Consider the following 72,089-nt stretch of genomic DNA (forward strand, 5'->3'; position numbering starts at 1 on the left):
ATGGGCAAAACAAAAATTGGAACAGGCCCCTCAGTTTACGCAGAAGATTTTGTTCAGTGATGAGGCAAACTTTTATGTGAATGGTGAGGTTAACAAACAAAACCACCGCTATTGGTCTGACACTAACCCACATTGGATAGATCCCTCCAAGACTGTTGGAACAAAAAATTCGATGGTATGGTGTGGTATATGGGGTACAAAGAAAGTGGGGCCATTCTTCATCAATGGAAACCTCAAGGTCACTGGATATGCGAAATTGCTACATGATGATGCGTTTCCCTCTTTATGCACTGAAGCTGGCACGTTCCCTGAGTTTTTGCAGCAAGATGGTGCACCACCACATTATGGGTGTCAGGTCCGAGCATTCCTAGATGAACAGTTTCCTGGAAAGTGGATTGGTCGTCGTGGGCCAGTTGAATTGCCCCCAAGGTCTCCCGATTTGACCCCCTTAGACTTTTATCTTTGGGGTCATCTGAAGGCAATTGTCTATGCTGTGAAGATACGAGATGTGCAGCACCTGAAACTACGGATACTGGAAGCCTGTGCTAGCATTTCTCCTGCGATGTTGCTATCAGTGTGTGAAGAGTGGGAGAAGAGGGTTGCATTGACAATCTAACACAATGGGCAGCACATTGAACACATTTTATAAGTGGTCAGAAACTTGTAAATAACTCATGAAAGAATAAAGTTACGTTAAAACCAAGCACACCATTGTTTTTCTTGTGAAATTCCCAATAAGTTTGATGTGTCACATGACCCTATTCCTATTGAAAAAACAAAAGTTGGATTCAAAATGGTCGACTTCAAAATGGCCACCATGGTCACCACCCATCTTGAAAAGTTTCCCCCCTCACATATACTAATGTGCCACAAACAGGAAGTTAATATCACCAACCTTTCCCATTTTATTAAGGTGTATCCATATAAATGGCCCACCCTGTATGTATGTGTGTATATATATATAGATATATAGATATATATAGATATATAGATATAGATAGAGAGAGTCTCCAAAAAACGGGCAGCACTCCAGACTTATAATGAAGAATGTAAAACTTTATTCCCCCCATGTGAAAAGGCAACAAGGTATAGTGGCCTGCCCTTTGCGTTCGGTTGATGTGCCCACTGTTGACTAGGTAGTAATATTAGGACGATTATGTTTTTACATATTGTTTATTCACTATTGTTTATGACACTAAGAAGAGTTATGAAGATCGGGATGTATCTGTGAACAGTCCGACAAGCAGTAAATGCAACTCCTTTTAGTGATTTATAAGTTCTTTTATTTTAGACATGCCCAAGTTGCGTCATGACTAAGGAAGTAGTAGCAAGTAATGATGATCTAATGTACAAACCAAGATATTATGAGGGTGCTATAGGGTTGGGAAAATTTCACTGGTATAACTGATATATTGTATACGTTCCACCTATCAAAATTAAATCACTGTCGTTAGGAACGCTATATTTCTGTTAAAACTGTTACTTTATTAATCAGAAAAACAAAGGGAAGGGGAGCTAATAGGGTCGATGATGAGGACCTATAAACCGCATGTACGGTAAATACGACTGCGGATGGGGTCACCAGAAGTGCCGCAGGCTAGTGCTGTACTGCAGGTTAAAGTAGAGGGCCACGCACTGTCCCTTTTATGTATGAAGGGATCGTCATGTACATCAGCCTTATCACAGCATCGCCATCCAGTAAAAAATGCTGCTGGGTCTTCCTTTATCCTTCTGTATCGTCTCCACCACTACCGATTGATGTCCTCAATCAATGAAATAAAACAAATAAAATAAAAATAAAACAAAATATAATGCGGTTCATACCACTGTATGATCCCCGTCCCGATCGGTGCCATACCAATGTCGCCAGGATAGTAAGTCGCCGTGTATATTTACTCTAACTCTAATGTAGAATGTTATTACATTCATCTGGGCCGGTCTCATTGAGGGGGCGGCACAATGGGGGCGGGATGGATTATGCGGCGAAGCCGCACCTCCTGCATCCTCATTGGCCGTTCTGTAGGCGGGGTTCAGTAGAGGGGAGGAGGACTCTCCTCATATTCTGTGCACCTGAGCGGCCGCGTTCGGCCACCTCGTACTTACAGCTGCAGTCTCTGTAACGGAGGCTCAGCAGCTTTGAATATTTATCCTGTTAACCACAGATACACGCTCCTGACGAGCCTTATGGCGAAACGCGTCGAGTGTGGTGTGGGGATGAATTAATGTTCATATGCATCTGCATTGCGCTCACACTGCAGTTGAGGTCAGCGGTTCTCAGCCCTCTGCAAGTAAATGAGCAATGGCAATCCAGTTCTGTCTGTTTCACCCAGCTTAGCTTAGATCCAGTGATTCGTGTTTGCAGGGCCGACTCTCAGACATCCGTTTTACATGAACGGATGGATTCAATTGAGATCGGCTTCTGCAGGCAGATGTTTATCACTGGATTAGTTTATCCATAACTTTAGTCGAGGGATTCATCAGCTGGCAGTGATTCAGAGCACTCTGACCGCGCTATAGTGCTTACTTCTGTGGATCCAATTAGCACGGCCCTATGGCCCTCTACTTTAACCTGCAGTACAGCACTAGCCTGCGGCACTTCTGGTGACCCCATCCGCAGTCGTATTTACCGTACATGCGGTTTATAGGTCCTCATCATCGACCCTATACTGAGTGGATGGCGTCCTAGAATTTTAATATAGGTTAGCTCCCCTTCCCTTTGTTTTTCTGATTAATAAAGTAACAGTTTTAACAGAAATATAGCGTTCCTAACGACAGTGATTTAATTGCTATAGGGTTGGACTTCAGGGATATACTGGCGGAGTCCTCGCACTGACGTGCGTGACTCTACCTTAGGTTTCCCAGTGGCAAATAGTGCATACCTGACGGTGTACACTTTTGCCTTAATGTCAATATACCCACTTGGCCCGTTACACACACATATTGTGGCAGATGATGGCTGTACAGTTTGGTTATGGGGCATGCTGATTACTCATTTATACGTTGGGAAACATGTGACCCTTTGCCCTCCTTTAATATGGCCACTGGAACTTGGAATGTTCTACTGCGCATGCACAGCAGACGTGTCCAGATCAGGTGACTCAAGTCATCATACACTCGACTATGGGCATGCGCGATACGATCACAGACACACCGGGTTTGGCGTTATCCTTACATGAGGTCGCATGACTTCTGATCGTTATGTTCGCATTTCATCCTTGATCCCTACCCCTTCCCTTGATTTTATCCGCTGCACATGACACTTTGTAGCATGAATTTATTATCAATTTACTTTGATGTTCCCCTCACAGTAATAATACACACATTCACTTGATATTTATTGCTTTTATATGCATTGTCACTATGAATTTATGTTTATGATGAAGTATGTTTTTATCTTAATTTAAGGGTGGATTTGTCTTAATTGCATAATTGAGCACATGTTGATTTAATTGTTTGTCACTTTTATATATATATATATTTTGTTCACTTGGTCCTGTATCTTTGCTTGAGAAAGGCTCACATTGAGCAGAAACGTTGCCTTGTCACATGGGGGGAATAAAGATTTACATTCTTTATTAAAAGTCTGGAGTGCTGCCAATTGGACTCTATACATTGGGTAAGCTTATTCCCATTGGGCTTTGCACCCGAGATTTTTTCAGTTTTTACCATTTTTGTTTTTTACTAGTGCTGCCATCTTTTGAATTTTCTATATATATATATATATATATATATATATATATACACACACAAGAAAAAGTGTGTGAACCCTTTCGAATGATATGCATTTCTGCACAAATTGGTCATAAGATGTGATCTGATCTTCATCTAAGTCACAACAATAGACAATCACAGTCTGCTTAAACTAATAACACACAAAGAATTAAATGTTACCATGTTTTTATTGAACACACCATGTAAACATTCACAGTGCAGATGGAAAAAGTATGTGAACCCCTAGACTAATGACATCCCCAAGAGCTAATTGGAGTGAGGTGTCAGCCAACTGGAGTCCAATCAATGAGATGAGATTGGAGGTGTTGGTTACAGCTGTCCTGCCCTATAAAAAACACACGCCAGTTCTGGGTTTGCTTTTCACAAGAAGCATTGCCTGATGTGAATGATGCCTTACACAAAAGAGCTCTCAGAAGACCTACGATTAAGAATTGTTGACTTGCATAAAGCTGAAAAGGGTTATAAAAGTATCTCCAAAAGCCTTGCTGTTCATCAGTCCACAGTAAGACAAATTGTCTATAAATGGAGAAAGTTCAGCACTGCTGCTACTCTCCCTAGGAGTGGCCGTCCTGTCAAGATGACTGCAAGAGTACAGCGCAGACCTCTCAATGAGATGAAGAAGAATCCTAGAGTGTCAGCTAAAGACTCTCTGGCATATGCCAACATCCCTGTTAGCGAATCTACGATACGTAAAACACTAAACAAGAATGGATTTCATGGGATGATACCACAGAGGAAGCCAAGTTAAGATCCCAGGGAGGAAATCTGGTGCCCTTCACCAGCATCACCCTGTCAACTGCCTTAAAAAACCTAACCACCCATGGGTCCTTGGCTAAACTCCTTCTCCCTAAGACTGACAATGCTGACACCTGCACCTTCAGTGTACTCTTTGCTAACCCAAGGGACAACCCTCTCTGGTGGAATTCTAACACCTGTACAACTGAGAATTCTAACGGCCAAGAAACTATCTACACCTATAAAGGATAGGAACTTTCTCCAGACTCACGCATAGATATTGTTAGTCACCTCTTTCCTACTTTTCATCAGAGTGGAAACAACTTCTTTCGAAAATCCCTGACTGGCTAAAAATGACCTTTCAAATTCCACGCCGAAAGGTGTAGAGACTCTACCTCCGGGTGGAATACTGGACCCTGCGACAACAGGTTTGGGATCCCTGGCAGAATCCATGGGTCCAAAACTGACATGGCTCTCAAAAGGGAAAACCATGCCCTCTTCGGCCAGGAGGGCGCTATTAGAATCACTCTCGCTTCCTCGTACCTGATCTTCCTTATCACTAGTGGAATTAACCCTAGAGGGGGAAAGGCATATCCTAGAGGGAAGTCCCATCTCTGGAGGAAGGCATCCACTCCAGATGGGTACTCCCTTGGACGGAGGGAAAATAACTTTTCGACCTTCCCGGTTTCCCTTGTGGCGAACATGTCTACTGATGGAAGACCCCATAAATCCACTATCTGGGAAAATACCTCTGGATTCAGAGACCATTCCCCCTGACGTAACTTGTGACGACTCAAGAAATCTGCCCGAGTATTCTCGACTCCTCTTATGTGTATGGCTGAAAGATGTAGAACTCTCCCTTCTATTTCTTCGAAAAATCCACTCCGTCTCCCTCAGTAAGGAATCTGACCTGGTTCCCCCTTGATGATTGAGGTACGAGACGACCGATTGTCGGACATTACTCTCACATGCCTGTTCTGGATCATTGGTAGAGCTGCTCTCAAAGCTAGTAAGACCGCCCGTAGCCCTTTCCGATTTGAAGAAAAATGTCTCTGACCCTGGGACCATTCTCCCTGAAAAATCTGATCCTCCACATGAGCCCCCCATCCCCAGGGGCTGGCGTCTGTAGTTACTACTACTGGTTCCGGAAAGGACCAGGGAACTCCCCGAGTCAAATTCTCTGCTTCCTTCCACCAGTTCAGGGATGAAAGCGTTGGATCTGATAGCTTTATAATCAACTCCAGGCAAGTCCCTGCCTGTCTCGTGGCGGCCAGGATCTCTCCTTGTAGTTGCCTCTGAGCCCACTGGACCGCTGGTATACAGGACGTCAGAACTCCCAACAGGGACATAGCTTTCCTTATGGACAAGGCCTCTCCTCTCTGAACTGCCTCTTGAACCCCGGCAACTTTCTCCACTGTGAGGAAAGTTCTCTCCTGTCTGTAATCCAGTACCAGACCCAAGAAAACAACATTGCTTACCGGTAATAGTTTTTCTCGATACCCATGACGGCACCCTGTGCGACTCAGGACCTCCCATCAGGACAGGAAACCTGAGAAGATAAAAAGGACACACCTCCACACAACACCAGTAGAAGAAATAAATTGTTCTCCGGAGAGAAGTGACAAAGGGTTAAAAACCCTCTTTTTTTTTTTTTTTTTTTTATATATCTATATTACGTCATATAGACCTGGCAAAAAGCCATCAACATATATATATATATATATATATATCTGCTTGGGGAGGGAAATATCGGGTGCCGTCATGGGTATCGAGAAAAACGATTACCGGTAAGCAATGTTGTTTTCCCCTCACCCATGACGGCACCCTGTGCGAGATAAACTATAAGTAGAACCTAGGGGGGGGGGGCCACAGCCTGAAGGACTTTCTCTCCAAAGGAAGCATCAGAATGGAGATGTAATCTGTAATGTTTAAGAAAAGTATGCGGGGAGCTCCAGGTAGCCGCCCTGCAAATCTGGGCTAACGATACATCAGCTTTCTCAGCCCACGAAGTAGACACCGCCCTAGTAGAATGGGCCCCAAAACCTGAAGGAGGGGGGAACCCAGGGAAATATAAGCTCTAGCTATGGCCTTCTTCACCCATCTAGCAATAACCCCTCGCGATGCTTTTTTCCCCCTATTTCCTCCTAAAAACTGAACCAGGAGGTTCTCGTCCTTTCTCCAAGGAGCCGTAACATCTAAGTAGACTAACAAGCATCTCTTGACATCCAAGCAATGAAACTTTTCCTCCAAGCTATTGGAGGGGTTAGGAAAAAAGGAAGGCAACACAATGTCTTGGCTCCTATGAAAATCAGAGACAACCTTGGGAAGAAAAGAAGGCAGGGGCCTGATAACTATCTGGTCCTCCTGGATGATCGTATAGGGCCGACATGCCGAGAAGGCCTGGATCTCCGAGATCCTCCTAGCAGAGGTAATAGCCAGGAGGAAAGCCATCTTAATGGATAAGATGTCAATGGGAACCTCTAGTAAGGGCTCAAAGGGTCTATCGGTTAGGGCCGTCAAGACCCTATTTAGGTCCCAAGGAGGGGAAAGAGGTCTAACGGAAGGACAGATTCTGGCAGCGGCAGAAAGGAAACGCTTGACCCACGGGTGGATTGCTAATTGGAAGTCAAAAAAGTAGCTCAAGGCCGACACCTGAACTTTTAAGGTGGAGGCCTTGAGCCCTTTGTCTAACCCTGCTTGTAGAAAGTCCAAAACCTTAGGGATTTCAGGAGGACTAAATGGATCAGGGCTAGAACCTAAAAAGGAAGAAAAGACATTCCACACCCTATTATACTTCCTAGCTGTTGACGCTTTTTTGCTACCTAGAAGGGTGGAAACAACTTTGCTAGAAAGCCCTCTCTTCAACCAGATGTCCCTGTCAATCTCCATACTGCCAACTGAAGAATCCCCGGATTGGGATGCCATACGGGCCCCTGGGAGAGTAGATCCTCCCTCGGAGGGATCACCCAGGGAGGGCCTCTGGCTAGACTTAAGAGGGTGGGGTACCAGATTCTCTTGGGCCACTTTGGGGCTATCATGATTATGGTGGCTCCCTCCCTCCGTACTTTTTTCAGAACCTGCGGGATTAGGGAAATAGGTGGGAAGGTATAGCCGAGTTCCTGGCTCCAATCCTGAGCCAGACTGTCTACCGCTGTAGGATTCTCTGTGTAATCTAGGGAGAAGAATCTCTTTGTCTTCCTGTTCTTCCGGGTGGCAAAGAGATCTATAGTTGGGGTCCCAAACATTGTTACAATCTGGGAAAAAATTTCCTCGTTCAGACTCCACTCTGCCTGCCTGAGTTCTACTCGACTTAGAAAATCGGCCACCGTGTTCTCTTTCCCTTTCAAGTGTATTGCGGATAAGACCAGGTTCCTGTCTTCCGCTATTTTGAAAATTTCCTGGCAGAGGAAGATTAGGGATGGTACTTTTGTCCCGCCTTGATGATTTATATAGGCCACTGTTGTTGAATTGTCCGAGTAAAATACCAACTTTCTGTTAGAGACCTCTGGAACTGCCACCTTTAGTACTCTTTCTACCGCCTTGAGCTCCTTGTAATTTGACGTGCAGACCCGGGTTTTTAAATCCCATCTTCCCTGCCAGTATTTTCCCTCTGAATGAGCTCCCCAGCCCCACGGACTGGCGTCTGTCGTTATCAGCATGGGTTCCATGAAGGACCAAGGCATTCCTATCGAGAGGTTCTTCTCGGCCGTCCACCACAGAAGGGAGTACCTTGCTCTGGAGGAAAGATGAAATTTTCTCTCTAGTGTTTGTGGAAGACCATTCCAAATCTTCAAGATATCTGACTGTAACGGTCTCGTGTGGATCTGAGCGAATGGTACGGCTAGAATTGTAGCCGTCAGGTGCCCCAGTACTGCCATCGCCTCCCTGATGGAACATTGGAAGGACCGGAAAAGGAACCAAACATGCTCTATTGTCGAGGACACTTTCTTCTGAGGGAGGAATGTCTTCTGAGCCGTAGAATCTAGCTGCATTCCTAAAAAGGTGCAAACTTGAGAAGGGGTTAGACAAGATTTCTCTTGATTCATTCTCCACCCCAGATCCTTCAACAGAGAGCACACCAGGACGAGCTCTGCTTGTAACTGCTCCCTTGTTTGGGCTATGAACAAAGAATCGTCCAGATATGGTACTACTACTATCCCAGATGATCGAAGGAATGCCACCATCTCCGACACGACCTTGGTGAAAATTCTCGGGGCTTGAGAGACCCCAAACGGCAGTGCCCTGTATTGCAGGTGCAGAAGTTGGCCCCTTACTTGGACAGCCGTCCTTAAATACTTTTGGGAGGAAGAGTGAATTGGGATGTGATAATAGGCATCCTCTAAGTCTATACTTGCCATCCAGCAACCCTGGTATAACAGGTCTAAAGTCGTCTTTATAGTTTCCATTCGGAATTTCTTGTATCTCAGGAATTTGTTTAGACGTTTTAGGTTCAGAATCATGCGAAAGGAACCATTGGGTTTCTTTATTAAAAAGAGTAGGGAGTAAAACCCCCTGCCCTCCTCCTTCTTTGGGACCTGGCAAACCACTCCTTTGTCCAACAATAACTGAACCTCTCTCTCCAGAACTGTGGATTTTAGAGGATCCTTTGGAGTTGGAGTGTGGGTGAAAAAGACTTGGGGATAGGAGCAGAACTCTAACCTGAATCCCTCCGCTATCCCCCCCAAAACCCACTTGTTTTGGGTGACGTTCGCCCAAGCCGGGAGAAAGGCAGAGAGTCTCCCCCCAACCTGGAGTCTGGCGTCATTGCTTGTCTTTTGGTTTGTTATCCTGGGATTTAAACAGGAAACCGCTAGTTTTTCTTGGAAATCTATCCCTTTCCTTCCTATCGTAGGGCTTACCCCTCTGTTTTCTAAAGCCCTGCTGGGGTTTACGAAAAAAGGGGGGTTTTTGAGGGACAGGAAACCATTTTTTCTTGTCAGATGCCTTCTCCAAGATGTCATCCAGGGAGGATCCAAACAATCTATCACCCTCACACGGAAGGGCACACAGTCTGGCCCTAGACCCCTGGTCACCCTTCCATGACCTAAGCCAAATGGCTCTTCTAGCCGCATTCGTCATAGCTGAGGATTTGGCAGCAAAGCGCATAACATCCGTAGAAGCATCCGTTAAAAAATCTGCCACTTTAGCAAACGTGGGAAGAGAAGCTAAGATTTCCTCCCTGGGCTTTTTTTCCCTAAGATGTTTCTCTAGCTGTTCAATCCACAATCTTAAGGACCGGGATACCCAAGTGGCTGCCACTGCGGGTCTAAGACAAGTAGCGGAAGTTTCCCATGCCCGTTTAAGGTATATATCTGCTTTCTTATCTAATGGGTCCGACAGGCAACCCAGATCATCAAAGGGGAGGGCAGATCTCTTAGCTATCTTAGCGACTGGAGCATCTACCGTAGGGGCCCTATCCCAGCTGGAGGAAACTTTCTCTTCATAAGGATATTTCCTTTTCACCGAGGAGGGTAAGAAAAACTTTCTATCAGGATTCTTCCATTCTCTATTGATGATCGCTTGCATGTTATCATGAATAGGGAAGACCCGATGTTTTTTAGGGCCTAATGCCTGAAAGGCCTGGTCCGCAACTGATCTGGTCTGCTTAACTTCTTCTAATTGCATGGTTGCTCTGACCGCTTTTAATAACGGCTGCGTGTCCTCTGGGGAAAAGAAGGATCTCCCTGAATAATCCTCATCCGAGGAGTCCGAATCACTAGTCAATAGTTGTCCAGATTCTCCGCCATCTTCGGAAGAGTCCAACTCAATACTGTCGTACTCTGTGTCCTTCCCTGGTTTATCTGGGGACCTGGCATGGCTCTTACTGAATGCTTTAAAGGACGCCTTAATAATAGACTTCATGGATTTAGTAAGGGTCTGGGATTGCTCTGCTACCAGATTATCTATACACGCTGAGCATAACGCCTTCTGATAAGATGTAGATAGGGGCACTTTACATTCCGCACATTCCTTGTGTCTTGTCTTAGAAGACGATTTTTTAGGGATCTAAAAACAATCATAAGAAACACCACATTAGAATAAAAAGGAACGCTCTCACCCTGAAGCTTTTCCCTTTTCCCCCATCCTCAGACCGGTACCGGACTTGCAGGCCTCAAGGGTTCCTGGGGTTCAGCGCGTCCCTCTGTAGGCTCCAACATGATTGCACCAGGATCGCTACACAGCACATCCAAACTGTGCCCCAGCTGGCTGCCTGAACCTGCCGCCGTATTTATATTTTAAAAAGACGCGCTCCGGCCTCTACTTCTGGGACCTGCCAGGTGAAGCCCCGTCCCCCGACGTCATCTCAAAGAGACGGCCCCGCACCTGCGCATAAGCGCGCGGGCGCCATCTTGGAATCGGGGAGAGAGTAAAGCATGGGGAGCCGCCTGAACACGGCCACAGCGGCTCCCCGCAGGGCCGGAGAGAGGGCAGGCGCAGGCAGACTTATGGGGAGCGGCTTCCGACACGGCCACAGAACTACCGCTCCCCAGGGATAGGACTTCCCACGGCACTCAGCCACAGACCTTCCCCAGGTCCGGTGTCTTGGAGGTACGTCTTCAGCAGTGCTGCTTCTCAGGATCTCCCATCCGGAGGACAGGAAACCTGAACTGGTGTTGTGTGGAGGTGTGTCCTTTTTATCTTCTCAGGTTTCCTGTCCTGATGGGAGGTCCTGAGTCGCACAGGGTGCCGTCATGGGTGAGGGGAAAACCTGACTTGTTGATGGCTGCATCCTGGACTTCTGGAAGTTCAATAACCATCCTAGGGATTGCAGTACATCCATCACCCGATTCAGCGCACTGACATGTCTCCCGAGACTGGGCCACCACCAGAAAATCGTCCAGGTAAGGCATGAACGTGATATTCTCTTTTCTGATGAAAGATGCCATCTCCGCCACTACCTTGGTAAAGATCCGAGGCGCCATAGAGAGGTCGAAGGGTAGTGCCTGGAACTGAAGAACACCGAAATCGGATCTTACAGCCACCCTGAGGAATCTCTGGTGGTCTGTATGTATCGGGATATGATGGTAGGCATCCTTTAGATCCAGAACCGCCATATGGCATCCTGGAGATAAAAGATAGATCGCTGACCTGATAGTCTCCATCTTGAATTTCCTGGCCTTCAGAAATTTGTTCAGGTGCTTTAAATTTATTATCGTCCAGTATGACCCCATCTGGTTTCTTCACTAGGAACAGAGTAGAATAGAAACCTCTCCATACCTCTAACTCTGGGACAGGAATCAACACCTTTTTGTTTGTTAATATTTTTATTCCTTGCATTGGTGCGAGAGAAGATCTCGAGATCACAAATCTTTCTGTGGGATATTTCATGAATTCCAACTTTAGCCCTTCCAGCAGAAGCCCCACCAGCCATTTTCCTGCAATCTTTTCCCAAGCAGGTAGGAAGAACTTTAATCTTCCCCCTACTGGGATCACGGCATCATTGTTTTCCCTGTTTCTCCGCACGAGCGGAGGCTGATCTGAACAAAAAAAAAACGTATTCCCAGATCTAAGCCTTGCTTCCTGCTCTCTGTCTCCCGTCTGCTTTTTATTCTGGACGGGTTGCTTAGGCTACTTTCACACCTGCGTTCGGGTGTCCGCTTGTGAGCTCCGTTTGAAGGGGCTCACAAGCGGCCCCGAACACATCCGTCCAGCCCTAATGCATTCTGAGTGGACGCGGATCCGCTCAGAATGCATCAGTCTGGCGGCGTTCAGCCTCCGCTCAGCAAGCGGACACCTGAACGCTGCTTGCAGCGTTCGGGTGTCCGCCTGGCCGTGCGGAGGCAAGCGGATCCGTCCAGACTTACAATGTAAGTCAATGGGGACGGATCCGTTTGAAGATGACACCATATGGCTCAATCTTCAAACGGATCCGTCCCCCATTGACTTTCAATGCAAAGTCTGGACGGATCCGTTCAGGCTCCTTTCACACTTAGAATTTTTTTCAAACTATAATGCAGACGGATCCGTTCTGAACGGATACAAACATCTGCATTATAGGAGCGGATCCGTCTGAGCAGACATCAGAAGGACCCGCTCTGAACGCTAGTGTGTAAGTAGCCTTAAAGAGGACCTTTCACCGATCCTGACATTGTGAACTAAGTATCATGACATATACAGCGGCACCCAGGGATCTCACTGCACTTACTATTATCCCTGGGCGCCGCTCCGTTCTCCTGCTATTACCTCCAGTATGTTCGGGGACTTGGTTATAGAGTCTGCCCTTGTTCTGCTGGGCGTCTCCTTCTCCTAGGCTGTAGCGCTGGCCAATCGCAGAGCTCACAGCCTGGGAGAAAAAAAACCTCCCAGGCTGTGAGCTATGCGCTGCGATTGCCCAGCGCTACAGCCTAGGAGAAGGAGACGCCCAGCAGAACAAGGGCAGACTCTGCCTACTATAACCAAGTCCCCTAAGTCTCCGCCTACTATAACCAAGTCCCCGAACATACCGGAGGACATAACGGGAGAACGGAGCGGCGCCCAGGGATAATAGTAAGTGCACTGAGATCCCTGGGCACCGCTGTATATGTCATGATACTTAGTTCACAATGTCAGGATCGGTGAAAGGTCCTCTTTAAACTGGGTAAAGGACTTTCTTCTTTCTGTCTGCAGCTTTTTCAAGCAGAGTCTAGTTCTGACCCGAAAAGAAATTGTCCGTCACAGGGAATGCCACATAGCCTCAGTTTCGAAGGAATATCTCCTCCTTTCCAATTTTGAAGCCACAAGGCCCTGCGTGCCAAATTAGATAGGGATGCGGCTCTGGCCTCCAGTCTCACCGCATCCACAATAAAGTCTGCGGCCTTTTGGAAAGTAGGTATGGATGCTAACAACTGCTCCCTAGGACATCTGTCCCTGATCTGCCCCTCCAGTCTATCTAGCCACAGAGACATTGACCTGGCGGCTACTGTGGCGGCTATACTAGGCCTGAATGCAGCCGCAGAAGACTCCCAAGTATTTTTAAGTGAAGAATCTATTCTTTTGTCTAAAGGGTCTCTTAAAATACCCATATCCTCAAAAGGCAAGGAGGATCTCTTAGAAATTTTTGAAATAGCTACATCTAGTCTTGGGGCTCTATCCCAGGAGGTAGATGCTTCTTCCTCAAAGGGGTATTTCCGTTTAAAGGTCTTTGAAATAAATGGCTTTTTAGCTGTCTTTTTCCATTCCTTCTCTATTACCGCTAAAATAGACTTATGAACTGGGAAACATCTACGCTTCCTTTCCCTCAGACCCTCAAATACGGAATCCTCAACCGATCTATCCTCCCTGGTGTCTTCTAACTCCAGAGGATAGATCATCAGTTAAATGAAAGTGCAGAACCCCTTTAAGGCAGGTAAGTAAAAACTGCTGTGACTGACCCTCCAGTAACTACCGGGGCTTCCAGGTCAGGACAAACCCGAACTGCAGGCTTCCCGCACCAGGACTGGAAACCTCACTGAGGTGGGAGAGTGGCTCCACCTTTTTATGCTGCAGGTTTCCTGTCCTGGGGGCGGAGCCATCTCTCTAAGGTGCTGTTGTGGGGAGGGGAAAAACTCGCTTGTGTGAAAGGGGCCTTAGGGAACTTGAATATGAAATCTTCAGATCATTATTCGCTTACACTGCAATGAACTAGAATTGCAGAGCACTATGTTCTTATTGAGCCTTGTCACTTGCAGGCCCCCCCAAGAACTCCAGCTGTAATAGCCTGGGATCCTTCAAAGAGACCCAGGCTATTATAGAGAACAAAAGGCTTCCCCGGGTCTCCTCGCTGGAAACTGTTCAGCACTCCCCATGGCATCTATGCTGACCACAGTCTGAGATTGGCAGATAACACAAACCTAGCAATATGGCACACATTTTGCTTGCAAGCGGCTCCATTTTTAAAACTCTGACTTCTGCCGTACATGTATGGTGGTGGTTCAGAAGAAAACCCTTAGGCTGGATCCATGCACCTCCTATTTGCAGCATTTTTAGTTAGTTTTTCCCCAAAAGACACTGCAGCCAGATGTTTGTGGAAAGCAATTAGGGAAAAATAAAATGCACTAGAAACCATGCATTTTGTTTGTGGTGTACACAAAAGAAACCTTAAAGGGATATACTGGTTACTTTAAGTTATCCCCTATCCACTGGATACAGGATAACTAACTGATTGGGGGGCGACTGCTGGAGAAAAAGAGGCATAGTGCCCCATCCTAAAGGAGCAGAAGCTCCATTCATTCTCTATGGGACGGCTGGAAATAGCCAAGTATATCTGTAATCAGCTATCTCCAGCATTCCTATGGATGGAGTAGCAAGGTGCATGCTCGGCTTGCTGCTGCATTAGGATGGGAAAACCGGGCGCATCAGCTGTCACACACCAACCGATCAGTTAGTAATCCTATAACTAGTGGGTATGATATAAAGTGGTATTCTGGTTACTACAAGATATTTTTCAGGTGTCATAGTACAAATTAAACAGTGAGGGACATTTACTAAACCCTTTAAACCATTATGGCACACACACACACACACTTCTCTTTTCCTAAGGGGACGGGGCTTCATGGTGCCCGACGGATTTACTACGACTTTGACCAGAAAGTGGCGTATGTTATAGCTGATATCTATGCCAGCCTGTACCTGGAGTAGACCAGCATTTCACGCCACTGCAGGGAGATCAAGACTGGCGTACGGGTATACCAGTCTTGATAAACGTCCCACAATGTGCTTATTAAATTGCCACAGAGACGGATGACAAAAGTCAGATACTCTTTTTTTTTTTAAGCAAACATGTTATTGGTCAATTCAACCAGTAGTTTTTTCTGTGGTAATACAAATTACATGAACAGGCAACTTCAGTCTGTGGAGCATCCAAACTTTTTTTTCAGTCCATCTGTTGCAGTTCTTTGCGGGTTAAGCAAGAGGCCGTTTCAGAACGTAGATACACTCTGCATCCGTACCACAGACAAGGTATTCTCCCAAGATATCTAGGCTGTTCACAGATCGGATGTTACTGGTTAAAAGGTTGGTAATTTCCAAGTGTCCTTTGGTGGGATCATTATTTAGCCACGCGGTCATCAATGACTGGCTGAACGACTGCCCCATAGCGCTACGGGACAAGTTTGCGTTTCCTCTTCCTCCTGTGGAATAAGAACAGACTCAGTGCACAGACCTGGGAGACATGTCAGAAGTTGTACTCTATGTGGGTCAGGCAGATCTCCAGTGATCGAGGTGCTGTATCGTACGTGGTGACCCTTCAGCTCGTCGAGTTTCCTGTCATCCATGCACCGCTAAACATTCTAGCAATCAACAGGCATCACACAGACTTTACATTTTCTTAAATAAAACCTATAAATTCAGCTAGTGCAATACTTCTGTTAGGGGCCATTCACACAGCAGAATTTTGGCATCTGCTTGCAGCCTTCGTGGCATCTGCCACCTAACGTTTTCAGTGAGAGGCAGCAATGCAATTCCGAGTGCCAGCGGTTTAAAGCCATGAACGCACCAAGAAGGGACACGGGGGCACTTAAAAAAAACAAAAAAAACACGACAACGTTTACTGGACATATTCTCACCCAGAAGAAATGAAGGCTTTTCCATAACTTCAGGTGATGCATCCCAATGCCACAAAGACCCATCCTCCGAACATGTGAATAGATGATCAGGTTTTGAAGGGTGAAAATGGACCTCCCACACTAGAAAAATTCACATGAAAAAGTCATTTAGAATGTTTTAATCTTTACATCAGGGGACAGGTAGTGCAGATGTGAATGCCAACTTACTCTCAGCATCATGGGCAGTGAGGAGAGATATTGGTGTCCGGCTCTGTCTAACATCCCAGATGCACAGCATGCCATCCTGACCACCTGTAGCTACAACATGCTGCTGACTTGGATGTCTGTCTAAACAGTGTAATGGCATGCGCTCATTGGCTCTAGAAGCAAATGGAAGACAAGAAAATACAATTAGCGTACAGTTAGCATCATAAGCAACAGAAGGATTATTCATGTCATGACAATCCATCACTTTTCACCTCAACAACTGCCTGCAGCAGTTACAGGTGGCACAGAACAAAGTACCATTTTAAAAAAGGTGGAAAAGTTTGTGGGACAGGTTAAAGAGGGCAGAGGTTTAACCCATAGGATACCAGCGCCGTACATGTACGGTGCTGGAAAGTGGGTCAGAAATCCCAGCGCTGTGTACACCTGGTCACTGAGCGAAGTCGCTCGGTAGCCGGGGTACGATGGCTGCTCTGCACGGCAGGCATCTTTCCTACGAGCACAGGGAAGTTTTCCCACCCCCCTGCAGCGCCGATCGCTGCAAACAGGCCAATCACAGCTCCGGATGGTTCCTTAACCATTCATGAAGCTGCAGGAGGGGGTTGTACAGGGGTGACTGGTGCTGAACTAGTCAGTACCCATCTCCCCCGAGGTCAGGCAGGGGACTCCAGTGTTTGGCATCCCCTGCCAGCGCTGCGATTGGCTGGAACAACGCTCCAGCCAATGGCAGTGCTATAGCAGCACAGCAAAGGCCTGAACCTGTCTGCAGGCAGCCATTCTAGCTGATGCCTGCATGCAGAGAGGTTCTGTCCTTCTCTGTGCTGCTTGTTAGGACTTGTGGTGCACCACCACTGCGATTTGACCTTCTGCTTCTGAAAGAAAAGAAGAACATCTGGAATTGCTGCTCTGATTTTTATTTCATTTGCAGCTGTTCCAGATCCCTAAACCACCCTCTGTCACCGCCTCCCCCACAGTCTTTTTTTAAACGGACGACATTTGGTCCGTGCGTTTTTTTTTTTTTTCCAGATCTGCACCACTTTCTGCGTGCGAGCTGTGACTGCCAAGTGCTGTTTAGTGCATATGTGCCTGATCAGCACCTGAGAGTAGCTCTGGGTACACTCACAAGTTCCGAGTTTATGAAGGGAGGGGCAAGGTTCAAGTTGAAAGGTGGCTCGGTAGTGAAGGAATTTTTCTGGCATTTCCCAACAAGCCCCACCCCCTTCACGTGTGAACCTGATAGAAAAATAAATAATAAAAAAAACTATTTCTAAAGGGTACTTTCACACTTGCGTTAAAGGGTGGGATTTTGTGTATAGAGCTGAGGACATGGGTTGCTAGATGGCCGCTAGCACATCCGCAATACTCAGTCCCCATAGCTCTGTGTGCTTTTATTGTGGAAAAAAAACCTGATTTGATACATATGCAAATTAACCTGAGATGAGTCCTGTCCCTGACTCATCTCTGTATGCTGCGGTATTTTCTCCAGCCAAAATTCTGGAACACTTGCCCGAATGCCGGATCTGGTATCAAGTGTTCTGGTAAAAAGGATCCGGTTTCCAGGTGTTCGCATGCGCAGACCTTTAAAAATTTGAAAAATAGCAAATACCGGATCAGTTTTTCCAGATGACACGGAAAAACGGATCTGGTATTGCAATGCATTTGTTAGACTGATCAGCAACTGAACTGCCTGCCGGAATCAAACACCACAAGTGTGAAAGTACCCTAATGTGGTAGTCACCACTCCAAAGTGCTGTGGATCCAATAATTCTAGAAATGGGCAAATGACTTGCCTCTTCAGAAGATTTTAACTTACACTGCAGTCACATCCATCTTTTCATTTCTGACATTTTCTGTCCCTAGAACGAATAGTTATGTCATATCCGGGACCAGCGCTGCAGTGATCCCTCAGACTGAGTTTTCTGTGATTTATGAGCGCATGCGCAGCGTCAATGCATAAGTGCATGCCCTGAAAGATGAGGGAGGATTCTGTCCACAAGAATACAGCCCCATCCACTGCACCACTCCTATGCTGGTCCTAGAAATGTCGAACCCGCCCTTTCAAGGGACAGGAAACTTCAGGAATAAGAAGATGGATGTAACAGCAGCACAAGTGAAGATTTTACGAAGAGGCAAGTCACATGACTGGTTCAGAAAGCAGCAGATCCACAGCGCTTTCAAGTGGTGAGCACATTAGAAAGTTGAGAGTACACCGTTTCTTTGACAGATTCACACAGATTTAAGGAGGTGTGGTGTTCAGTAAGCCCTGGAAGACCCCTTTAATATTACAGTGATCCCTCAGGATACAATATTTTCAACATACAATGATCTTTTCTGACCCATCGTAAGTTGAAACTAGACTCAACATACAATGTCTCAGATCCAACCATTTCTCTGGTAAAGCTATATTAGTTGCTAGTTATAATCTATTCCTGTGCCGTTATATGTAAGTGCTTGTTTTATCTGTCTTAGTTATCTGCTTATTTTTCTTAAATCTTCATTTTCTCTTATCTTAGATGACATTTTGGGGCTTTGGAACAAATTACTCAATGGTTTCAACATACAATGGTTGTCCTGGAACCAATTCATATTTTAACTTGAGGGACCAATTTTTGGCACCCTCTTAAAGAGTATGTTCACATGGCATATTTTCTACGCGAGCTTAGCCACATATTACATGCTGAAATACATAGGAAAACTGCTCTGCATCTCAATGTGAATGTGCGCCCATGTTCCTAAGGTGCAGATTTTTCCATTCAAGAAAGGAAGGGACATGCCACTTCTTTCTGCAGAAAACACAACTGGTGCCCACAAGCAGTTTAACCTCATTCAATGGTGCCAAATCCATGAACAAATCTGTGGCTAATTCACGGCAGAAACCAGATGGCCAGCCTTTGATTTTGCAACACATTTTTCTGAGAAATCCACTTTGTGAGCACAAGCCATGGTAAAGCTGAAGTTTTTAGCCTAATTTTAAATAAAATCTGACTGTGGGGAAATTCAAGATCTCCCACCCTTGCCCTGCTAGTCTGCACACAATGCAGGATGCCCTTGCAGACACATGCTGCAAGTTATCCTGGAGTTTCCCCTACAGAAACAGCATGGAGACCTCACTAATATCCTTTATGTAATGAATACGCAGCGTTGTATCTGTATGTACATAAGCTATCCAGGGGCACTCTGCTGGTGCTAGGAATAGGGTTCCCATACTTAAAATACAATATGAAGAAAGTCCAGCATCCAAGGATTTATAATGCAGTTCTTTATTTAAGTGGCAACACACACGTTTCAGATCATGGAGATTTTCAAACTAATGCCACTGGAAAATAAATAAAGTATGGACATTAGCTCCCAGAATATGTGATGTCACGCAAAGACACGTGCATGGTTTTTCTGACTACAAACATTTGGGCCACAACGTTCATTCTTACCCCTTTCCCAGGGACGTTAGTTTGATGAATATCTCCATGGACCAAGACAACATGTGTGTCGCCGCTTGAAAATAAACCACGAACTGCAGTATAAATTCCTTGGATGCTGGAATTTCTTCATATTCTCTATTGTGCTCATGTAGTCTGAAAGTAATGTGTATGTACTGTAGCTACGCCTGGAGCAGGGCTCCCCAAGATCCACAGCAAAAACCAACATGAATTTTATGCAAACAATTTAAACATCAGAGTATTAGATTTGTGTGCAGAGCGAAAGGAAGGTACATCTAAGGGCCCTTTCACACTTGCGTTCTTTTCTTCCGTCATAGAGTTCAATCGTCGGGGCTCTATGCCGGAAGAATCCTGATCAGTTTTATCCTAATGCATTCTGAATGGAGAGAAATCCGTTCAGGATGCATCAGGAGGTCTTCAGTTCCGGAACGGAACGTTTTTTGGCTGGAGAAAATACCGCAACATGCTGAGCTTTTTGCTCCGGCCAAAAATCCGGAACACTTGCCGCAAGGCCGGATCCGGAATTAATGCCCATTGAAAGGCATTAATCCGGATCCGGCCTTAAGCTAAACGTCATTTCGGCGCATTGCCGGATCCGACGTTTAGCTTTTTCTGAATGGTTACCATGGCTGCCAAGACGCTAAAGTCCTGGCAGCCATGGTAAAGTGTAGAGGGGAGTAGTATACTTACCGTCCGTGCGGCTCCCCGGGCGCTCCAGAGTGACGTCAGGGCGCCCCACGCTCATGGATGACGTGATCGCATGGACACGTCATCCATGAGCATGGGGCGCTCTGACGTCATTCTGGAGCGCCCCGGGAGCCGCACGGACTGTAAGTATACCGCTCCCCGCTCCTACTATGGCAACCAGGACTTTAATAGCGTCCTGGCTGCCATAGTAACACTGAACGCATTTTGAAGACGGATCAGTCTTCAAATGCTTTCAGTTCACTTGCGTTTTTCCGGATCCGGCGTGTAATTCCGGCAAATGGAGTACACGCCGGATCCGGACAACGCAAGTGTGAAAGAGCTCTAACTAGCGTAAATGTGACTTTACTAGAAGGCAAAATAAATAAATAAAAATTACTCCATTGGGTTTCATAACATAGAACGCCCACTCAGCTGTGTGAAAAAGCCTTCTCTCAGCTCACCAAGCACAGCGCTGTACATTGTATAGTGACTGTGCTTGGTATAACTTCAATGGGACTGAGCTGTGCCAAGGGGGAAAAGTAAAAGAACTACACTCTCAACATGGAGAAAATAGGCTACAGTCCGTAGATCACTATTGAATCTTATAAATATATACTTACATGGAGAATATATGTGTTGGATCATTCCCTTGCTGTCTGAAGTCCCACATCTTCAACTGCCCAATGGAATTAACCGTTAAGATTTCTGTAGTACGGAGGAAGATTACTGCATGGATGGTACTACTATCTGCATCATCTGGAGGGAGGTAGGATGATCAATTTAAATCAAATACGTACATACAGTATCATATTTGCGTGACAGCAAATCAAATGTAACCAAAGCCCCAGCTGCCAGGTAATGAGACTCGAAACGAGATGTGGAGACCTGGCCAGTTGTTCCAGCTCCTAATGTTTAAAACTGGATCAATGTGTGTAACCTGGACCCCAATTCACTGCTGCAGAGGAGACCACACAAACCGTACATTCAAAAATGTACCACTTAGGGAGAGTTCACAAAAAAAAAAAAAAAAGGGAGATCCTGTGCATCCGTTTGCACATTTGGCATCCATTTTAGTCAGTTATTTTTTTAACACGGAATTAGAGAGAAAAAATATTAGAGAAGAAGGGAAAAATAAACAGTGATGTGAGCTCTCCCTTAAAGTGACCTATAATCTATTCTGAGAAGGTGTGTGTCCTACTTAAAGGCGTTCTCTGGGCTTTTTTTTTTTTTTAACTAGCATAAGTCATCAATATCAGATCAGAAGGGGTTTGACACGCGCCATCTTTCTTCTTGCTGCTACCGGTAGGTCTATGGCGAGCAGGAAGAGAGAAGGCACACGCATGTCTTTCTTTCATACAGCTGATCGGTGGGGGTTCCGGGTGTTGACCCCCCCCCCCCCTCCCAATCTGATATTGATGACCTATGCTGAGGATAGGTTATCAATATTAAAAGCCTGGAGAACCCCTTCAATTGTAGGTTAGCTTTACCACAGCAATGTATAGACATACCAATTGTCCGCACAATCTCTTTGCTGTCGGCTCTGAAAAGATTTATACGACCATCTTCACCAACAGAGACTATTTCCGGATTGCTGCACACGATACCAGTGCAGGGAGCTCCAGTGCCAACAGAACCAACATGGTGATGAGCATATTCCCATTTCTGCTTTTCTGACAGAGTCTTTGGTAAAAGAAACCAGATAAATTATATTAAGATATACAGCTAAACCATATGCAATGATTACAAAATACTAATTATGGCCAAGCCATGTTATTATTGGTACTTCTTCTCACTAACCAATGCCTGCCCCCAGAAGAATAGGCTAATATGATAGAATGACGATACCTGATTGCCTTGATGGTGGCGGAAGACTGTTACTCTTCCCGTTGACGAGGCTGTTACAATTCTCTCTTGATCTAAAAACTGAAATAAATTAACTTTACAGATCAATAAAAGACCATTTTGGAGACACGGAGATTTATCAAACTGGTGTAAAGTAGAAGTGGCTTAGATGCCCATAGCAACCAGATTTTCATTTCCAAAAGGAGTTGTGTAAAATGAGGAGGAATTTACGCCAGTTTGATAAATCTCCCCCACAGAGTCAAAATTTAAACATTGTCTTGCCTACCTGGAATATTTTAACCTGTATGTCCTAGTTTACCTTGCCTACAGGCTCCATGGTGTACAATTACATTCAGAAGATCACATAGGCACAGCAGTTGTATCCATGCGATTGTGGCTGTGATTGACAAACTCAACCAATGAGACTTTTACGCAATAAAATAGTAATTTTTTAAAAATATTTCTTAAAAACAAGTATAAAAAAAAACAAAACTATAGACTTTGGCATAATGCTTTGGGGAGCTAAAAGATCTTTCAACCCCTTTGCGACCTTGCTGTACATGTCCGCATTGCTAATCAGGTGGGCAGAGGGAGCTGTGCTTGCTCGATCCGCAGCAGGGGCTATTACTAAAAGCCCAGTCCCCACTGACATCACTAAAAAAAACTCAGATGCTGGTAAATTAACCCCTTAGAGGGATGGGGGTCCCTCTGTCACTCCACTGGCTCCCCGTGATGCCATCACTGGGTGCCATGGCAGCCCGAGGCCTTACAAAAAGTCTCCGGATCTGCCAGCTACAGAGGCCCATGAGGCCCAAGCTGGGTCTCATACGCAAACTGGTAGTGTCAATGCAGTATAATACAGCAAAAGAAGATTACTTACTGGTAATTGGTTTTTCCTCTAGCCTCCACAGCGGCACGGATTCAAAGGAGGTTACCCCGCCTCCCCTAGGGACAGGAAACAATTTGGAGATCTTTAATCCCTTAAGGACCCTACCATTTTTCTCCTTAAGGATCAGGCAATTATTAGCAAATCTGACATGTGTCACTTTAAGTGGTAATTTTAAAAACGCTTTTACTTATCCAGGCCATTATGAGACTGTTTTCTCGTCACATATTGTACTTCATGACGGTGGTAAAATTAAAAAATCTAAATATTTTTTATTTTTGAATAAAAATGTAAGTCAAATTTACTAAAAATTTTGGGGAAAAATTAGCAAGTTTCACTCTCTCTACTTTCATAATAGATAGTAATACCTCCAAAAATAGTTATTACTTTACATTTCCCATATGTCTACTTCATGTTTGGACCATTTTGGGAATGCCATTTTATTTTTTGGGGATGTTAGAAGGCAATCTTGAAAGTTCAGAACATTTCTAAAAACCCACTTTAAAACTGACAAGTTCAGGTGTGAAGTCACTTTGTGAGGCTTACATAATAGAAAACACCCAAAAATGACCCCATTTTAAAAACTACTCCCCTCAAGGTATTAAACACTGATTTTACTAACTTTTTTAACCCTTTAGGTGTTCCACAAGAATTAATGGAAATCAGAGAAAATTTCACTTTTTTGGCAGATTTTCCATTGGAATCCATTTTTTTCCAGTTACAAAGCAAGGGTTAACAGCCAAACAAAACAATATTTATGGCCTTGATTCTGTAGTTTACAGATACACCCCATATGTGGTAGTAAACTGCTGTACGGGAACACGGCAGGGCGCAGAAGGAAAGGAACGCCATATGGTTTTTTGGAAAGCAGATGTCACTGGGATAATTTTAAGCTGCCATGTCACATTTAAAGCCCCCCTGATACACCCCTAGAGTAGAAAGTCTAAAAAAAGTGACCCCATTTTGGGAACTACAGGATAAAGGTGGCAGTTTTGTTGGTACATATGATTTTTGGTTGCTCTATATTACACTTTTTGTGAGGCAAGGTAACAAAAGAATAGCTGTTTTGGCAGCGTTTTTGTTATTTACAACATTTATCTAACAGGTTAGATCATGTGGTATTTTTATAGAGCAGGTTGTCACGGCCACGACAATAAAACTCAGTTTTACATTACAAAGCATTTTTGATAAATGATTTTTTTGTGTCTCCACATTCTGAAAGCCGCAATTTATTTTTTGGGCGACTGTCTTGTGTAGGGGCTAATTTTTTTTTGGGGCGAGATGATTGACGATTGGTACTATTATAGGGTGTATATGACTTTTTGATTGCTTGCTATTACACAGAGAAATTAAATAATTAGGGTGGGACCACTGCAGACCACTCTGCGAGAAAACAATAAGTCCCTATTTTTTAACATATGTAATTGATAATGTCGAAAAATGTAGAAGGCGAAGACCAGGTGGCTGCCTGGCATATTTGTTCCATAGAGATGTCCGCCGACTCTGCCCAGAAAGATGCGACTTATCGAGTTTAATGAGCTTTTAGTCCCTTTGGAGAAATGACATCTTTGAAGTTGTAGCAAAAAAGGATTGCCGATATGATCCATCTTCCGATGGTTGTCTTGCTTGCCGCCTGTCCTCTATTTGGCACAGCAAACTGAATGAAGAGTCTGTCTGTCTGTCTGTCTGTCTTCCTGAAAATTTCTGTTGCCTTAAGGTAAGCTAACATACATCTGCGAACGTCCAGATTATGAAAACGCCTCTCTTCCGGACAACCTGCTGGAGAACCGAATGATGGCAAGTAAACGTCTTGCAGACGAAAGACTTTATTTTTACCCTTAACAATTCCTGCTCAGGTTCCAAGCTGCCAGGCGTATTTGTGCCGACTTGGGGTGCAAGACTGGACCTTGATGAAGAAGGTCTGGAAGAGGCAGCAGGATCCAGTAATCCCCTGCTGATATGTTCAATAGTAGTGGAAACAAAGATCTTCTTGGTCAATATGGAGCAACTAGGAAAAGTTTGGATTTTTCTTTTGACAGAATTTTGGGTATTAGGGCAAATGGGGGAAATGCGTACAGGATCTAGTTCGGCCAAGGATGGGAGAGTGCATCCACAAAGGGCGGTCTCTGTAGGATTGGGAACAAAATTTCTTCGTTTCTTTGTTCCGCCTGGTCGCAAACATGTCTAGGTGTGGTATCGACCACTTCTTTGTTATCTGATTATCGATTTAAACTCCATTCTCCTTCTTTCAAAGTATCTCTGCTTAGAAAATCTACAATCTTGTTGTCTTTTCTCTTTATATGGACTGCCGTAATTGGCTGTATATTCCTTTCTGCCCGTCGAAAGACTTTTCACGATACCTTTGCCAAGGATGTACTTTTGTACCTCCCAGTTTGTTCAGGTAGGTGACCGTAGCGATGTTGTCTGAGAGGATTTTTATATCTCTTCCTTCTACTTCCAAATGAAGAGCTTTTAGGGCTTCCCACACTGCTGATAAATTTTTTCAGGTCCTGCCTGCCCCTTGTGGAGGAGCCGAAATTTCGTCTGCCGAAAATTTTTGGGTTCTGACTGAAAACCTTTTTTCCTATTTGTGGCTTTTTCAAGGATATCATTGAGTACGGACCCGAATACTCTGTATCCCTCACAAGGGATACCGCATAATTTATTTTTAGAGGCTGAATCCCCTGACCATGACCTCAGCCACACCTCTCTGCTAGTGGCATTAGAGAGAACTGCAGATCTGGCTGCCAATTTTAGGCTGGGGTCACACTTGAGCGTTTTACAGCGCGTTCCTACGCGCTGTAAAACGCTCAACAGGCAAGAACCAATGTTTCCCTATGGGAAGGGTTCTCACCTGAGCGTTTTACAGCGCGTACGATCGCGCTGTAAAACGCCCGACGCCCCAAGAAGTACAGGAGCTTCTTTGGGGCGTCTTGTCGCGCGTTCCCGTACATAGACTTCAGCGGGAACGCGCGACAATGGGCGTTCGCTTGTTCCGGAGCCGCGTCTGTACTCGCGCATACAATCGCGCATACAGAGCGCTCCATCCTGAACGCTCAGGTCTGAACCCAGCCTTACAGTATCTACAGAGGCATCCGCTGTAGTGCTGGCCAATCGCAGCGCACAGCTCACAGCCTGGGAGAAGAAAAACTCCCAGGCTGTGCGCTGCGATTGGCCAGCGCTGCAGCCTAGGAGAAGGAGACGCCCACAGGACAAGGGAAGACCCGCCTACTATAACTTAAGGAGCAAAAGGTACTGGAGGGCATAACGGGAGAACGGAGCGGCGCCCGGGGATAATTGTAAGTGCAGTGAGATCCCCGGGCGCCGCTCTACATGGCAGCATACTTAGTTCACATAGTTTTTACAAGTGAAAGGTCCTCTAAGGTTCCTGCCACTAAATGCTCCTCCATCTGGTTAGTCCAAATGGCCATGGACCTGGCAGTATAAGTGGCCGCTACACTTGGTCTTAAAAAGGCCATAGAAGCTTCCCAAGATCTTTTTAAAAAAGCTTCACTTTTTTTATTTTTTTTTCCCATGGGGTCTTTTAGAAGACCTACATCCTCAAAAGGGAGAGCAGATTTTTGTTATTTTTGCTACCGGAGCATCAACTTTAGGACATTTATACCAAAGGGTGGTATCCTCCTACACAGATACTTTCTTTTAAAAAAATCCTGGAGACCCCAGGCTTTTTCTCTGGGTCAGTCCATCCTTTATTAATAAGTCTGATAATATTAGAATTAGGCCTGCACAATATATCGCCAAAGCAATCGATCGCCATATCGCAATTGCCAATTGGCCGACCCAAAAATGCTGCAATTGTATTACCATATTTTTCGCTTTATTAGACTAACTTTTTTCCCCCCAAAAGTAGGGGGAAAATGGCAGTGCGTCTTATAAAGCGATGGTTGACTTTTTTACGTGGCTGACACGGATGTATCGCCGGCTGCTATGTTGCAGTGCGGCCGGCGATACATCAGTTACAGTGCGGGGAGGGAGGAGGGGCTGGAGGCAAGTTGTTATTTTAATGAACAAATGTTCTTCTATTTATTCTGTTTATCTGTTCTGTACAGTGCTATTAAGAAAATGGCAAGTTTTGTATTTTGTACTTTTGCAGTAATGCAAATGTTATTTAATTTAGTAAAAGAGGTTTTATTTTGAAAAACACTGTGCATTTCAGTTCTTGAGTTAAGCATAACTACATTTCAGCATTATCAGTAATTTCTGTGTGCTTTTGCCTTGAAAATCCAAATAGACCTCTAGCACAATTCCCTTAAAATATCGCATCACATATCGTTATCGCAATTTTTAGGGCCCTAATCGCAATCGCACAAAATTCCCATATCGTGCAGCCCTAATTAGAATGCAGGGGAACAACACTCCCCCCCCCCCCCCCCCCAAGCCTCTAAACATAAAAGGTCCTGTACGGATTTTGGTTGTTTACTTTAGCGTCTTCCAGATTTAAAGTCGCCCTTATGGTTTTTAAGAGCGAATCTGTCTCTTCAATTGAGCAAAGGGGACGACCAGACTCTGCTTCAGAGGAATCAGTCGGACCCAGAAAGCACTCCCCTTCATCAAAATCTTCCTCCTGCAGATCTATTTCAGAAGGGGCGGACATTGATGACATGGGGGTGGAAGGTTTTTGAGATGTGGATGCCATTTTACAGTCCACAGCGCTGCTCACTTCCTCTTTGATAATGTTTTGATATTATCCAGAAGGGAAGGAGATTCTTCTGATACAGTTTTTTTCTAAACATTTCACACTTTTTTTATGACCAGAAGGCAGTCCCTTTTTTGAAAACTGAACCTTTTTTGATACTTTGAGAAGTTTCAGCCAATTTTTGTGCATCCCTGACCTAGGGGAATATATTAAAATACATATTCAGAAGGAGAGCTTACCGGACTGAGGGCTTTGGTTGGGTATGCAGACCTCCGGACGCTGTCTAAGTCACCTGGAGTAGACATCTTCCAAGTGCTTCTTTCTCCCAGCTAAGACACTGGGAATTATTTCTTTCCTCTTTTTTAAAGCGCTTGTTGCCTAGGGGGAAGTATGTCAGCTACAGCGGCTCCTGAGATCTTGAGCCCACCGAGATCTCGTCTGCAATATTGCGCACGGACGCTGCCTCCACCAGAGGACTTATGCCAGAGAAGCAGGAAGGGCCTCACCGCGAGCCTCGCAGCTCTTTTCTCCGCCCAGCACACTGAAGTGCTCCACAGAATCTTCAGCTGGGCGTCCAAGAAAACTCCTGCCCATGCGCGCCCTTTACAGGAGGATCTCCACACATCCCAGAGGGACAGGAAACAACTGAAGCAGGTAAGGAGAAGTGACCCCCCCCCCCCCCCCGGCAACAGCAGCCATCATAGGCTGGTCACTGCGAGATTCATTATGGTGAGCAGAATTAGTAGCTCCATACGTTCATGTACAGCGAGGGTCTGGAAGGGGTTCATATACAGTAAAACCGCAGTGTGACAAAAGCCTGATTTAAGTGCACCGTATATGTGAGCTGTGTAGATAGGATAAAGCAGGCAGAGGCATTCAGCGCACTGGGATGAAACAGCACATTCCCTTTCATTACAATTTTCAGAAAGTGCATAATTAATATTAGCAACTCAGATTTCCCATTAACCACCTCAGCCCCCAGTGCTTAAACACCCTGAAAGACCAGGCCACTTTTTACACTTCTGACCTACACTACTTTCACCATTTATTGCTCGGTCATGCAACTTACCACCCAAATGAATTTTACCTCCTTTTCTTCTCACTAATAGAGCTTTCATTTGGTGGTATTTCATTGCTGCTGACATTTTTACTTTTTTTTGTTATTAATCGAAATTTAACGATTTTTTTGCAAAAAAATGACATTTTTCACTTTCAGTTGTAAAATTTTGCAAAAAAAAACGACATCCATATAGAAATTTTGCTCTAAATTTATAGTTCTACATGTCTTTGATAAAAAAAAAATGTTTGGGTAAAAAAAAAAATGGATTGGGTAAAAGTTATAGCGTTTACAAACTATGGTACAAAAATGTGAATTTCCGCTTTTTGAAGCAGCTCTGACTTTCTGAGCACCTGTCATGTTTCCTGAGGTTCTACAATGGCCAGACAGTACAAACACCCCACAAATGACCCCATTTCGGAAAGTAGACACCCTAAGGTATTCGCTGATGGGCATAGTGAGTTCATAGAACTTTTTATTTTTTGTCACAAGTTAGCGGAAAATGATGATTTTTTTTTTTTTTTTTTTTCTTACAAAGTCTCATATTCCACTAACTTGTGACAAAAAATAAAAACTTCTATGAACTCACTATGCCCATCACGAAATACCTTGGGGTCTCTTCTTTCCAAAATGGGGTCACTTGGGGGGTAGTTATACTGCCCTGGCATTTTAGGGGCCCAAATGTGTGGTAAGGAGTTTGAAATCAAATTCTGTAAAAAATGACCTGTGAAATCCGAAAGGTGCTCTTTGGAATATGGGCCCCTTTGCCCACCTAGGCTGCAAAAAAGTGTCACACATCTGGTATCTCCGTACTCAGGAGAAGGTGGGGAATGTGTTTTGGGGTGTCATTTTACATATACCCATGCTGGGTGAGATAAATATCTTGGTCAAATGCCAACTTTGTATAAAAAAAAAAAATGGGAAAAGTTGTCTTTTGCCAAGATATTTCTCTCACCCAGCATGGGTATATGTAAAATGACACCCCAAAACACATTCCCCACCTTCTCCTGAGTACGGAGATACCAGATGTGTGACACTTTTTTGCAGCCTAGGTGGGCAAAGGGGCCCATATTCCAAAGAGCACCTTTCGGATTTCACAGGTCATTTTTTACAGAATTTGATTTCAAACTCCTTACCACACATTTGGGCCCCTAGAATGCCAGGGCAGTATAACTACCCCACAAGTGACCCCATTTTGGAAAGAAGAGACCCCAAGGTATTCGCTGATGGGCATAGTGAGTTCATGGAAGTTTTTATTTTTTGTCACAAGTTAGTGGAATATGAGACTTTGTATAAAAAAAAAAAAAAAAAAAAAAAAAAAATCAGCATTTTCCACTAACTTGTGACAAAAAATAAAAAATTCTAGGAACTCGCCATGCCCCTCACGGAATACCTTGGGGTGTCTTCTTTCCAAAATGGGGTCACTTGTGGGGTAGTTATACTGCCCTGGCATTTTCCAGGGGCCCTAATGTGTGGTAAGTAGGTAAATGACCTGTGAAATCCTAAAGGTGCTCTTTGGAATGTGGGCCCCTTTGCCCACCTAGGCTGCAAAAAAGTGTCACACATGTGGTATCGCCGTATTCAGGAGAAGTTGGGGAATGTGTTTTGGGGTGTCATTTTACATATACCCTTGCTGGGTGAGAGAAATATCTTGGCAAAAGACAACTTTTCCCATTTTTTTATACAAAGTTGGCATTTGACCAAGATATTTCTCTCACCCAGCATGGGTATATGTAAAATGACACCCCAAAACACATTCCCCACCTTCTCCTGAGTACGGCGATACCAGATGTGTGACACTTTTTTGCAGCCTAGATGCGCAAAGGGGCCCAAATTCCTTTTAGGAGGGCATTTTTAGACATTTGGATACCAGACTTCTTCTCACGCTTTGGGGCCCCTAGAATGCCAGGGCAGTATAAATACCCCACATGTGACCCCATTTTGGAAAGAAGACACCCCAAGGTATTCAATGAGGGGCATGGAGAGTTCATAGAAATTTTTTTTTTGGCACAAGTTAGCGGAAATTGATATTTTTAATTTTTTTCTCACAAAGTCTCCCGTTCCGCTAACTTGGGACAAAAATTTCAATCTTTCATGGACTCAATATGCCCCTCACGGAATACCTGGGGGTGTCTTCTTTCCGAAATGGGGTCACATGTGGGGTATTTATACTGCCCTGGCATTCTAGGGGCCCTAAAGCGTGAGAAGAAGTCTGGAATATAAATGTCTAAAAAATTTTACGCATTTGGTTTCCGTGAGGGGTATGGGGAGTTCATGTGAGATTTTATTTTTTGACACAAGTTAGTGGAATATGAGACTTTGTAAGAAAAAAAAAAAAAAATTCCGCTAACTTGGGCCAAAAAAATGTCTAAATGGAGCCTTACAGGGGGGTGATCAATGACAGGGGGGTGATCAATGACAGGGGGGTGATCAGGGAGTCTATATGGGGTGATAACCACAGTCATTGATCACGCCCGTGTAAGGCTTCATTCAGACGTCCGTATGCGTTTTGCGGATCCGATCCATCTATCAGTGCATCCGTAAAAATCATGCGGACATCTGAATGGAGCTTTACAGGGGGGTGATCAGGGAGTCTATATGGGGTGATCACCACAGTCATTGATCATGCCCCTGTAAGGCTTCATTCAGACGTCCGGATGCGTTTTGCGGATCCGATCCATCTATCAGTGGATCCGTAAAAATCATGCGGACATCTGAATGGAGCTTTACAGGGGGGTGATCAATGACAGGGGGGGGTAATCAATGACAGGGGGGTGATCAGGGAGTCTATATGGGGTGATCAGGGGCTAATAAGGGGTTAATAAGTGACGGGGGGGGGGGGGGGGTGTAGTGTAGTGTAGTGGTGCTACTTTACTGAGCTACCTGTGTCCTCTGGTGGTCGATCCAAACAAAGGGGACCACCAGAGGACCAGGTAGCAGGTATATTAGACGCTGTTATCAAAACAGCGTCTAATATACCTGTTAGGGGTTAAAAAAAACACATCTCCAGCCTGCCAGCGAACGATCGCCGCTGGCAGGCTGGAGATCAACTCTCTTACCGTCCGTTCCTGTGACCGCGCGCGCCTGTGTGCGCGCGTTCACAGGAAATCTCGGCCATCGCGAGATGACGCATATATGCGTGACTGTGCGCAGCGCTGCCACCTCCGGAACGCGATCCTGCGTTAGGCGGTCCGGAGGTGGTTAAACACCTCCTTCATGTCTACATTATTATAGCAGTGAGACAAGGTAATGTCATACAAATACCTGCAAGTCCATCACATCTCCTTTATGTCTGATGTCACACAACAGTTTGGGGTCAGCCAGGTAATCTTCCTCCATAGAGATGGCGCCAAAGTCTCCAGTAGACCACACAGATACTTTGTTTTCCTACAACAAAAAAAAGTATAAAATAAATATATATATATGGGCATTGTGAGTGATGACCAGATACAGTCATAGGACCATAACCTTCTCAGGATGTATCCTACAGAGGAATGTTTCCACAGGACCCGAGAGCGTGCACACAGGCACAAAGAAGAACGAGGTTTTTTTTTTTTTTATTTATTTTTTTTATTTCCCACAATTTTCAGGAGTTTTTTTTTGCACCGTTTATTAAAAAAAAAAAAAAAAAAAAAAAAAAAAAAAAAAAGGGAAGAACAGCAGACAGATTTTAGCTGCAAGTCAAAAGGGAATCCTGAAATGCACTACAGGTTTTTTTTGTGGCTTTTTGTGTTGCATTGTGAATTTTTCCAGGTTTTCCATATCTTTTGTAGAAAAAAAATGCCTCTAAAAATCTGAACAAAAGAGTTCATGAAATTAATTTTTATTTTACAAGAGCCCCCCCAAAAAATTAATAAATAAAATATAATATAAGGCTACCCGCACGTTGCGGATTACGTGCATTTTCTTCCACACGGATTCTTGTGCTGAAAGACAGCAGCGAGTTCCCGCTCTGCCCTCCGCCCCTGACAGGATCACACGGCGTTATTATACTTCTTTATAAGGCAGTGTCCCCCTACTGAGTACTGACAGCATTATGTCAGTGTAATTTAATAGATTCCAAGTAGAGATGAGCGAACTTCTGTTTTAAGTTCGGCGTCTAAAGTTCGGCTTCCGGTTAGCGGAGGATCCCGATATGGATTCCGAATTCCGTTGTGGTCCGTGGTAGCGGAATCAATAATGGCCATTATTGATTCCGCTACCACGGACCACAACGTAATTCGGAATCCATATCGGGATTCTCCGCTAACCGGAAGCCGAACTTAAAACAGAAGTTCGCTCATCTCTAATTCCAAGTCTCTCAGGGGCACTGCTCCTGCCACGCGCTGAACTCGTTCATGTGCCCTAATACAATGCCAGCAAAGTGAGCGACATGTGAAAAGGCTGATGTACACATTGCCCATTTGTCCTGGGTGGGATTTCAAAATCTGCAGCATGTCAATTGTTCATGCGATTCCACACCAATGGGGTTGTTCACATAGAAATCCAAACCACATAAAAACCTCACTAACTAGTGCAGATTTATGTGGTTTTATTGCATATTTCATTCAGATCTTCAGAATACAAACAGGCAAGGTGTGCATGTAGCTTTGGGGTCCACCTTTACATGTGGCCATGTCCCCTGGTACATGCTGCCCACAATGTCATCTCATACCAAAGTGACACTAGGCAATGACGTCACGGCCATGGCTTGCTGACGTCATGTGCTACACATCATTACACTAAGGATGGAAACATAATGCAGCATGAAGTCCACACGAGAAGGTTCTTACTATTTTACCCATTTGTGTGGTGTGTGCACTCTGAAGACCGTCAGCAAGCGGTGTTACCTCATTATCCCAGGAGCCCGCTGCAAACACATCCGGCTGCTGCAAGGAGGAGGCCGGCACCGGGCGCCAGCGAGTTTTGCTGATCTTCTGGGACACATATTTGGCCACCGTACTCTCCATGTTTGCGGTTCTGTCAGGCGCCTCCCGAACTTGTGATTTCTAACTCGCGCACTTCAGGGATTCGCGGAGCTACCTGTCAGGCATTGGCAGCTTCCGCTTACACCCGCAGCAATTGCAGTGCTGAGGAGCAGCTCATTCCCGCCTATTCCTGCCTCACTCTCTAGACTAGAGCAGGCGCCGGTGACCATGCGGCACAGACGTCACTTGACATCTGTAGGTCTTCGAGAAAATGGCGTCTGTATAGAAGACAGAATAGGACGCCATTTTTACTGACCTTTAGTCAGTGTTACAGGTTTCTAACTGTAAGCATTTTACGTTTGACGTATTTCTTGTAGGGTTGTGTCTAAACTCCATACAAGGTACGGACCTGGTCCTTACCAAGTATGGGAAATAGCCAGCTCTATATGAAATGTATAAACTCCATACATGGTACGGACCTCTCTAAGCCCCCTAGTGGACAGGTCCGGAACAGAGCTAGTGTTTAGCCGGCTCACATTGATTTGGCTAAACTCCATACAAGGTACGGACCTCTCTAAGCCCCCTAGTGGACAGGTCCGGAACAGAGCTAGTGTTTAGCCGGCTCACATTGATTTGGCTAAACTCCATACAAGGTACGGACCTGGTCCTTACCAAGTATGGGAAATAGCCAGCTCTATATGAAATGTATAAACTCCATACATGGTACGGACCTCTCTAAGCCCCCTAGTGGACAGGTCCGGAACAGAGCTAGTGTTTAGCCGGCTCACATTGATTTGGCTAAACTCCATACAAGGTACGGACCTCTCTAAGCCCCCTAGTGGACAGGTCCGGAACAGAGCTAGTGTTTAGCCGGCTCACATTGATTTGGCTAAACTCCATACAAGGTACGGACCTGGTCCTTACCAAGTATGGGAAATAGCCAGCTCTATATGAGCTGTATAAACTCCAACACCAGACGGACCTTTTCTATGTGTTATATACAGAGACGTTTTCCTGCTGCTGAGGTCTTCTTCAGACATGGAGTTTAGTCTGCTCACAGTGTACTGTCTATTTCCCATACACCAGACGGACTTTTTCTATGTGTTATATACAGAGACGTTTTCCTGCTACTGAGGTCCTCTTCAGACATGGAGTTTAGCCTGCTCACAGTGTAATGTCTATTTCCCATACACCAGACGGACCTTTTCTATGTGTTATATACAGAGAGGTTCTCCTGCTGGTGAGGTCCTCTTTAGGCATGGAGTTTAGCCTGCTCACAGTGAACTGTCTATTTCCCATACACCAGATGGACCTTTTCTATGTGTTATTGTAGCGGAGGGGTAGCACGATCCACAAGGTCTCTGCTGGTAGACAGGAAAAGCAGGCAATGATCCAAATAGGCCGGTACAGCATACAATCCTTCCCTCCCAAGAACTGTAACGGAACGCCTAGCACCCCGACCGGGTACCTCCGTCGATAGAGGCTCCTAGTGCTTCCAGAGGACTCCAAGCACTCCACTTGACCCCGTCAGCACTGCAGACCCCACGAACCGCCTAAGCTTGGTGGAGGTCTCGCCGTCTCCTACCCACCCTGGACCTATGACAAGGCTCCAGTGGGTGAACCTCTCCTAAATCCAGAGACAGGATCCAGGAGCAAGCTCTTACAAGAGCTAGAAGTTATAGCCAGGGGAGTATACAGCGTATAGCAATTCCCATACACATGAGACGAGGCTCTATGTTGAGTGTAAAACAGGAACTGACTGTACTTCACGTACAGCCTCTTTTATTCACAAACCAAAAACATAGTACTGCCCACAGGGTTTTGAAATACAACCAATCAATATATTACAACACATCCCCACAGTGCATCATGGTTTCCTCCTCTCTGCCCTGGAGACACCCGAGGAGTAATCCAATTATCTCTCAGGACAAAGGGAAACTTCCAATACACATGTGGGACACAATGTCACACCCTCTCAGCAAACACAGACATTAACATATCCCAGATAGCTCCAGTCTGAGGGCATATCATTAGGTGAATGCCGCTCAGAATACACAAATACAATACAATTAGCTATCTGGGTCCCCTCACATAACAACATACAATTGCATGAATGCTGGCGGTTTTCATGCAGCCAGCATAGGAACGTTACAGCCCACCTGAACCATATTTACACAAAACATATATACGCTTGGTTCTTTAAAGTGGCATAAACATATGCAATAACATCGTACATAAAGGAATGACAATATACAGTGGCTGGGTTTGCCACAATGCTCCCCCAGAACCAAGCCAGCATACCCAGTTTGATCCTAACGGATCGGCTTGGGGATGTCCGGAGGAGTACTCAGAGTGGTTAGGTGGTGCGAGCCTGTTGCCGTGTCTCAACCGGATAAGCTTCATGGCTGATGGACTGGGGAACAAAAGCTGAAGTCAGCTCCCCCAGGTCGTTGCCCAAAATGTCTGCGGGTAAGTCCTGCATCAGCCCCACCTCCACATTCCCATTCCCCGCTCCCCAATTCAGGTGGACTTTGGCCGTGGGGATCTTGTAGATCGCTCCCCCTGCTACACGCACTGCTACACACTCCCCCGTGAGGTTGCCTTTGGGTACTAGGTGGTTGCGGACCAGCGTTATAGTAGCCCCAGAGTCTCGTAACCCCTGTACCTTTCTCCCCTCCACCTGTACCTCTTGTCGGTGCCCTTGGCGGTTGTCAGAGGCGGCTTGGATTGGGTTCACCTCATGTAGTGTGTCCAGGGGTTCCTCGGTGGAAGCTAGGACCTCGGGTACTCTGTAGGGTTCCGCTTGGGCACAATGAACCGCTGCCCGGTTGTTGGGTACCGGGGGGTTTTAGCTGGGCCGTGGTCGGTTTCGGGGACAGTCCCGCTGCATATGTCCCTGTTGGTTACAGGTGTGGCATCGTATCGGGGGGCGAGCTTGATACCTGGGGGTGTAGGTGTTATTGCTTACCCCCGGGCGTGCTGGAACGGCTGTCTTTACGGTTGGTACTGGTGTGGTAGATCCATAGGTTGGTTTCGATTGAGTGCACCGTTCCCTCCTGGTATCCTGGAACTCATCTGCTAGCTTGGCTGCGTCTTGTAGGGTGCGTGGCTTCCGATCCCACACCCATTTCTGCAGGTGCGCGGGTATCCCGTCAAAGAACTGCTCCATTACCATGAGTTGGATCAGGTCTTCCAGGGTGTTAACTTGGGTGGCCTCCAACCACCCCTTTGCCGCTCGTTGTAGGCGGTGTGCCCATTCTGTGTGAGTGTCTCTGGCGAGCTTTTTAATGTCTCTGAACTTTAGTCGGTAGGCCTCGGAGGTAATCGCATACCTAGCTAAAATGGCCTGTTTTACCTTGGCATAGTTTGTACTGTCCTCGTCAGGTACGGCACGATTTTCCTCTGTGGCGCGACCAGATAGTCTCCCTGCCAGTAGGGGTACCCGATCCTCCGCACTGATATTGTGCAACTGGCATAACCGTTCAAAATCCTGCAGGTAGTCATCTACCTCACCTTCCGCTTCCGAATAGCTCTTAAAAGCTTGGTAGGGAATTTTAGCTTTCCCTGGCAGGGTGTTAACAGGCGTCGTGGCTCTTTCTCCAGTCTGCTGGTTCATCTACGACCTCCGAAGCATGATGTATTCCTGCACATCTCCAAAAACTCGGTCAGCCATCTGGTCATATAGCGCTGGTGGAAGTAGAGCCATCCTGCTCCTGTATTGCTTCTCAAATTCTGTTGGCTCCTCCTCCCTTGGAGGTGCTGCAGCAGCCGCGGCTCTGTCTCCTTCCATTAGCTCTGCGATTAATATAACTTTTGTCTTGTTGCTGGCTACTGTTCCCCTTGTCTCCAGTAACTCTTTCAAAGTACTTCATTTCAAAAGTGCATAATTTGTGCCCATTCACCGGCCGTTCGTGAGTTTCCACGTGTTCCCGGGTTCCGTTTTCAACCGAATGAGTAAACTCACGAATTGCTGCTTCCTTTCTTCTATTCGCTAGAATTCTGCCGAAAGTTTCTTTGCTGGGTAGTTGAAATCCCGTTGCTTGCCACCAATTGTAGCGGAGGGGTAGCACGATCCACAAGGTCTCCGCTGGTAGACAGGAAAAGCAGGCAATGATCCAAATAGGCCGGTACAACATACAATCCTTCCCTCCCAAGAACTGTAACGGAACGCCTAGCACCCTGACCGGGTACCTCCGTCGATAGAGGCTCCTAGTGCTTCCAGAGGACTCCAAGCACTCCACTTGACCCCGTCAGCACTGCAGACCCCACGAACCGCCGAAGCTTGGTGGAGGTCTCGCCGTCTCCTACCCACCCTGGACCTATGACAAGGCTCCAGTGGGTGAACCTCTCCTAAATCAAGAGCCAGGAACCAGGAGCAAGCTCTTACAAGAGCTAGGAGTTATAGCCAGGGGAGTATACAGCGTATAGCAATCCCCATACACATGAGACGAGGCTCTATGTTGAGTGTAAAACAGGAACTGACTGTACTTCACGTGCAGCCTCTTTTATTCACAAACCAAAAACATAGTACTGCCCACAGGGTTTTGAAATACAACCAATCAATATATTACAACACATCCCCACAGTGCATCATGGTTTCCTCCTCTCTGCCCTGGAGACACCCGAGGAGTAATCCAATTATCTCTCAGGACAAAGGGAAACTGCCAATACACATGTGGGACACAATGTCACACCCTCCCAGCAAACACAGACATTAACATATCCCAGATAGCTCCAGTCTGAGGGCATATCATTAGGTGAATGCCGCTCAGAATACACAAATACAATACAATTAGCTATCTGGGTCCCCTCACATAACAACATACAATTGCATGAATGCTGGCGGTTTTCATGCAGCCAGCATAGGAACGTTACAGCCCACCTGAACCATATTTACACAAAACATATATACGCTTGGTTCTTTAAAGTGGCATACACATATGCAATAACATCGTACATACAGGAATGACAATATACAGTGGCTGGGTTTGCCACAGTTATATACAGAGAAGTTTTTCTGAGGCTAATGTCCTCTTCAGACATGGAGTTTAGCCTGCTCACAGTGTAATGTCTATTTCCCATACACCAGACGGACCTTTTCTATGTGTTATATACAGAGAGGTTTTCCTGCTGCTAATGTCCTCTTCAGACATGGAGTTTAGCCTGCTCACAGTGAACTGTCTATTTCCCATACACCAGATGGACATTTTCTATGTGTTATATACAGAGAAGTTTTCCTGCTGCTGAGGTCCTCTTCAGACATGGAGTTTAGCCTGCTCACAGTGAACTGTCTATTTCCCATACACCAGATGGACCTTTTCTATGTGTTATATACAGAGATGTTTTCCTGCTGCTGAGGTCCTCTTCAGGCATGTAGTTTAGCCTGCTCACAGTGTACTGTCTATTTCCCATACACCATACGGACCTTTTCTATGTGTTACCTACAGAGAAGTTTTCCTGCTGCTGAGGTCCTCTTCAGGCATGGAGTTTAGCCTGCTCACAGCGAACTATTTCCCATACACCAGACTGACCTTTTCTATGTGTTATATACAGAGACGTTTCCTGCTGCTGAGGTCATCTTCAGGCATGAAGTTTAGCCTGCTCACAGTGTAATGTCTATTTCCCATACACCAGACGAACCTTTTCTATGTGTTATATACAGAGAAGTTTTCCTACTGCTGAGGTCCTCTTCAGACATGGGGTTTAGCCTGCTCACAGTGTAATGTCTATTTCCCATACACCAGACTGACCTTTTCTATGTGTTATATACAGAGAGGTTTTCCTGCTGCTGAGGTCCTCTTCAGGCACGGAGTTTAGCTTGCTCACAGTGAACTGTCTATTTCCCATACACCAGATGGACCTTTTCTATGTGTTATATACAGAGAAGTTTTCCTGCTGCTGAGGTACTCTTCAGACATGGAATTTAGCCTGCTCACAGTGAACTGTCTATTTCCCATACACCAGATGGACCTTTTCTATGTGTTATATACAGAGATGTTTTCCTGCTGCTGAGGTCCTCTTCAGGCATGGAGTTTAGCCTGCTCACAGTGTACTGTCTATTTCCCATACACCAGACGGACCTTTTCTGTGTGTTACCTACAGAGAAGTTTTCCTGCTGCTGAGGTCCTCTTCAGGCATGGAGTTTAGCCTGCTCACAGTGTACTGTCTATTTCCCATACACCAGACTGACCTTTTCTATGTGTTATATACAGAGACGTTTTCCTGCTGCTGAGGTCCTCTTCAGGCATGGAGTTTAGCCTGCTCACAGCGAACTATTTCCCATACACCAGACTGACCTTTTCTATGTGTTATATACAGAGACGTTTTCCTGCTGCTGAGGTCCTCTTCAGACATAGGGTTTAGCCTGCTCACAGTGTAATGTCTATTTCCCATACACCAGACTGCCCTTTTCTATGTGTTATATACAGAGAGGTTTTTCTGCTGCTAATGTCCTCTTCAGACATGGAGTTTAGCCTGCTCACAGTGTAATGTCTATTTCCCATACACCAGACGGACCTTTTCTATGTGTTATATACAGAGAGGTTCTCCTGCTGGTGAGGTCCTCTTTAGGCATTGAGTTTAGCCTGCTCACAGTGAACTGTCTATTTCCCATACACCAGATGGACCTTTTCTATGTGTTATATACAGAGATGTTTTCCTGCTGCTGAGGTCCTCTTCAGACATGGAGTTTAGCCTGCTCACAGTGAACTGTCTATTTCCCATACACCAGATGGACCTTTTCTATGTGTTATATACAGAGATGTTTTCCTGCTGCTGAGGTCCTCTTCAGGCATGGAGTTTAGCCTGCTCACAGTGTACTGTCTATTTCCCATACACCAGACGGACCTTTTCTGTGTGTTACCTACAGAGAAGTTTTCCTGCTGCTGAGGTCCTCTTCAGGCATGGAGTTTAGCCTGCTCACAGTGTACTGTCTATTTCCCATACACCAGACTGACCTTTTCTATGTGTTATATACAGAGACGTTTTCCTGCTGCTGAGGTCCTCTTCAGGCATGGAGTTTAGCCTGCTCACAGCGAACTATTTCCCATACACCAGACTGACCTTTTCTATGTGTTATATACAGAGACGTTTTCCTGCTGCTGAGGTCATCTTCAGGCATGGAGTTTAGCCTGCTCACAGTGTACTGTCTATTTCCCATACACCAGACTGACCTTTTCTATGTGTTATATACAGAGACGTTTTCCTGCTGCTGAGGTCCTCTTCAGGCATGGAGTTTAGCCTGCTCACAGCGAACTATTTCCCATACACCAGACTGACCTTTTCTATGTGTTATATACAGAGACGTTTTCCTGCTGCTGAGGTCATCTTCAGGCATGGAGTTTAGCCTGCTCACAGTGTAATGTCTATTTCCCATACACCAGACGGACCTTTTCTACGTGTTATATACAAAGACGTTTTCCTACTGCTGAGGTCCTCTTCAGACATAGGGTTTAGCCTGCTCACAGTGTAATGTCTATTTCCCATACACCAGACGGACCTTTTCTATGTGTTATATACAGAGAGGTTCTCCTGCTGGTGAGGTCCTCTTTAGAGTTCACAGCAAAACCATCTTTCTAAAATATAACTTTTAATAATAATATATAAAATAGTCAATACAACCCTCTAATATAATTCTATAATAGATAGAAAAATGAAAAAGGAAAATCAAAAACTAGGGTCAGATTGATGTTAGCAATGAATTAGTAGATGTTAGTAGAACTTACTCGGAGGTAATAACCCTAATGCTGGCCCTAGTGTAGCGGCCCTGCCTAATTACGGAATGGCCGCCCCGACAGGGGCGATCCCGTTTCTCGTGCCTCCTATTGTCCCTGGTAGGCCCTGTCGCGGGGTAGATACCTATATAATGGGGGACCCTATAGGAGGACCTGGGCTAATCTACACACAAAAAAGAAAAAATTATAGAGCATATATAAATACCCAAGATAGGTGACAAACAACCTTAGTGTTAAATTGATATAGAAAAAATTAATAGATAATAGAAGTGATATGTCCAATTGTCCCTACGCGTTTCGCCTGGTTGGTGTCAGGCTCATCAGGGGACATATTTGACAGGGAGTACCTATCACCAAGAGATATATAAATTACTTTTCTTTTTCTTTTTATTTATTTTATTTTTATTTTTCCTTTAGAGATACACAAACAAATATCAAAATATATAATCAGATAAACCAAAAGTTAGGAATAGTACTGATCAATCAATTCAGTGAGATTATCAGACTAATTTTGGGTAGGCCAATAGCTAGAGACAATAACGTTACTGATCAATCAATTCAATAAGATTATCAAAAGACTGATTATTAATAGCAGGTAATCAGTAAAAGAGTGTGAATAGGAATTTTCAATAATGATAGTGATAGAAAAAACATTCACATATCTCACACTTAACGATATAGCCAGACTGGGATATACCACATCACATATCTAGGTATCAAATCCTCAGTCAAACCCAATACGAACTGTGCCTATAAATTTAAGCCCCATCACAACATCAAGACATCGTGCCTCTGACAGATGTCAGATAGGACACAAAAATACATTTGTCAATTGTAGCAACATGATGTTAGCTATGTAATCGGCTCAAATGATGGCAGCCGATATACATCAAAAGATACACACATAAAGTATCACCAATCACTATGCGGTATGAAGCAGTAGCGGTTAAAGTCCGCCGATAATACTTGCATGCCCAAATGTGACTTGGATAGATAATTGGTGGTGTCCGTGGATGTTGATGCCAGTATTAAGAACGAGGTGACCCAGAGTGGTGGCGTCCGGCAGATGAGCGGCGAGGTTATGCCGCCGTACCTGCTTTTTAAATCCATGACTTCCGGGTATCGGGTCATGTGATTAGCCCACCTGATCATGATGTCAGAGAACGTCCGAAGTCTGACGCAAGCACCCAGCTCTCAATGGAGCATGGGAAGAGTAACGTCTGACGTCAGGTGCATCATGTGACCGCTATGCGTCTGTTGTTACTTCCGGGTGTACGGTGACAGGGGGTCCCATGTGATCGCAATGTCAGGTGACGAACAACGTCATATGCTGGTGCGTGATCAAAACAATAGCCTATAACAAGGTCCTCTTTAGGCATTGAGTTTAGCCTGCTCACAGTGAACTGTCTATTTCCCATACACCAGATGGACCTTTTCTATGTGTTATATACAGAGATGTTTTCCTGCTGCTGAGGTCCTCTTCAGGCATGGAGTTTAGCCTGCTCACAGTGTACTGTCTATTTCCCATACACCAGACGGACCTTTTCTATGTGTTACCTACAGAGAAGTTTTCCTGCTGCTGAGGTCCTCTTCAGGCATGGAGTTTAGCCTGCTCACAGTGTACTGTCTATTTCCCATACACCAGACTGACCTTTTCTATGTGTTATATACAGAGATGTTTTCCTGCTGCTGAGATCCTCTTCAGGCATGGAGTTTAGCCTGCTCACAGTGAACTATTTCCCATACAACAGACAGACCTTTTCTATGTGTTATATACAGAGACGTTTTCCTGCTGCTGAGGTCCTCTTCAGGCATGGAGTTTAGCCTGCTCACAGTGTAATGTCTATTTCCCATACACCAGACGGACCTTTTCTATGTGTTATATACAGAGACGTTTTCCTGCTGCTGAGGTCCTCTTCAGGCATGGAGTTTAGCCTGCTCACAGTGTAATGTCTATTTCCCATACACCAGAAGGACCTTTTCTATGTGTTATATACAGAGAGGTTTTCCTGCTGCTGAGGTCCTCTTCAGGCATGGAGTTTAGCCTGCTCACAGTGAACTATTTCCCATACACCAGACGGACCTTTTCTATGTGTTATATACAGAGAGGTTCTCCTGCTGGTGAGGTCCTCTTTAGGCATGGAGTTTAGCCTGCTCACAGTGTAATGTCTATTTCCCATACACCAGACGGACCTTTTCTATGTGTTATATACAGAGAAGTTTTCCTGCTGCTGAGGTCCTCTTCAGACATGGAGTTTAGCCTGCTCACAGTGAACTGTCTATTTCCCATACACCAGATGGACCTTTTCTATGTGTTATATACAGAGAAGTTTTCCTGCTGCTGAGGTCCTCTTCAGACATGGAGTTTAGCCTGCTCACAGTGAACTATCTACAGTCAGGTCCATAAATATTAGGACATGGACACAATTCTAACATTTTTGGCTCTATACACCACCACAATGGAATTGAAATGAAACGAACAAGATGCGCTTTAACTGCAGACTGTCAGCTTGTATTTGAGGGTATTTACATCCAAATCAGGTGAACGGTGTAGGAATTACAACAGTTTACATATGTGCCTTTCACTTGTTAAGGAACCAAAAGTAATGGGACAGAATAATAATCATAAATCAAACTTTCACTTTTTAATACTTGGGTGCAAATCCTTTTCAGCCAATTACAGCCTGAAGTCTGGAACGCATAGACATCACCAGATGCTGGGTTTTATCCCTGGTGATGCTCTGCCAGGCCTCTACTGCAACTGTCTTCAGTTCCTGCTTGTTCTTAGAGCATTTTCCCTTCAGTTCTGTCTTCAGCAAGTGAAATGCATGCTCAATCGGATTCAGGCCAGGTGATTGACTTGGCCATTGCATAACATTCCACTTCTTTCCCTTAAAAACTCTTTGGTTGCTTTTGCAGTATGCTTTGGGTCATTGTCCATCTGCACTGTGAAGCGCTGTCCAATGAGTTCTGAAGCATTTGGCTGAATATGATTATATAATATTGCTCGAAACACTTCAGAATTCATTCTGCTGCTTTTGTCAGCAGTCACATCATCAATAAATACAAGAGAACCAGTTCCATTGGCAGCCATACATGCCCACGCCATGGCACTACCACCCCCATGCTTCACTGATGAGGTGGTATGCTTAGGATCATGAGCAGTTCCTTTCCTTCTCCATACTCTTCTCTTCCCATCACTCTGGTACAAGTTGATCTTGGTCTTATCTGTCTATAGGATGTTGTTCCAGAACTGTGAAGGCTTTTTTAGATGTTGTTTGGCAAACTCTAATCTGGCCTTCCTGTTTTTGAGGCTCACCAATGTTTTACATCTTGTGGTGAACTCTGTATTCACTCTGGGGAAGTCTTCTCTTGATTGTTGACTTTGACACACATACACCTACCTCCTGGAGAGTGTTCTTGATCTGGCCAACTGTTGTGAAGGGTGTTTTCTTCACCAGGGAAATAATTCTTTGGTCATCCACCATTGTTGTTTTCCATGGTCTTCCGGGTCTTTTGGTGTTGCTGAGCTCACCGGTGCGTTCCTTCTTTTTAAGAATGTTCCAAACAGTTGTTTTGGCCACGCCCAATGTTTTTGCTATCTCTCTGATGGGTTTGTTGTGTTTTTTCAGCCTAATGATGGCTTGCTTCACTGATAGTAACAGCTCTTTGGATCTAATCTTGAGAGTTGACAGCAACAGATTCCAAATGCAAATAGCACACTTGAAATGAACTCTGGACCTTTTATCTGCTCATTGTAGTTGGGATAATGAGGGAATAACACACACCTGGCCATGGAACAGCTGAGAAGACAATTGTCCCATTACTTTTGGTCCCTTAACAAGTGGGAGGCACATATGCAAACTGTTGTAATTCCGACACTGTTCACCTGATTTGGATGTAAATATCCTCAAATTAAAGCTGACAGTCTGCAGCTAAAGTATATCTTGTTCGTTTAATTTCAAATCCATTGTGATGGTGTATAGAGCCAAAAATGTTAGAATTGTGTTGATGTCCCAATATTTATGGACCTGACTGTATTTCCCATACACCAGACGGACCTTTTCTATGTGTTATATACAGAGAGGTTCTCCTGCTGGTGAGGTCCTCTTTAGGCATGGAGTTTAGCTTGCTCACAGTGTAATGTCTATTTCCCATACACCAGACTGACCTTTTCTATGTGTTATATACAGAGAGGTTCTCCTGCTGGTGAGGTCCTCTTCAGGCATGGAGTTTAGCCTGCTCACAGTGTAATGTCTATTTCCCATACACCAGAAGGACCTTTTCTATGTGTTATATACAGAGACGTTTTCCTGCTGCTGAGGTCCTCTTCAGGCATGGAGTTTAGCCTGCTCACAGTGTAATGTCTATTTCGCATACACCAGACGGACCTTTTCTATGTGTTATATACAGAGACGTTTTCCTGCTGCTGAGGTCCTCTTCAGGCATGGAGTTTAGCCTGCTCACAGAGAACTATTTCCCATACACCAGACGGACCTTTTCTATGTGTTATATACAGAGAGGTTCTCCTGCTGGTGAGGTCCTCTTTAGGCATGGAGTTTAGCCTGCTCACAGTGTAATGTCTATTTCCCATACAGCAGACGGACCTTTTCTATGTGTTATATACAGAGAAGTTTTCCTGCTGCTGAGGTCCTCTTCAGACATGGAGTTTAGCCTGCTCACAGTGAACTGTCTATTTCCCATACACCAGATGGACCTTTTCTATGTGTTATATACCGAGAATATTTCCTGCTGCTGAGGTCCTCTTCAGACATGGAGTTTAGCCTGCTCACAGTGAACTATCTACAGTCAGGTCCATAAATATTAGGACATGGACACAATTCAAAATTTTTTGGCTCTATACACCACCACAATGGATTTGAAATGAAACAAACAAGATGCGCTTTAACTGCAGACTGTCAGCTTGTATTTGAGGGTATTTACATCCAAATCAGGTGAACGGTGTAGGAATTAAAACAGTTTACATATGTGCCTCCCACTTGTTAAGGGACCAAAAGTAATGGGACAGAATAATAATCATAAATCAAACTTTCACTTTTTAATACTTGGGTGCAAATCCTTTTCAGTCAATTACAGCCTGAAGTCTGGAACGCATAGACATCACCAGATGCTGGGTTTTATCCCTGGTGATGCTCTGCCAGGCCTCTACTGCAACTGTCTTCAGTTCCTGCTTGTTCTTGGAGCATTTTCCCTTCAGTTCTGTCTTCAGCAAGTGAAATGCATGCTCAATCGGATTCAGGCCAGGTGATTGACTTGGCCATTGCATAACATTCCACTTCTTTCCCTTAAAAAACTCTTTGGTTGCTTTTGCAGTATGCTTTGGGTCATTGTCCATCTGCACTGTGAAGCGCTGTCCAATGAGTTCTGAAGCATTTGGCTGAATATGATTATATAATATTGCTCGAAACACTTCAGAATTCATTCTGCTGCTTTTGTCAGCAGTCACATCATCAATAATTACAAGAGAACCAGTTCCATTGGCAGCCATACATGCCCACGCCATGGCACTACCACCCCCATGCTTCACTGAGGAGGTGGTATGCTTAGGATCATGAGCAGTTCCTTTCCTTCTCCATACTCTTCTCTTCCCATCACTCTGGTACAAGTTGATCTTGGTCTTATCTGTCTAAAGCAGGGGTGCACAACCTGTGGCCCGCGGGCCGCATGCGGCCCCCAGAGCCATAGTTTGCGGCCCCCGCCCTGCTGGGCAGAAACATAGCTGATCCTGCAATCAGCTGTGTTTCTGCACAGAGCACCGCACAGCAGATGGATCACAGGTTTTGCTCCTGCACTGTAGCAGGAGCGAAAAGGGTCCCCGGCTATTAGTGAGAGCGGGGAAGCCGAGGAGAAGACAGAAGCCCTTTATTAGCGCTTCTGCCTTCTCCTCTATGAGCGCTCTCAGTGTGGACCCGGGGATCACGTGATCGCTGGGTGTCTCGGGAACAGAGGAGCGCTGCCCTGGTACAAAGCCTCCGCAGCAGGCTGGTTTCCCTGTAACTGGGGCTCCTTTGGATGCTCCAATTACAGTAGAAATAGTACAAAAAAAAGTCACTTATTGTCTCCCAAAGGTCTTTCAGTGACCTCTTGGGACAAATTGTGGTAAAAATATATTTAAAAAAAAGTTACAAAATGATTTAAAAAAAATTGAAAACTAAATAAAAAATATAATAAAATATAAATAAAAGAAAAGAGAAATAAAATATTATGTGGCACAAAAAAATTGGAAATGAATTAAAAAAATAAATAAAATACAATAGAAAGGAAAAAGTGCTTAATAAAAGAGTGTTCACTGTCCCACAACAGTCTTTTTATGACCCCCTGGGGTATTATGTGGCAAAAATATATTTTAAAAAAATTATAGAAAATTAAAAAAAAATTTTTTTATTATAAAATAATAAAAAATAATACAATAAAATATTAATAAATTTCAAATAGAAGTAAAAAATAAAAAGGAAAAAGTGCAAAATTTAAAAAAGTGACAGTCTTTATATGACCCCTTGGGGGACATATTATGTAGCAGAAATATATTAAGTAAAAAAAAAATACATAAAAGAAAAAACACCCACACCAATCAAAACCGTCACCATTACCGGCCATTAACGTGAAACTTTTCATATTATATAGCAAAACGGCCTACACGAAATAGGGAACTAATTATAATAATTTATTTTGGTGTCAATTTGCATATTTAAAGAATAAGGAGCTATAGTTTAAAAAAAATATACTTTTTAAAAACGTTTTGTACAGTTTCCCCCAAATAAAAATTGTTGCAAAAATTATTAGCAAGGTAATGTTTGGGATTGGCAGGAAATGGTAATAACCAGTGAGCTCCGTCCTATGTAGTGAAGGAAAACGATGATTTATAAATAGGAGGCAGGATGGAAGGAAATGTCGCCACTTTTCTGATAAAAATGATTTTTAACAAGTTCCTGCAGCATGGCCTCTGAAATAGAAGATTCATAATTACCTGCTCCACTCCAGTCCTCTGCGCTGCCCTCGCTGCCTCCATCTTCCGATTCCTGCACTGTTTACACCTGGCAGTGCATGGCCATGGTCACTTGCACGGCTCCAGTCAATGACTGGCTTCAGCAGTATATAAGATAGATAAGATAGATAAGATGCCTTTATTGTTACTGTACAATACAATGTAATACAATGTACAATACAATGAAATGTTGTGACACGTTGCTTGTGGCCACATCACCGCGTAAGCCAGTCATTGGCTGGAGTGGTGTATGACCATGTCCATGCACTGCCAGGTGTAAACAGCGGGGGCAGTTTGAAGGACCGGAGCGGCGGGGAGCAGATAAGTATAACTCTTCGGTTTCAGGGGCTATGCTGCAGCACAATATTTGGGACAATCACTGGGAACAAGTGTTCATAGGAGCGCTCATATCTTATATCTGGCCAGTATAATCGTCCAGCTGATCAGTCGATAAACAAGGAATTGCTCATTCGTCAGCTGATTTGCATATTTTATCAGGATGAAAGATGTCCGATTATCTGCAGCACATCTCCCTGTGTAATCTAAATGAAGATGGAACGACTGTGGCAGCGATCACTCCTCCCAGTCAGTTTGCACTGGCTTGTGTAATAGGCAGATGAGCGCCGATCAAGATTTTTTTTTTGCGGCCCCTTGAAATAGAGCGATGTGACAATGCGGCCCCCAGACCAAAAAAGGTTGTGCACCCCTGGTCTAAAGGATGTTGTTCCAGAACTGTGAAGGCTTTTTTAGATGTTGTTTGGCAAACTCTAATCTGGCCTTCCTGTTTTTGAGGCTCACCAATGGTTTACATCTTGTGGTGAACTCTCTGTATTCACTCTGGGGAAGTCTTCTCTTGATTGTTGACTTTGACACACATACACCTACCTCCTGGAGAGTGTTCTTGATCTGGCCAACTGTTGTGAAGGGTGTTTTCTTCACCAGGGAAATAATTCTTTGGTCATCCACCATTGTTGTTTTCCATGGTCTTCCGGGTCTTTTGGTGTTGCTGAGCTCACCGGTGCGTTCCTTCTTTTTAAGAATGTTCCAAACAGTTGTTTTGGCCACGCCCAATGTTTTTGCTATCTCTCTGATGGGTTTGTTGTGTTTTTTCAGCCTAATGATGGCTTGCTTCACTGATAGTGACAGCTCTTTGGATCTAATCTTGAGAGTTGACAGCAACAGATTCCAAATGCAAATAGCACACTTGAAATGAACTCTGGACCTTTTATCTGCTCATTGTAGTTGGGATAATGAGGGAATAACACACACCTGGCCATGGAACAGCTGAGAAGACAATTGTCCCATTACTTTTGGTCCCTTAACAAGTGGGAGGCACATATGCAAACTGTTGTAATTCCGACACTGTTCACCTGATTTGGATGTAAATATCCTCAAATTAAAGCTGACAGTCTGCAGTTAAAGTATATCTTGTTCGTTTAATTTCAAATCCATTGTGATGGTGTATAGAGCCAAAAATGTTAGAATTGTGTTGATGTCCCAATATTTATGGACCTGACTGTATTTCCCATACACCAGACGGACCTTTTCTATGTGTTATATACAGAGAGGTTCTCCTGCTGGTGAGGTCCTCTTTAGGCATAGAGTTTAGCCTGCTCACAGTGTAATGTCTATTTCCCATACACCAGACGAACCTTTTCTATGTGTTATATACAGAGAAGTTTTCCTACTGCTGAGGTCCTCTTCAGACATGGGGTTTAGCCTGCTCACAGTGTAATGTCTATTTCCCATACACCAGACTGACCTTTTCTATGTGTTATATACAGAGAGGTTTTCCTGCTGCTGAGGTCCTCTTCAGGCATGGAGTTTAGCCTGCTCACAGTGAACTGTCTATTTCCCATACACCAGATGGACCTTTTCTATGTGTTATATACAGAGAAGTTTTCCTGCTGCTGAGGTCCTCTTCAGGCATGGAGTTTAGCCTGCTCACAGTGTAATGTCTATTTCCCATACACCAGACAGACCTTTTCTATGTGTTATATACAGAGAAGTTTTTCTGCTGCTGAGGTCCTCTTCAGACATGGAGTTTAGCCTGCTCACAGTGTACTGTCTATTTCCCATACACCAGACGGACCTTTTCTATGTGTTATATACAGAGAGGTTCTCCTGCTGGTGAGGTCCTCTTTAGGCATGGAGTTTAGCCTGCTCACAGTGAACTGTCTATTTCCCATACACCAGATGGACCTTTTCTATGTGTTATATACAGAGATGTTTTCCTGCTGCTGAGGTCCTCTTCAGGCATGGAGTTTAGCCTGCTCACAGTGTACTGTCTATTTCCCATACACCAGACGGACCTTTTCTATGTGTTACCTACAGAGAAGTTTTCCTGCTGCTGAGGTCCTCTTTAGGCATGGAGTTTAGCCTGCTCACAGTGTACTGTCTATTTCCCATACACCAGACGGACCTTTTCTATGTGTTATCCACAGAGAGGTTTTCCTGCTGTTGCGGTTTTCTTCAGACATGGAGTTTAGCCTGCTCACAGTGTAATGTCTATTTCCCATACACCAGACTGACCTTTTCCATGTGTTATATACAGAGAAGTCTTCCTGCTGCTGAGGTCCTCTTCAGACATGGAGTTTAGCCTGCTCACAGTGAACTGTCTATTTTACATACACCAGACGGACCTTTTCTATGTGTTATATACAGAGATGTTTTCCTGCTGCTGAGGTCCTCTTTAGGCATGGAGTTTAGCCTGCTCACAGTGTAATGTCTATTTTCCATACACCAGACTGACCTTTTCTATGTGTTATATACAGAGAGGTTTTCCTGCTGCTGAGGTCCTCTTCAGACATGGAGTTTTGCCTGCTTATAGTGAACTGTCTATTTCCCATACACCAGACGGACCTTTTCTATGTGTTATATACAGAGATCAACAAACTAAAAAATGGTGGCTCACTTCAGGCAGGGTTCTGGAATAGGTGCTACTAACCCAATGTAGAGGAACACCCAACCTCTAATGTTGATTGATAAAATGATTAAGGGTTAAGGGCGAGCACTCAACAATTGGACCACATTAATATGATATAAAATTTATTAAATCACAATGATACAACGCGTATGTAATTACTAAAATCTACAATAACATATAAAATCTGTAGACATAAAATACTGAATATCACAGATGAAGGTGAGTGGTGATGAAAGTCCCTTAATGTCCAAAATAACTAATACGTAGGCAATTTGAACCGCAGGTGACTGCACTTGATTTCCAGTACGCACACTAAAGTTACCAATGATAGCAAATGTAGCGTGCTGTTGCTATATTGGTGTATCCAATGCGCATGTGAATGTAACAATTGGGTTATAGACCAAGGAGGTCTAATGCGCAAACTGAAGCTACTAGGAGTAGCTGATTCCTATGCGCTGATGTTATGCTTCCATGTCCAATGCGTCTAGCAATGCAATAATAGGCTCTTGCGCACTAGTGGTTGGCAAGCAAGTTCCTGCTTGCGTAACACGTGTCCTGAATAAAATTGTGTGTAATGGATATACACGCTTGTTACAAGTTAGTCCGTCACATAAAGATTTCGACCGAAGTCTTCCTACCTTCCCATCGGTACGTCTCACAGATGCCTCTATAGACGTGCCATATAGATGAGCGGCATGGAACGCTCCCGACCTCTCACTTGTGGTTCCTATCGTTAGTTGGTCCCAGATCTCGCGATGTTGTAAACGTGATCTGTATCCGGACGTTGGAGAGCGGAGGTTCGACAGTTTCTATACTCTGCGTGTTGAATATCCAAATACCTCTGTTAAACTGTAGTTTGCATGGCCATGCATAAGGTGCGGAGGTGCTGTTTCAACAGGTGTGCGGCCCAGACGCGTTTCGGGAGTCCTTCTCCCTTCGTCAGTGGTACAGCATCACCTGTGAGCCTCCGCCTTTTATATCGTAGATAAGCACCAAAACCTGGATCGCTGGATTCACATAGGACATTAAAAAATCGCATGCGTTTTTGTTGTGCGTTTTCAATGCGTTTTTTTTAGGGAGTATGCGTTTTTTCCTGAAATAGATTCCTTGTTGCATTCTATATAACTAGTATGCACTCAATTTGTTATTACTCATTGCCTGTATGAATAATCAGCTTTTCTTGTACATCTCATGATATTACAATACCTAATGTTAAAATGCTATCATTTTTAAGATTTTTATGCAACTACAGCATAAAATCCAAATGGATTATCTATATACTGTCTAAATCCATATGCATATTGGTGTAATTGATCATTTGTAGCTTCATTATTATAGGACATCAACACAAAATATATAATAATATAAAATATATATAATATATAATATAATTGGTACAGAATAAAAACCCTATGGTATATCACCAACTGTAATTGCAATATAACCTGTATTGATATAAAAAATAACAAAAAAAAAACAAATTTAATACTAATACAATGCAAAACTTAAAATACTACTAATAGTAGATAATAATAAAATGTATAAAAATAAGAGGTTGAGAGACTGTTTCAAAATTCCCAATCTGGTTATGATAGAGATGTACAGATAAGGGGAACCTCACTGGATTGGGTTATGGTGTATAAGACTGGCTGCCCGCGTCCGAGTCCACGACTCAGTGTCGATAAACGGCCTGACTGAGTCGCAAGAATCGGAACGGGGGCACCCAGTCTATAAGAACCCAAAAATTTCTAGTTCGGCATTCAAACCCACTGGCAACAATGATCCAAATTGATATATATGTCTGGATTCTGTCCTTGACATCTGTTTAATATAGTTGCCTCCACGTCAGTGTTTGTTTACCTTTTCCAGTGCCGTAAATACCAGGCCTGAGGGATCTTTATTGTGTATGTCTTTGTAATGTTTGGATAGACAGTGTTTTTCATACCCTTTACGTATGTTGGCTATATGTTCAGCCATCCTGGTTTTCATAGGGCGCTTGGTTCTACCTATGTACTGTCTCCTACAGGGGCACTGGATTAGGTAAATGACTCCTGTCGTGTTGCAAGTCAGACAATCTTTAATATCCCATATATGATTATTTTGTGTTGAGGAAATTGTAGTAGTTTTCCTAGATACGGGATTGACCTTACAGGCAATACATTTCCCACATTTAAAAAAACCTTTTAGATTCATCCAAGTGCCCAAAATTGTGTTCTCGTTTTTCAATACATTAGACTTTTTAATCGATGGGGCTATTTTTAGGCCCAAATTAGGTGCCTTGGTGAATACTAATGCCGGCGTGGTTGGTAAAAGATGGCCTATCCTTTTATCATTTAGAATATGGTGCCAGTGGGTTTTAATGATTTTTTGTAGCCGCTTGTAACTATTGTTAAATGGAAGGACAATTTTACTATTAATGACCTCACTGCCTTGTGTTCCCTCCAACCTTGGTTCTTTATTTATAAAAAAGGTGCTCCTATCTAATTTCCTGGTTTTTTCTAATGCTGTATTAATCACTGTTTCAGGGTATTGTCTTTCTACAAATTGTTCTCTCATTTTGGCCGCTTCTTGTTCAAAATCCAAATCCTGTGTGCAGTTCCTTCTTATTCTGCGGAATTGGCCATATGGGACGTTTATCAGCCAGGTCGGCAAATGACAGCTCGAAAATTGTATAAAACTGTTTGTCGAGGTAGGTTTTGAAAATGTATTACAAATATATCTTTTTTCTACTCTTTTTATTTTCAAATCCAAAAATTCTGTCTCCTCTATAATATTTGCAGTGAATCTCAAATTTAACTGATTCTGATTAATTTCTTCCAAAAACGAATCAAGTTCTTCTCTGCTTTTTCTCCAAATAAAGATGACATCATCTATAAATCTCCGCCATAGGACCAGATCCCCCCCCAGCCTGGGCCTAATGATGTTATATTCCCATTCTGCCAAAAACAAATTAGCATAGCTGGGGGCGAATCTGGTCCCCATGGCGGTCCCACATTTCTGCGAATAAAAATTTTCCTCAAAATAAAAATAATTGTGGGTCAAGATGTACCTTATACCTTCCAAAATGAATTCTATACATGTCGCGTCAATTGTGCCGTCCCTTCTTAATTGTTCCCCTACTGCTAATATACCTTGTTGATGGTCAATCACTGTGTACAGTGACTGAACATCAAGTGTGCCCATAATCCAACCTGGTTCAGTTTGTATTTCTTCCAATATTTTTATGATATGGGTTGTATCTTTAATATAAGAAACTGTTTTTTTGACTACCGGTTGTATCTGAACATCTATGTATTTAGACAAATTAGAAGATATTAAGCCGATGCCCGAAACTATCGGTCGGCCCGGCGGTTTATCCAGACTTTTGTGCACTTTGGGGAGACAATAGAAGACAGGTAGTCTCCTTTGTGTCCCCAAAATGAAATCATGTTCCTGTTTGGTAATTGTTGAAAGTTCGAGACCCTTCTTACATAGCAGTTTTAAATCCTGCTCAAAACCATCTAGGGGGTCATTTTTCAATTGTATATACGTCTCAGTGTCTATTAGTTGTCGTAGACATTCTGCATTATAGTCTAACGTATTTAGGACAACCAATGCTCCTCCCTTATCTGCGGGTCGTATAGTGATGGCTTCATTTTTTTGTAGCTGTTTGATAGCCTGATACTCTTGTCTCGTCAAATTACCCTGACTTCTAGATCCTATTTTTAATTTGCATATATCTTCTTCCACATTTCTTTGAAAGGTGGCCATTTCAGCACTAATTTCATTCCTTGGAAAAAATGTGGACTTATTTTTCAATATAGATTTACTCTGATCCGTGGGAGTGTTTTTCATTATTGGGTTTTTTAGAAAGTGTTTTTTTAAACATATATTTCTTATATATTTTTGGATCCCAATATATGCAGAAAATCTATCTATTTTTTCCGTAGGGGCAAATTTCAGACCCTTTTCTAATAATTTGATTTGTGACTGAGTGAAATTACTTGAACTTAAATTAATTATTGTAGTGTTTTTATTTATCAGTGCCTCCTGTGTTGTCGTGTTCTTTCTTGCACTTCTTCTTGTTTTTTTCTTCCCTCTATGTGATCTTGGTGATAGTGTTTGCGGGAATCCCTCTGATTCCTCAAAGGATATGTGTTGTAATCTCTGCTCTGAGAGTTGTAGTGCTGGTGATTCTCTGGGGTTTGTGCTGGGTGATGATTTTTGTGCCTCAAATTGTATCTGTGCACTGGTGATTCCTGATTGCGAATTGGGGGAGTGTATTCTCTGTGTCTGGTGCGTGTCTTGTGATGTGCTGGAGTATGGTCTAAAAAATGCTCACTGGATAATTGGTCATATCTATTGTTGACCGTTACTGCATATCTATTTTGTAAGACTTCTTCTCCTATCCCTTTATTATTGGAGGGATTAGCCTCAAATATAACCTGATGGTCTTGACTATTTTCTGTCTGATAGTTCCTTTGGGGATTTAGATGTTTCTTTCCTTTTCTGTTTATTATTTCACTTTCCAATCTGTCCAATCCCCTGCATAGTCTCTCCTGCCACTTTTCAAATTCTTCATTTCTGGGTAATTTTTCAATTGGTTCTTTGAGTTTTGCTATTTTATTATTAAGATCACCCAATATCTCAGTTCTTCTTTTAATAATTAATTTAATCAGTGACATCGAGTGTGAGACTAGCAAAGCATTCCATTCTTCCTCAAATTTGTCACTGAATAAATCTTGTGCGGGAATTTTATTAATTAGGAGACCTTTGGGTATATATTCATTTTCCAAATATTGTTGGAGGGACCTAATCTCCCAGTGTTGTCTTAATTGTTTATGTAAAAGTCCCTCTAATTCACGGAAAATATCTGTAACATCTCTATCTCCCGACTGTATAATTGTAGTGTCATTAAATTTATAAGTTTCAGCTCTCATCCTCTTAGTTTCTAAGTGGTGCCAAATGTCCATAATCCCGTCTGAAGGAGCTCACTCAAAGGGTGATTGAATAGAAAGATCAACAAACTAAAAAATGGTGGCTCACTTCAGGCAGGGTTCTGGAATAGGTGCTACTAACCCAATGTAGAGGAACACCCAACCTCTAATGTTGATTGATAAAATGATTAAGGGTTAAGGGCGAGCACTCAACAATTGGACCACAGTAATATGATATAAAATGTATTAAATCACAATGATACAACGCGTATGTAATTACTAAAATCTACAATAACATATAAAATCTGTAGACATAAAATACTGAATATCACAGATGAAGGTGAGTGGTGATGAAAGTCCCTTAATGTCCAAAATAACTAATACGTAGGCAATTTGAACCGCAGGTGACTGCACTTGATGTCCAGTACGCACACTAAAGTTACCAATGATAGCAAATGTAGCGTGCTGTTGCTATATTGGTGTATCCAATGCGCATGTGAATGTAACAATTGGGTTATAGACCAAGGAGGTCTAATGCGCAAACTGAAGCTGCTAGGAGTAGCTGATTCCTATGCGCTGATGTTATGCTTCCATGTCCAATGCGTCTAGCAATGCAATAATAGGCTCTTGCGCACTAGTGGTTGGCAAGCAAGTTCCTGCTTGCGTAACACGTGTCCTGAATAAAATTGTGTGTAATGGATATACACGCTTGTTACAAGTTAGTCCGTCACATAAAGATTTCGACCGAAGTCTTCCTACCTTCCCATCGGTACGTCTCACAGATGCCTCTATAGACGTGCCATATAGATGAGCGGCATGGAACGCTCCCGACCTCTCACTTGTGGTTCCTATCGTTAGTTGGTCCCAGATCTCGCGATGTTGTAAACGTGATCTGTATCCGGACGTTGGAGAGCGGAGGTTCGACAGTTTCTATACTCTGCGTGTTGAATATCCAAATACCTCTGTTAAACTGTAGTTTGCATGGCCATGCATAAGGTGCGGAGGTGCTGTTTCAACAGGTGTGCGGCCCAGACGCGTTTCGGGAGTCCTTCTCCCTTCGTCAGTGGTACAGCATCACCTGTAAGCCTCCGCCTTTTATATCGTAGATAAGCACCAAAACCTGGATCGCTGGATTCACATAGGACATTAAAAAATCGCATGCGTTTTTGTTGTGCGTTTTTAATGCGGTTTTTTTAGGGAGTATGCGTTTTTTCCTGAAATAGATTCCTTGTTGCATTCTATATAACTAGTATGCACTCAATTTGTTATTACTCATTGCCTGTATGAATAATCAGCTATTCTTGTACATCTCATGATATTACAATACCATAATGTTAAAATGCTATCATTTTTAAGATTTTTATGCATCTACAGCATAAAATCCAAATGGATTATCTATATACTGTCTAAATCCATATGCATATTGGTGTAATTGATCATTTGTAGCTTCATTATTATAGGACATCAACACAAAATATATAATAATATAAAATATATATAATATATAATATAATTGGTACAGAATAAAAACCCTATGGTATATCACCAACTGTAATTGCAATATAACCTGTATTGATATAAAAAAAAAAAAAAAAAAAAAAAAGTAATACTAATACAATGCAAAACTTAAAATACTACTAATAGTAGATAATAATAAAATGTATAAAAATAAGAGGTTGAGAGACTGTTTCAAAATTCCCAATCTGGTTATGATAGAGATGTACAGATAAGGGGAACCTCACTGGATTGGGTTATAACCCAATCCAGTGAGGTTCCCCTTATCTGTACATCTCTATCATAACCAGATTGGGAATTTTGAAACAGTCTCTCAACCTCTTATTTTTATACATTTTATTATTATCTACTATTAGTAGTATTTTAAGTTTTGCATTGTATTAGTATTAAAAAAAAATTTTTATTTTTTATATCAATACAGGTTATATTGCAATTACAGTTGGTGATATACCATAGGGTTTTTATTCTGTACCAATTATATTATATATTATATATATTTTATATTATTATATATTTTGTGTTGATGTCCTATAATAATGAAGCTACAAATGATCAATTACACCAATATGCATATGGATTTAGACAGTATATAGATAATCCATTTGGATTTTATGCTGTAGATGCATAAAAATCTTAAAAATGATAGCATTTTAACATTATGGTATTGTAATATCATGAGATGTACAAGAATAGCTGATTATTCATACAGGCAATGAGTAATAACAAATTGAGTGCATACTAGTTATATAGAATGCAACAAGGAATCTATTTCAGGAAAAAACGCATACTCCCTAAAAAAAACGCATTGAAAACGCACAACAAAAACGCATGCGATTTTTTAATGTCCTATGTGAATCCAGCGATCCAGGTTTTGGTGCTTATCTACGATATAAAAGGCAGGGGCTTACAGGTGATGCTGTACCACTGACGAAGGGAGAAGGACTCCCGAAACGCGTCTGGGCCGCACACCTGTTGAAACAGCACCTCCGCACCTTATGCATGGCCATGCAAACTACAGTTTAACAGAGGTATTTGGATATTCAACACGCAGAGTATAGAAACTGTCGAACCTCCGCTCTCCAACGTCCGGATACAGATCACGTTTACAACATCGCGAGATCTGGGACCAACTAACGATAGGAACCACAAGTGAGAGGTCGGGAGCGTTCCATGCCGCTCATCTATATGGCACGTCTATAGAGGCATCTGTGAGACGTACCGATGGGAAGGTAGGAAGACTTCGGTCGAAATCTTTATGTGACGGACTAACTTGTAACAAGCGTGTATATCCATTACACACAATTTTATTCAGGACACGTGTTACGCAAGCAGGAACTTGCTTGCCAACCACTAGTGCGCAAGAGCCTATTATTGCATTGCTAGACGCATTGGACATGGAAGCATAACATCAGCGCATAGGAATCAGCTACTCCTAGCAGCTTCAGTTTGCGCATTAGACCTCCTTGGTCTATAACCCAATTGTTACATTCACATGCGCATTGGATACACCAATATAGCAACAGCACGCTACATTTGCTATCATTGGTAACTTTAGTGTGCGTACTGGAAATCAAGTGCAGTCACCTGCGTTTCTAATTGCCTACGTATTAGTTATTTTGGACATTAAGGGACTTTCATCACCACTCACCTTCATCTGTGATATTCAGTATTTTATGTCTACAGATTTTATATGTTATTGTAGATTTTAGTAATTACATACGCGTTGTATCATTGTGATTTAATAAATTTTATATCATATTACTGTGGTCCAATTGTTGAGTGCTCGCCCTTAACCCTTAATCATTTTATATACAGAGATGTTTCCTGCTGCTGAGGTCCTCTTTAGGCATGGAGTTTAGCCTGCTCACAATGTAATGTCTATTTCCCATACACCAGACTGACCTTTTCTATGTGTTATATACAGAGATGTTTTCCTGCTGCTGAGGTCCTCTTTAGGCATGGAATTTAGCCTGCTCACAGTGTACTGTCTATTTCCCATACACCAGATGGATCTTTTCTATGTGTTATTGTAGTGTCCCACTACGTAAGGGTGTGCACTACTAAGGGTCATGTTGCCCCACCTCCTGTGAGGAATTGCTATGGTATTTTATATTGCATTGTAATGTATAATTTTATGTAATCTCCTGTGTGCCAGGCCTGTTAGGGGTGTAGTTCCTCCTCCCAGGCAGTAGAGGGAGCTAGGGAACCCCCTAGTATATATAGTTAGGCCCAGACCGGAAAGAGTTAGGGCAGTCCAGTCCAGGAGGCTAAGTAGCTCAGTCTAGCCTGCCTGAGGTTCCTGAGTAAGAAAAGCTCAGAAGTTGACCTAGGAGAAGTTGCCTCCTGAAGATATCTAGCACCTTGAAAAGTACAGTGCAGAGCCACTTTTATCCAGCTAAGTAGAAAGCTGAAGGGCAGAAGGATATTTACAGCAAGAGGATTTACACCAGAGGAAGGTTTCCCTACCCAAGGATAAAGCCAGCTACAGGGCATACGGGCCTTGGAGAAAGCCAGACAGGATCTGAGGAAAATACAGCCTGATCTGTAAGTGTTATTCCCTCTGAGTATCTTGCAAAGACTTTGCCTGCCACTTATGTGAAGCCTGCCTGTGACCAACATTGTACATGTGGAACTAACTGAAACCTGTAAATAGTTAAACTGTTCAGTAAAAATAAGTTCTGGTTCACTGCAACTTTGTGTACCTCAATTATTCCTACAACAAATCGGTGTGCCACCGTTACCGGCACTGGCGTCACGAACTATAAGGGATCTTGCCACCGGCACATTAAATTTCCAACACCCAGGGCACCTCACCTACCACCTGGCCTGGTCCCTATACACAGGGCGTGCCACAGAGGATTCAGGTGCCAGCCTCTCCATCACTGCTGTATGCCTGCCCAGGGTAAATAAAAACTGTGAGTACCAAGAGCAACCCTCGTTCTGCCTATTAACCATGACCTTACATTCGCTCACCCTGCAGGACTTGCGCACTGCATATTTTGGCGTCACGAACAGGATACAAAATATTCCTACACCATAGTGGAATCTGAACTGTGTGCCATAATTGCCTATTAAGTGATAAATGCCCTATCCGTTTATTTGAAAAAGTTGGGCCAAAGAACTGTGGACAATCGCGGTGTGAAAAACGGTATATTGTGGACTGTTTGTTGCTTTTTGAGTCACCGCTTGCTGTCAGTGAATTGACAGCCTTATGCTTAAAGATGGCCGCCTAAGCTGCCATCGTTGTGTCCATCTGGCGCAAAAAAAAAGAGGAGGTACCGCCCTGCCTGCAAAGAAGATACCGCCTACCTCGAATTTGGAAGCTCCGAGAGGCCGCGCCTATCTCCTGACTCTGCGCGTGGGACCTCCGCACGATGTGATCACGTACCTCGCGAGACTTGGATTGCGCATCACCGGAGTAAGTAAAACTTCGGTATTAACTGGCCCCTTTGTATTCAAGTACCGGGAAGATTCCGATCCTTGCTGGGAGACTGGGGGGAGGTCCCTCGTTAGCAGTAAAGGACTTGATCTGGGGGAAGCACATCCAATTTGTATTTTGGCCTGCTCCGCCGCTCCTTAAAGGGCCATACCCTCTCTGTGGTCACCCTTAGCAACGGCCTGAGAGTGAAGTCCAGCGTGAGTCTGCCTACAGAACTTGCCTCCATAGACCAAGCCATGTCCGCATCTGAGGAAACGGGGCAGGTGGCCCCCAACGAGCCTTCTGTAATTCACGCAGATGAGAACAGGACGCCCGCCGCTGCAGCAGCATCCAGTCTAATGCCGCTGACCATGCCATATTACTTTGGGGCCCCCTGGTTCCCGCGATACTCCGGGGAAGCCCTCAAACTGAAAGACTTTAAAGACCAGATCATGGACTTATTCCGTCTCTATCCTATCTCCGCGGAGCAACAGATGGAGATCCTCTTAGCGCAGTTAGAAGGGGCCGCCCGCAGGGAGGTCATGTCATGGCCTTGCTCCGAAAAAAATAATATGGGACCGATCTTTGATCGCCTCGGCACCACGTTTGAAGCCACAAGGTGTCGGAAGTTAAGATGCGATTTTTCAGCAGAAAGCAACAGCTCGTGAGTCACTCCGTGATTTTGCTTTGTCCCTGCAAGAGACCTTGAGGGCCGTGGTCCAGGTGGATCCCCAGGAGGCTGAGGACCAGGACCGGACTCTGAGAGAGAAGTTCATTGCGGGTGTAAATGCTGAACACTTAAAGTGCCAGCTGAGGATGCTGTCGGCCCAACACCCCAATTGTGCATTTTTGGACTTTAAAGAGCTGGCCATCAGTATCCTGGGTCAAAACCCGCCCACAGGGCCAGCCGCCTCCCTTGAACCTCAGGCCTGCCAGCCAAAAATTATTGATGTGAAAACGTCCGGAGCCAGTCAAGCCACCCAGGCTCCAGTAACAGATGTGGTGGCAGCATTAATGGACCAAGTTAACCATCTCACTAAGAGCCTGGAAAAGGTGTGCAGGAAAATAGAGGAATGGGAAAGACCATTGTTATTGGAAGAAGAAAGCCCCCTACCTCAAATGCTCCTCCCGCCTGCATATAAAGAGGTCTACCCCAAAGAACCAGATGGACGACCGAGTTACCGGTCTAAGAATCGCAAGCAGCCTGTCTGCACCTATTGTAAAAAATATGGCCATACTGAGACAACGTGTTGGCAGTTAAACGGGCCACCCCCGATGCCGAGGACCGCCCCTCGGGAGGTAGAACAGTAGGTCCAAAGAATCCAAGTTGGATGCCCAGATACGTGGGATCTCGTCCAAAAATTAACATATGCATTAACGGGATACCTTTTGAAGCCCTGCTGGATACTGGGTCTCAGGTCACCACCATCCAACGACCCACCTTTGAAAAATTCTGGGATTCAAGTCTACTCACCCAGCCACCGGAATCCTGGCTAGATATCATTGCTAGTGTTAAAGATGTGTGAATTTTATTCTATGTTTTGTATATCTAGGACTGTAATGAGTTAAACTTTTTCTTTTCCAAGTGCCTCCCCCCCCCCCACCCCTCTCTTTGTTTCAAGGCTCGAGAGGAGAGAGAGGGGGGGGCAAAGGGCTACGGGCAGTGTCTGATTTCTCATCTTCTTGCAGGTGTCCCATAGAGTGTGGTGGAGATGCGTAAGCCAATCATATGGCTTGATGATATATATTATTCACTGCCTATAGAGAAGCACCTCTTTGAAGTGTCACATATGACGTATGCAGTATTATTGTTAGATTGTCCGCCATTAACAAATGGCGATGGTAACGAGATGTTTACATTAGTTCACATTCCGAAGTAGTATTCACTGCGCAAATGCAGGTGTATAATCTTCTCTCTCTTATCTCTTCTTCCTTTTTGACCAATGAAACAATATTTAAGCCTCAGTGAGGACTGCCCTCTTCTGAAGATGTATAATACGGCTTACCTGATTTAAATAAAGTTAGAGATTGCTTTGACCAACATCTGTGTCAGTGTTCAGTCTCTCAGCCACGCGTGGATATTAACCCCTGGGGGGGGGGTACATTGATCTGGAACACCAGAGTGTATCTAAAATGCCCTAATTTAGGGCTGCTTTAACAAATGGCGCCCAACGTGGGGCCCCAAGGCGAATGTAGCATCAAACAGCTGACAAGACGGGCCCCTGAGCTTGACGAACGGCAGAGGGGAGAGGATTGCAACCTCAAAGAAAGGTGAGAAAACTTTTTATCTCATCTGCCTTTCTGCTATTTATTTCGTCATGCTCAGATAGCTCAGTCCGCTGTGGGGTGGTACCCATGTAAGTATAGTAGTCGGCTGTAATGCTGAAAGCCTGGGGTCCATAGAACCATAGTCTGAAATCATAGATCACTCTGGTGTGTATATGTTTTTGTGTGTGTTTGTAATTTATATGCGAGGAGTGAGTTGAGCACAGACGGTAAAACCACAGACAAAGGGATGGGACCGTAACCTCCTGGTTTGGAAGGGGGCGCTGTAGCGCTGAGGTGTGGGACAAAGGAACTCCGGCTGACCTGACCAGGGAGACGGTGGAGCCTCATGACTGTTTTGATCTAAATGGAAGACTGCGGAGACTACCTGACCTGACCCTAGGAAGATGGTAGAACCTCTCATGACCTTTTTGATCTAATGGAAGACTGCGGTGATATTCTCTACCTGACCTGACCCCCAGGAAGATGCGACGGAGCCCGGCGTGACCCCTGGTTTTTGGGGAAGACGTGCGGGGAGTCCCGGCTGACTAGTCAGACGTGATAGTCAGATTTGAGCAAACCAGTGGGGATGGTGAATCCTTTGTCTGCGGAGGAAAGGGTTAAAGGTGCTGATCACTCCTCTGTTTTGTGTGTGTGTCAGTTTGTAATACTGTTGTTAAGATGGGTCAGTCCCAGTATTAGAAAATACAGCCCCTAGCTAGTAGCGAGGAAAGAGGGAATCGTATTGAGTAAGTGATGTTATATGTGTAATATTATTATTATAGAAGACAAAGAATTGTTAATAATCTTCTTTCTTCTTTCCCAAACAGTGCACTGTGGGAATCCGGCTTTTAACAAAATGACTGTATGATTTATAACATGTATATTGTCTTACAGCGACAGACCATCAGCAATTCTGGGTGTGGTGTGGAAAGCTGTGTTTGTCTGTGCTGCAAGTTTTGGGATGAAACAATGTGGGTTGGAAGACATGAATGATTCAGTGGAATGTGAATGGGTGTGGCTTTGAGTTGTAATTGAGGCGAATATGTGTGAAGACTGATTATGAGCTGTTAATGAAAATGTATATGAATGCGTATGGAGTATGGTATTTGTTTTTTTAAATAATATGCGCATTGAGGATTTTATTTTATTTTTTCTTGGAAGTTTTTGGGTTTTTATTGGTGCCAACAGCATTGATCAAGCTGTACATTTTTTTATATCGCAGTCAATGAAAAGTTTTTATGGGCCCTTTGTGTGTTCATGTCTGTATTGTCAGATCTGTTTGTTTCAATGTTTGAAGTTACGTGTTACATGTTAAGTGTTGTGCTAAACATCAGAGCTCTGTTCTTATAGATAGCTGGCACATTACTGACGGACAAAAGAAGGACCACAGCGTCCGACTGAAAGGGGTGGACTTAGATGACTCAGAGCGGACGGAGGAGGATAGGGGTGGACGTTACAGACAACGACAGCCCTTGTGCCCATCCCCTAGTTACAAGACACTCCCATGAAAGATGAGAAGTCCTGTTTTGTTTTCCAGTCTATTAATTCCGCGATAGGGAAAGTTGGATACTTCTGTAAGCCAAAATGCAGAGTAACATCAAGCAGCATTGGGTGGTTCAGTGGTGCCAACCATAGGTAGTGTTCCTTTGGCATTGCTTCAGCCCTGATGCCAAACGCCTCATTGAAGTGAGGAAAAAGTAAGTCTGCCACCCTGTGATGGGCCTGCAGAGTCTGTGGGACCCAGATCCCAGAAGAGAGAGTGTTGTGCTGTGTGTGGTACTCCTCGTCCACACCACACGAGAGGATTGTATTCTATGTTGACCATGCCCGGATCACTGTCCGTCCCCACAGACACCCATGTTTTGTTGTTATAAGGAGAACACAAAGACAGGGAGGGGGGGGAGGGAGTTAGATCAAGATTAGGAAAAAGGAAATCCAGTATCGGCTCTACTTTTAAACATTTTTAGCAGATACAGTCTGGCCCAATGATATCCCTCACACTGGGTGATAAAGAAGTAGTCCCTTTTTGATTGATACTGGAGCAGCCAAGACAGTTTTGCACAGCAAACATGGCCTCCCCTGATTTACTCTCCAAGCACACCAGTCTTTGGGTAGAAGTGGATGGGAAAGTAGTAGGCTCCCTTTTTCAACAGAAACCATCCACATTAGATTTGCCCCTAACCAAGATGCGTTTGCCCGTTTGCTGGTCAGTGGTAACGCCCCTTGTTGCCTCCTAGGTGCAGATTTGCTTGCAAAAGTACATGCTGGTATCTCACATCAGGAGGACGGCACTGTGAAGCTTACGGGTGCCCTCAACGACCAGGAACTTTGTTTGTTGGCCATTGGTGATAAACTTCCCTGGTGTCATGGTCTTACCTTCTTGCTGTTCTCCTTCGTTTGACATGTGCTGGCGGCCATCTTGGTTTCTGGGTTTCTTGTAGCCTCCCACCCTGCGGCTCCTCCTTCCCACTGGGAGGAGCTGGATGCCCAGCTCATATATATAGGAGGTCTGTGGCTTCAGTTCCTTGCTTGGTCCTCCTGTGTTCACATGCTTCTAGACTGCTGCTGCTTCTGGTTCCTGATCCTGGTTTCGTCCGACTACCCTGCTGGTTCCTGATCCTGGTTTCGTCCGACTACCCTGCTGGTTCCTGATCCTGGCTTCGTCTGACTACCCTGCTGGTTCCTGATCCTGGCTTCGTCTGACTACCCTTCTGGTTCCTGACCTCTGGCTTCGCAAAGACTCTGCTTCGGTTTCGCCATCCGTTTGGACTTTTGCTTTACAGCTTTATTTTCAATAAAGCCTTCTTATTTTCACTTATCCCTTGTTGTACGTCTGGTTCATGGTTCCGTGACATTAGGACCAAGCCATGAATTCTGACGGTACAGGGACATCCTCGCTACCCACGCTGGTTGCCAGACTTGATCAGCAGGATCACCTGTTGGGTCGGTTCGCTGTGGCGTTGCAAACCCTGCTTGAACGCACGGCTCATTTCGCTCCCGTTGCCGTTGGGTCGGTTGTCGCTCCTGGGCCCGCTCCTACTGCCGCTCTGGTTGTTGCGCCAGAGTCTACCCCGACACCTGTTGTTGCACCTGCGGTGTTTCGGGGTATGACCGGTTCTGCCCCTCTTCCACAGCGCTTTGGGGGAGAGCCAACTCAGTGCCGAGGTTTCCTTAACCAGGTGGGCATTTATTTCGAGTTGCTGCCACATGCCTTTCCCACTGAGAGATCAAAGGTGGGCTTCTTGATCTCGCTGCTCTCGGACAAGGCCTTGGCCTGGGCCAGCCCTTTATGGGAGAACAACAATCCGGTGGTTGCCGAGTTTTCCGGTTTTGTTGCTTCTCTTCGGAAGGTATTCGATGTGCCGGCTCGTGCTGCCTCTGCTGCGAAGCTCCTTATGTCCATCAGACAGGGTTCACGATCCGTAGCTGAATACGGCATTGAGTTTCGTACCCTGGCAGCAGAGGTGGGCTGGAATAATGAGGCTCTGGTCGCTGCTTTTTCTCATGGTCTCTCGGATGCCTTGAAGGATGAGGTTGCAGCTAAGGACCTACCAGTGGAGCTCGAGTCTCTTATTTCTTTCCTGATTTTGATTGACACCAGACTCAGGGAGAGACCTTCCTTTAAGGAGAGCCTGCGGAGGTTTTCTAACAGATTGGCGCCTACGTTTGCTGTCCCACCCGTGCCTCCCTCTCCTCCCACGCCTCCTGGGGATGACTTGTCTGGGGGTGAACCCATGCAGCTGGGGTTTGCTCGCCTGTCCGAGGGGGAGAGGGTACTCCGGAGACGCGAGGGCCGATGCATGTACTGTGGTCTCGGTGGGCATTTTCGGTTGGCATGTCCGAACCGTTCGGGAAACGCTCGCACCTGAGATCCTGTCGGGGGCAGATCTTGGGTGGAGTCTCCTCGTCCCCGGTTTCCCGTGTTGACAAACCAATGATCACTGTTGTCCTCTCCTGGGTCGGGGGCTCGGTGACGACCCAGGCGTTGGTGGACTCTGGTGCTGGTGGTTTGTTCATTGATAATGTGTTCGCTGCCGCCAATTCCATTCCTCTGCAGGCTCGAGGTTCCCCACTGGCTCTTGAGGCGATAGACGGCAGACCCCTTCTGCCGCCACACGTGACTCATGAGACCCTTCCAGTGGGGATAGCCATTGGTGCCGTTCACAGAGAGTCGGTCTGCCTCCAGGTTATTTCGTCTCCACACTACTCGGTGGTCTTGGGGTACCCCTGGCTCCGGAAGCATAATCCAACTTTCGATTGGAGATCGGCCGAGATCCTCTCGTGGTCACCGCAGTGTGGGGCTAGTTGCATCCATGGGTCTGTCAAGTTGCTGTGTACTTCCTCGGACTCTCTGTTGCCTCCTGAATACGAGGAGTACCGGGATGCATTCGATAAGGTGCGCGCGGTTGCCCTACCTCCGCACCGCCCATACGATTGTGCCATAGAGTTACAATCTGGTGCCGTTCCTCCTCGTGGCAAAGTCTATCCACTGTCGGTAGCGGAGAATGAGGCCATGGAGGAGTACGTGAGGGAGGCGCTTTCCCGCGGACACATTCGCAAATCCTCGTCCCCGGCAGGGGCTGGATTTTTCTTTGTGAAAAAGAAGGGCGGTGAGTTGAGGCCTTGCATCGATTACAGGGGTCTCAATCGCATCACGATCAAGAACGCTTACCCGATACCCTTGATTTCCGAGCTGTTCGATCGCCTTAAAGGGGCCACGGTCTTTACCAAACTCGACCTGAGGGCGGCATATAACCTGGTAAGGATCAAGGCGGGCGATGAGTGGAAGACCGCGTTTAACACCAGGACCGGTCATTATGAATCCTTGGTTATGCCCTTTGGGTTGTGCAATGCGCCCGCAGTCTTTCAGGAATTCATCAACGATGTTTTCCGTGACCTGTTGCAGCAGTGTGTGGTGGTCTATTTGGATGACATCTTGGTATATTCTGAATCCATGGAGGCCCACATTCTGGATGTCAGACGAGTGTTGCAACGGTTACGAGAGAACAAGCTGTTCGGTAAGCTTGAGAAATGCGAATTTCACCGATCCCAGGTAACCTTCTTAGGTTACATCATTTCCGCTGAGGGGTTCTCCATGGATCCTGAGAAGGTTTCGGCTGTCTTACAGTGGCCCCAGCCCAGTGGTCTTCGTTCCCTGCAGCGCTTTTTGGGCTTCGCCAATTATTATCGGAAGTTCATCAGGGACTTTTCCATGCTAGCCAAGCCTCTCACGGATCTGACCAGGAAGGGCAGTAATTCCCAGGTCTGGCCGCTCGAGGCCATCCGAGCTTTTGAGGCTCTAAAGTCCGCCTTTGTGTCGGCTCCGATTCTGTCGCATCCCAACCCTGGGTTGCCCTTTGTCCTCGAGGTGGACGCGTCTGAGACGGGAGTAGGCGCCCTTCTGTCTCAGCGTAGAACACCAGAGGGTCCTCTGCTTCCTTGTGGGTTTTACTCCCGGAAACTGTCTTCCGCGGAGTGCAACTATCAGATTGGTGACAGGGAGTTATTGGCCATCGTGCAGGCCCTTAAAGAATGGAGGCACTTGCTCGAGGGTTCGGTGGTTCCGGTCCTCATCCTGACGGACCACAAGAATCTGACCTACCTTTCTGAGGCCAAGAGATTGACACCACGTCAGGCCAGATGGGCTCTGTTCTTGTCACGTTTTAATTACGTGGTCTCCTACCTACCCGGTTCCAAGAACATCAGGGCGGATGCCTTATCACGGCAGTACTCCGAGCTGTCCAGGGAGGAGTCGATTCCGACTTCGGTCATACCTCCGAATCAGATCTTGGCCGCCATTCGCACCAGCCTGACCTCTCCCCTGGGTGAGCAGATTTTGGCGGCTCAATCTGGTGCTCCCTCTGGGAGACCCAACGGCAGATGTTTTGTGCCTGAGGAGTTGCGCACTCGGTTGTTGCGAACCTACCATAACTCCAAGACAGCGGGGCATCCTGGAAAGAATCAGCTGTCCTGGGCTGTTTCACGTCTGTTCTGGTGGCCTTCCCTACGTTCCGACATCGCCGCATATGTAGCGGCATGCTCCGTTTGTGCCCAGAGTAAGTCCCCTCGGCACCTTCCGTTGGGCCTTCTGCAACCCATAGCCACCGGGGAGCGCCCATGGTCACACCTGGGGATGGATTTCATTGTGGACCTCCCTGCATCCCGAGGCCATACGGTCATTCTCATGATTGTGGATCGGTTTTCCAAAATGTGCCACTGTGTTCCTCTCAAGAGGTTACCCTCTGCACAAGAGTTGGCCACGATTTTTGCCAGGGAGGTCTTCCGGTTGCACGGTTTGCCCAAGGAGATTGTGTCGGATCGGGGGAGTCAGTTTGTGTCCAGGTTCTGGCGCGCCTTTTGCTCCCAGTTGGGGATTCATCTCTCCTTCTCCTCGGCCTACCACCCTCAGTCCAATTGGGCCGCAGAACGATCCAATCAGGCCTTGGAGCAATTCCTTCGTTGCTATGTCTCTGATCACCAAGACAATTGGGTTGACTTCCTGCCTTGGGCTGAGTTTGCCAGGAACACGGCGGTGAACTCTTCCTCTGGGACGTCTCCCTTCATGGCCAATTATGGGTTCCAACCTGCCGTGTTACCGGAGGTATTCTCTCCCCAGGATATTCCGGCTGTGGAGGATCACCTTTCCGTCCTACGTGCTTCTTGGGTACTGATCCAGAAGTCCCTTGAGGTCTCTGCGCAGCGCCAGAGACTCCAGGCTGATCGCAGACGAGCGCCTGCTCCTTCCTACCAGGTCGGAGACCGTGTATGGTTGTCCACCCGCAACCTCAACCTTCGAGTGCCCACTCCCAAGCTGGCGCCTCGCTTTGTTGGTCCCTTCCGAGTGCTTCGCAGGGTAAACCCGGTAGCCTATGCCCTTGCGCTTCCTCCTGGCATGCGGATCTCCAACGTGTTTCATGTCTCCCTGTTGAAGCCACTGGTGTGTAATCGTTTCACTTCCTCGGTTCCTCGGCCTCGTCCGGTCCAAGTGGGTAATCGTGAGGAGTATGAGGTGAGCAATATCCTGGACTCACGCCTGGTCCGCGGTCGGGTGCAGTTTTTGGTCCATTGGCGTGGTTATGGTCCAGAGGAGCGTTCCTGGGTTCCCTCCGCAGATGTCCATGCTCCTGCCTTGCTCCGAGCCTTCCACGCACGCTTCCCTCAGAAACCGTTCTTTACTCCGCGGAGGAGGGGCCCTTGAGGGGGAGGTACTGTCATGGTCTTACCTTCTTGCTGTTCTCCTTCGTTTGACATGTGCTGGCGGCCATCTTGGTTTCTGGGTTTCTTGTAGCCTCCCACCCTGCGGCTCCTCCTTCCCACTGGGAGGAGCTGGATGCCCAGCTCATATATATAGGAGGTCTGTGGCTTCAGTTCCTTGCTTGGTCCTCCTGTGTTCACATGCTTCTAGACTGCTGCTGCTTCTGGTTCCTGATCCTGGTTTCGTCCGACTACCCTGCTGGTTCCTGATCCTGGTTTCGTCCGACTACCCTGCTGGTTCCTGATCCTGGCTTCGTCTGACTACCCTGCTGGTTCCTGATCCTGGCTTCGTCTGACTACCCTTCTGGTTCCTGACCTCTGGCTTCGCAAAGACTCTGCTTCGGTTTCGCCATCCGTTTGGACTTTTGCTTTACAGCTTTATTTTCAATAAAGCCTTCTTATTTTCACTTATCCCTTGTTGTACGTCTGGTTCATGGTTCCGTGACACCTGGTCCATGTTTGTATCAGTACTCCCAGAAGCTGAAAAAAGCAAAACCACTCACCATTGGATGGTACATGACCTACATGCCGTTAATGAAGTCACAGTTTCTAACACCCACAGCGTGCCCGACACACACACCTTGTTGGCTCAGGTTCACATTACCCCTGCTCACTCCACTGTGATTGATTTGTCCTTTAGTCCCTACCGCTTCACAGATGAGGTGGTAGATGCTTTGTATGCCTAGAACTGGCAATTTTGTGTTCCCCAACAATGTACTATCAGATTATTACATTTAGATTGTATTGTTATGAAGTGAGTGGCCATGACTCAGCTGTCCTCACCCAACTGCATGGCCAGCAATAACGCCCCGTAGCATATTATTCAGTCAGACTTGATCCCGTGGCCAGAGTTGCCCCTTTCTGCATCAGAGCTGTAGTAGTTGTATTAGCTATGCTTGATGAAAGCTCTGAGATAGTTCTGAACCACGAAGTGATGGTGATATTACATCTATCCTCATGAATGTACAATCCAAATGATTGTTTTGTTGCCCGTTATTTGAGAATGCAGTGTTCCATTTTGTTGCCTGACAATGTTGCTCTCCAAAGGTGTAATACTAAAGTTTGGACCCAGCCACCTTGTTGCCTCTGGACCAAGGGGGGAGGGAAGAGTTAGGGCACCGCACTTTAAACTTTTCTTCCAGATTCAAAGGAAGAGGCTCCTGACTGTTTGCAGATGATGTCACAAGAGGTAGTGGGATTTGGTAAATCAGCCATTAGGTAATCCAGATCATGTGCTCTTTGTGGATGGATCGAGGTATGGCCAGGATGGCAGGTACTACACAGGTTGGGCAGTGGTGATTAAACGTGAACTACCACACATGTCTGCTCAAGAAGTGGAGCTAAAAGACTCTGAAGATGGCTTGCAGGTATGCAGATGGAAAGAACA

The 72,089-nt window shown here is 44.9% G+C and overlaps 1 protein-coding gene across 1 annotated transcript; it reads right to left on the reverse strand.

Moving 5' to 3' along the window:
• Positions 1 to 15,201: 15,201 nt before the first annotated feature.
• Positions 15,202 to 33,898, reverse strand: NUP43 (nucleoporin 43). Its single transcript, XM_040429278.1, has 8 exons — positions 33,589 to 33,898; positions 32,024 to 32,146; positions 22,163 to 22,240; positions 21,826 to 21,997; positions 20,938 to 21,073; positions 16,197 to 16,348; positions 15,990 to 16,109; positions 15,202 to 15,554 (listed from the first exon to the last, which is right to left on the reverse strand). Exons 1-8 carry the CDS (start codon positions 33,706 to 33,708, stop codon positions 15,328 to 15,330), a joined length of 1,128 nt encoding a protein of 375 aa, XP_040285212.1. The 5' UTR covers positions 33,709 to 33,898; the 3' UTR covers positions 15,202 to 15,327.
• Between the last annotated feature and the right edge of the window lie 38,191 nt (positions 33,899 to 72,089).

Source organism: Bufo bufo, chromosome 4 (assembly GCF_905171765.1).
Source record: "Bufo bufo chromosome 4, aBufBuf1.1, whole genome shotgun sequence".
Lineage (NCBI taxonomy): Eukaryota > Metazoa > Chordata > Amphibia > Anura > Bufonidae > Bufo > Bufo bufo.

Coding starts and splice junctions, on each gene's coding strand:
- NUP43 (XM_040429278.1), bottom strand. CDS start 33,708: ATGGAGAGTACGGTGGCCAAATATGTGTCCCAGAAGATCAGCAAAACT. Junction 22,241..32,023: donor GAGATGTGATGGACTTGCAG/GTATTTGTATGA, acceptor AATTTATTTCAG/TTTTTAGATCAAGAGAGAAT. Junction 21,998..22,162: donor GCCACCATCAAGGCAATCAG/GTATCGTCATTC, acceptor CTTTTACCAAAG/ACTCTGTCAGAAAAGCAGAA.